Raw genomic sequence first — 57,153 nt, 5'->3', positions numbered from 1 at the left:
GGTTTGCAGATTCCAAATTTAAAAATCCATATTTTATATAATTATTTATTTGACAAATGTGGGTATACTTTTATCAACATCTGGTAGGATTTTTAAATATGTATCCAAAAACCTAATACCTCTTTAAAAGTTTTTTATGTGCTACTCATGGTGCCTAATAAAGTGTATTTATTTGGTAATTTTATTGTTTATATGTGTTTCCACAAGTTGTTGAAGTTTTTAAATGTGTTCAATAAAAATCACAACAGCCTTTTTTTTAAGTTTTTCTTGAAACCAATAAATTATCTTTACATAAATAACTTTGTCTGGAAGAGTATTCCAATTCCTTTTAAAAAGGTATAAGATTAACTGTATAACAAAACCAATACAAATTATAAATCAAACAAGTCTCTTGTGAAAGAGCCAGGGACAAAACTAGATCCTGGCCGCTTGTGGTGCACCTGTTGAAAACATGTCCACAGGCATGGACTGGGCAAGGGGAGGGTTACGCTCCTGTGAACCATGTAAAGAAGGTCCGGAAGAGGGTGGACCATGGCTTGCATGTGCAGCCTGTGCAAACCTGGTAGGCTGATGACTTGAAGCCATCGTATATTTGTTTAGCATCTGGTTGAGATCATACAGTATGTCTCCCTGGTATGGGAATGTGTACATTTTCAAAACCAGTGCCAAGGCTGCTACACAATGGTGATGGTTTGGTGTGGGAACATGCCTCATAAGTGGTGCAAGGCCCCTTAACAGATTCCTCTTGGCCATCAGTCCGCCTCTGAGCAAGAAACTATTACTCGGGCATCGATCAGTTCACGATTAACTTGCTCAGAGGCAGGCTGACGAACATTCCTCCGTCTCCTGGGCTGCTGCTGTGAAGTTTGGGGCATTTCCGGTTCCCCACCACTTGGGGCCATGGCTGGCTCTGTAGGCTCCACCGCTGCAGTTTCTGGAGGGCTGGTTTCTGGCGAAAATACTGGTGGCGTTTCGGATCCACCCAATTCCGAATCTTCGCTGTCCTCTAGATTGTCCACAGTTCTGTAGATATAAAAAATTTATATATAAAAAAAAATATACAATATTACGAAAAACCCACATACAAAATACATTGGAAAATATTCCAAATATACATGCCTACTGCATATAGGGTCAGGATACATATATTCCGAAAGGTGACTGAATCGAAAATGATAAAAACTTCTCCCAAAGGAATTATGAAAATAAAGAACCAATGATGAACTTTTCAGCAATACTGTGTGTCCAAAGTTTTAAAATTTGGAATATTAATATGGTGGTGCTGTTTGTTAGCCTTTTTAGAAACTTGTATGTTAGGAGCAAACCAACTGCAGATATTCTGTCCTTCTATATCTGGCTGACTCAAACAATGCTCCTCCATTTTGCCCACAAATGTAACTCCAAGCATGCCCTAGTAGCTAAAACAAATCCAGACATGCTTGGAGTTTGAGTTTATCACGCTGTCTAAGTGACGGAGTATGGTTATGCATGAAGTCATGTGCTCTGCCTCAACAAGGGCTTGAAGGGACATTGATTGTTTGATAAAATCCAACAATGCTGGAAGAGCAACCCTGTTTTGAGTTACAAAGGGAATCTGAAATTACCTACCAATGGTGATACTTTTGTCTTTTTTATTTTTTTAAATGAATGGTCGGCCAAACACATACAGCATAGGTTAATGAGTTATTCCGTACCGTTAGTGAATTTAAAAAGCATTTGATTTTTGCCATAAGAACATCTATAGAGCATCTTCAATTGCACTAAATTAAATTGAAAACTGGTTTGCCAACATTTGATTTAAACCAATCAGAAAATTGCTGTAATTTGGGAGCATTATCTGGTTAGTGTGTGTTCCATAGCTCAAACGTCCAACTATTGCTGGTGGACAGAGCCCGGTGTGGTCTTGCTGGTGAAACACATTATCCAGTCTACGTCAACCACCATGCAGTAATCCCCGCCTCTACCATGTAAGTGAATGGGAGGGTGGCGCACATGCACGACCCATGCCCTCATTTATATGGGTGAGACGCTTTTGGGTGAACATGTACCCAGCTTTTGTGGCAATCGACATAGGAAAACAAAGAGGCATGTTGCCCAAGAGCAATGGCCACGTTTGAAATATAGGTGCAATTTCCAGCAGATAGATGTGGTCCAGCAAATTCAATGGCTGCATATACCATCTATATGGACACATTTGATTCACTGACTAAAAACATTTGATAAAGTTCATCCTTTCTACAAAGTGGATGCATCACTCTTAAATTTCTGTCCAAAAAGGGGTTTCAACCAAGGTGAGGGGTAGTTTTGTCACCAAAAATTTGCGCTAACATTGGGAGTTCATGGCATCCTGTCTGAAAGCACCACCAACTAGTCTGATATACTACAGCAACCTCATATCTACCATAACACACTTTGATTAAAGGTCTACAAAATATATTCACATATTGTGCATTGACATATATAGCGTTCAATACATAGATTTTTAATTAAAGTATCCTTACGGCCTCAACTCCATCACTGGCCGAAGAAAACTTAGTTGCTCCGTGTACATGTATGGTCGTTTTCTAGAGGAGCCTTCTCCACTGAGACCCTTGTCGTTCAGCTCTCTGCGGAACTGGTCCCTGCAGCTGTTCCATCGTACTTTGATGTTTTTTACTGAGAAAACAGGCAACCAGAGTTATACAACATTTGCTCCCATTAAATATGTTTTCATTCTTAAACTAAACAAATTTCAATATAAATGATTATTTTTCAAAACTAATAATCAAAAAAGGGGCCGGACATAGTGCAGTCAGCCAGTGTAGCGAAGGCAATAATGCTTGTAAGTTACTTGTCGGACTAAAGTATTTTAAAATTGGCTTCAAAATACACTACTTTAGAATATCGGATGTAGGCAGTGTTGAAATGATCTATTACAACAGGGCAGATGTGTCCAAAACTTTGATTAAAAAAAAAAAAAAAAAAAAAAAAGGAACAGTACACATTTCTAATATGGGCAGTAGGTAAGGTCTGAACAGGCTTTAAAACATGCTGTGGCGTTGAATGAAGTTCATTGAAATCGAAGGAAACATAGCCACAGTGGCGTTTATAAAAATGACTGGCCACAATCACAAAGGATAATTGAAGGCACCCCGTTCCGCATTCCTTTTTTTAAAAATCCATCATTTACCGCCGCCTCCGGTCCAGAGGCCATTAAAAAGCACTCTGATATTCGGCCACAGTTTCTGCATTTTTACACACACTGTGTATACTGTAACTGTATATCTCAATGTGCGAAAACTGTTGCGGGGACCCTGACAAAGTATTTTGCTCCTCAACCACCTCCAGGATGGGCCACTTCAGGGTCAGGGTCCAAAAGCAGCTGCGTCATCTGCTTCCCCTATAGCTAGGCACCTACATGTACATACCACTAGAGCAGGGATGCTCAACGTGCATCACTTCAGCTGCTGCGAAATGACAACTCCCAGCAGGCCGACAGCTATAGCTAGGCATGGTGGGAGTTGCTGTTTAACAACAGCTGGAAGGCCACATGTTGAGCATCCCTACAATACACAATTAAGGCAGGCCTACAAAAGGAACAGAATTCAGAACACACACAAGTTTGTTTCTATTTCATAAGGGACTACACAAAGACTGCACCATCAAAACGACATTGCTTGCACGATCCTAGTTCTGCACGACCTCGGTGATCCGCGTTATCCCATTCCCGTGGCTTTATCAGACGTGCCACTTTCTCCCACGAAACTTCTTTCCTGACACGGTCAAGATACGCAGGTGACCGTGTCCCACAGCTCTGGCCTTTCATGGACCAGAGTGATGAGCTTCTCTACATTCCATTTAGGCATTGTGACTGGAACTAGAGATTTTTCTAATATCTGACAGGGCCAAAAAAAGTGTCTGGCAAATTACCTCAGAAACAAGGCTCGCCAATCTGGTAGTTTTAACTTCCTGTTTTTTTTTGTTTTTTTTTATTGCCAAAAGGATTTGGAGACAGGTTACCAGGCAACAGATCCGCCAAAAAAAACGGACGCAGATCACGGATGACATACGGAAGGCTTTAAATGTGCATCCGCTTTTTTTCAAGGTCCCATTGACTTGAATGGACCCGCAAACCATGGTCCGTCAAAAAAATAGGACAGGTCCTATTTTTTTGACGGTAGCAAAACACGGAACACTGCCACGGATGCCAAACGGTGCATTTTCCGAGATTTCAACGGACCCATTGAAAGTCAATGGGTCCGCAGAAAATCACGGAAAACGGCCACGGATGCACACAACGGTAGTGTGCATGAGGCCGTAATGTATAATTTATTGAATTTGCAGAAATTATAAATCACTCCAACTGGCATATAGTTAAGACCCCATTATTAGTGGGTCAATAGTGTTAAAACAGTAATTTTATGGGAAATTTTAATGAACATGCACATCATTAGAATTCCTGCAAGTGGGATCTCTGATCAGATTTTATTATCCGTAGTTAGGCCAATGGGCGTATTTATAAGGTGTCTTACTGCCATATTCTTTGAGCATAAGGGACTTTCCACAGATTCATTTCTATAGTTTTTTCATTGCATTATAATGTTTTGATAACCAATACACTAATCAGTAATCATTTGATTTAAAAAAAAAAAAAAAGTGTAGCATTGTATTGTACTTGGTGTAGTAAATTAAGTGAGCCTGGCGTAAACGGTGGAGCACCATCTTAGTCACTTTTGATATTGTCCTTGTATTAATTTGTATGCTATTTTTACTATATTTGTAATAAATAATTTATATAATTATTGCACCCCCGTTTCATTATCTGCACAACTTGATTTTAGATCTCAAATAAAACAGGCGTTTATATGTCCGCCAAATAAATTTTTCATAATATAAAATCATAATTTTCATGATTTCATATCTTATATGAAATACTTGACATGCTCGTCTGCAAGGGGTCTAAGGGCTTTTTCACACAAGCAAAAGCAATGCATGTAGCAGATGGCTACCACTTGGACGGAATCCTGACCCATTCATTTCAGTGGCTCTCTGCTCTGTACGTGCATGTTTGTTTTTCACATCCTGTGTGTTCAGGAACAAAAAAAAAAAAAAAAAATACATATTGTGCTCTATATTGTGGGCTTCATAGAAGTGAATGGGGCTTGTGTGAAAAACAGAAGACATTTGGTAGATTATGAAAATACTTGGACGACCGCCTTACTTCTTTCTCCAGAGCTTTCTGTTTCTTCATGTCTCTCACTAATTCCACATCTCTCTCAGGTTTCTGTCTCAGGTTTGGCTGTCAAAGAAATAAATGTATAATTACAGTTTTCCCATTGATTCCTAGAATGATGGTAGAAATGCATGTGTATAGATGTTGACGGATTCATCTAGGAAGCCCATCTCATGCAGGGAGACCGTGTTCTATGTGTGCACTTCTCGCCTTGTTTTTAGGGATTGGTCTTGGTCCTCAGACCCTCACTGATTTAAACATTTGATAGGTCTTTGGCATATCAAAAGTTTTTGCAAGTTAGAGACCCTTTAATAGTGATTGCCTATATTCAGGGTAGCTAAAATGTTTAATTAGTGGGGGTCTAACTTTGTATACTGGGAGGAGGCCACATCTCTCATCAAGCAAGCCTCCTCTAACATCTGATCGGAGGGGGTGTAGGGCCTTCGCTAATCAGATATTAATGACCCATCATGAGGATATGACACACAAAACCCCTTTAAAGCAAAAAGGTTTTTTTTATTCCCATAGGTCACACTATAGGCTCAGTGTAGTTCTTGAAGCCACCACTGATCGGTAGCACATAGAAGCTGCACTCCCACCACAGCTACCAGGCATGTAATCTAGATTGTTTAGCTCTGGTTTAAGGCTGGGGCTGCAGGTGACATGAAAGTCACATCTTATTGTCAATGGAGCGGTGTACAAGTCCTACACCATTGGGTAATTGGCTGCAGGTCGCTTGGGATTGACATTCTTACTGTATCTCTGCAATCTATTTCTACAGCCAAATCTCAGCTCTAAAACTCATGTGACAGAAAATCCAAGACAAGTCACATATTTTTGGTTGCATGACCTTTCGGAGGCTTGCCGTCACAAGTCACTGTGCCTGGCCCTTTTAGGCTGGGGCTATGCGGTTATGTAACTACAAACCAATGTCATTCTTCAGCATATAGCCTTGTAACCAGAAACTGCATCTCACTGAAGGAAATCCAGAAGTTACACTTACTGTTGAACCAAGAGAAGAATGCTTTTTAAGGCGTGCTGGGGAAGTAGGTTCCTCATCTCGGTCCGAACTCTGACTTTCACCAGCCAAGTCTAAATGGTAAAAGTGAACACCTTTTATATAACTTGGAATGTTTAAAATAAAGTCAGCATATCTAGAATTTCCAGTATTTGAGGTTACTATATCTGCCACAACTAGCCAATACGCGAATACAAGCTTTGCAATCTTGGTCCTAAGGTACAGCTTTCTGTAAATCACAGGCAGGAGCTGCAGTCATAATTCTCCTAGTCCTATTCAGTAAACTTAAACAGGCATCCAGAACGCTTACCAAAAACTGTATCGGCATATACTCTTCTCGACATTGAAACTGACACAACTAAGAAAAAGCCATGTTATGTAAATCGAGGAAGTAGCAGGCGTCACTAAGATCTGCAGATCACATTTTTAAGCACCTAGCGCCAATCTGCAACACGTGGGAAGAGGCATAAAATCTAGGTTCAAAGCAAAGTTTTTTTTAACCACATGAAACCTCCAAAGATGTGGGATGATTGTGTGATGCCTCTTGTTCGTTGACTTGCCAGTTATCACCACTGGTCAAACTGAGAGGGACAGAATTCTTGAACTAAGACCTTGGTTTATCACTCTGGAAGATCACTGTGCCTGGGCCGAGATGTCAGCACTGTTCAACGTTGCGTGTGCTAGTGGTTGGAAGAACAATGATAAATTGGTAATCCATAAGATAATTTTAAACATAATTACATAATTAAATCTGGGATATCTCTATCTCTCTTTTATCAAAGCTAGATGGCTACAGAGGGGATGCCATGTATCTGGACAAAGGAATTCCTCAGTTTTGGATTTCCCACACTGAAGCATTCCAATTGCATCCAGATGCATATTATGAGGGTTTGGTTGTACAAGTGACACCCAGGGCTTTGCTAATAAAGTGAGGATCATCTACCGCAGTGTTTCCCAACCAGTGTGCCTCCAGCTGTTGCAAAACTACAACTCCCAGCATGCCCGGACAGCCTTTGGTTGTGCCCAAACCATGTCTACACAAACCTTCAGAAGGTGTTTTCATGACATCATGCTACAAGCCAGATGCCCATCTACAGGTGGTCTATTGACCTCATGCCACAGCTCAAGGCAATCATGGTGCACAGTAAGACAGCAATGGATGTGCATCTTACGCAATCAGTCCTGCTTGTGTCGCTAACACAATGATATTCAGATTGGTTTGGCGAACACTTGGGCAACATCATGAAGAGGTCTTCACATGGGTCCTACTCCTGTGACTATGGTGTGGCATAATGTAAGGCAGCTAGATCCCTCAAATTTTCATTCCATGTACACTTATAGCTTGACGTTACATTGATCATGGAACCAATGATACGGCCACTTCTGCAATGTGTCCCAGGAGCCATTATTCAATGGGACAACACTATGCTGCATGTTGCTTGTGCTACTGTGAGCAGCCTGCATGGCCTAAACGTGCTACCATAGCCTGCATAGTCTCTGGACTTGTCTCCATCGAGCACAGGTGGGCTGTCATTGGCCAGCAATTAAGGGAAGCTGCCAGCAGCAGTTCTTGACGATTTGCATGCCCATGTGCATTCAGTGTGGCCCAACTTTCCTCAGACAACCATAAAAGGGTTTGTCTCACTTCAGCAAATGGCATTTATCATGTAGAGGAAGTTAATACAAATCCTGTACTAATGTATTGCTATTATCCAGATTGCTTTCTTTTGCGGGCTGGATTTATTTATCCATCACAGTATCCACTTCTCATTTCCATGGTTAAGACCACCCTGCAATCCATCAGTGGTGGTCATGCTTGCACACAGAAAAAGAACTGGCCCATGTGAGCTCCCACAGTCCTGGGTACCAATTAGGCCGGCACTTTTTCTTATAGTGTCCAAGCACGACCACCGTGCAGTGTATAATTTGATGGAAATTTGAATCCAGCCAGCAGACAGGGCAATATGCATAATCACATACATTAGTATTAACTTTGTCTACATTATAAATGCCACTTGCTAAAGTGAGACAATCCCTTTAATATAATTGATTAAAGGCTTGTAAGTGCGTGTAGTTCTGCACGTGGTGCTCACACTCTGTACAACATAAAATCAAGATGTTGGATTCCATTTTCTTCATTTTAATTTTATTAGCAATTCTACTGATCCTGGGATTTCCATAACTCCATGACCAGAACTGTAGATGTACAGAGCAGCTGTCGAGAGGTGGGAGAGCACACATGAATATAGCACCAGACTCAAAACTACACTGTTTCCCATCAAATTGTATTGGAATAACGGCCAACACTTTTTTTATGCCGTTTCTGCCAATACTACAACAGACTGTCCCTATAATAGGCCATAATAATTAAGGGAGAAAAATCAGGTGGCAAATTCACATAAAGTGGAACCCATGGCAGAAATAAGAGACTGACCCTCTGATCTCTGCTGCGTATCTAAAGACAGATTAGAGCCATTCAAAGGGACTCCTCCATATGTGACTACCCAGCCGTGCATATCTGGAATCCAAAAGGATTCCTATTAAAAGGGGAACTCATGTTTTCATAAAATGCTGCAGCAGCATTATCCATAAAGCAATCTTTAGTTTCTTCACATGCCACTGTTTTCCTTGAGGTTTTTCCCCTAGTTACAGCTGTGTAAACATTGACAATGTGAGGACCTTTTCAAGATGGCTCCTCTGCCAGTTCTGAGGCCAAAACTGCTTTCCCTCACTTCACATAAATTGCTGTAGCCAGCAGCTCCCTGCCAGCCAATCAGATTGGACTACTGAGAGACACACCTCCTCACTCTGAAGCCCAATGCAGGCATGCAGTGTGAAGGACCGCCCCTCTGCCTTCCTAGCCAGAGACAGATGAGCCATAGCAATGGCCTTTTAAGGGAGCAGTGGAAAGGGACAGAGGACATTAATGAAAGCTGGTATTATAAGGCAATTACAGAACTTTTGGCAATCACTGACAGACTAACTCAGGTATACATGCCTAACTCTAATAAACTAGCAAATAAAAACAAAACATGAGAGTTAGCCTTTAAAGATCAGTGGAACGCTGAGCACCTGTGGAATATCAGTGAAAACCTGCCATGTGAGATACATACCTTTTTTTGCTCTAAAGCGTTGAGATTTTTCAAATGAAACTGGTCCTTTAAGACTATCTGAAAGCTTCACATCGTAAGATCCTGGAGCTGGAGCACAGCCTATAAACACAGAACATCGTTAGCTAGGCAGCCAGAACAATGTCCTTTATAAAATATACTACAGCCTAGAGGAATATGTTATTATGCAATACAGCTTTAAGTTTTGTGAGAAATATACAATCAATGGATTATGCGGAAAACTCAATCAAGAAGATGACAGATACGAGCCCTTGCTCCGCCCAAAAATGATAACCAATCTTTCAGATAATGGTAGTATTGCAACAAAACGTATAAATTATTGGCTTGATATCAAACTAGGGAATTCAAAGATTCCCAACAAAGAGTTTCTCCAATATTATCCCCTTGTTTCAGTTATATGCATCGTAACTGAAATCAGAGAAAATACGGATGTAGCAACTAACGTAACACGTCCGCAAATGAGCGGGTATCTGGCTAAGTATCAAGCCAATTCATTTAGATCAATACTACATAAAACAAAATATACATTACCCAAGGGTCAAGTGATGTGCAGAGTATTGGGGCAGCCAGCTCTCAAGAGTTTTTCCCAATAATCCAAATGATTCTCCAGAGATCTATAATCCAAATGTTTGTTTCTCTCTTTTTTTTTCTCCCTCTTTTCTTTTGGTAACTGGTTTCTTAACCCAAAACTTATCAGATGAACACGCCCTCCGAGTTTGGAACTTTTTTCACACATATGACTTTGGTAAGACTAATGACAGGGATATAGGATCTTGCTAGACCGTATCTTAAATGGGAAGGACTTGAAATAAGTCTTTCCTGTGGGAATCCATCACTTAGCTTGGCGAAGAATGTTCTATCTATATATATCTAAGCAATTATTTAATGCTTTGCCAGATTATGAGTCTTGATTCTTCTGCAGGTAGAATGAAGCCTCACAATATCCTAAAACTACATCTCAATATGGAGATGATCAATTAATTTAATTATGTATTTATTCGCCAATCTAGATGGTATAATTTCACCCACACTATCAAATTAGTCTTAATAAGATGAAATATCATTTTCTGTGTCTCTTAGGCACAACAGGTGGGGGGGGGGCGCACTGTGCCACCACTGGTTAATACTGGGGGGAGGGGGGCGCACTGCGCCACCAATGCTTAATACTGGGGGGGCTTGGGAGGGATGCGCACTGCGCCACCAATGTCTAATACTGTGCTTAATCTCTAATTTATTCATAGACAGGAGGCGGCAGCTGCAGGATGACACAGCCGACTCCTGACCTGTGAGCTGTAGCTGCGATCCGCGGCACCTGAGGAGTTAACTACCGCTAGGGCTGCAGCTAACGATTATTTGAATAATCGATTAGTTGCCGATTAATTGGGAAAAACAAAGTTATGGAGAGGGGGGGGATCTGTGGGCGGCGCAGTTATGGAGAGGGGGGGGGGGGGATCTGTGGGCGGCGCAGTTATGGAGAGGGGGATCTGTGAGCGGCGCAGTTATGGAGAGGGAGATCTGTGGGCGGCGCAGTTATGGAGAGGGGGATGTAATTAATCGTTGCAGCCCTAACTACCGCAGATCGCAGCTACAGCTCATAGAGGTCGGGAGTCGGCTATGTGATCCTGCAGCTCCCGCCTCCTGTATATGAATAAATGTGAGATTAAGCTTCATTGGTGGCGCAGTGGCCATAGCTCCTACCCTCCACTTGTCCCCTGCCCTCTCATTGGCAGCAGCAGCACAGGGGGAGGAGACACTGCTCCTTCTGCCCTGGGCTGCTGCTGAGGGAACACGGAGAGCGATGTCAGCAGCGCGATCTGTGTTCCCCATACGCTACCGGAATATCGGCAAAATAAATGCCGATCCCGCCACGGTATACAGCACCCGGGCGCTGCACACGTGCCACGGTATACAGCACCCGGGCGCTGCACACGTGCCACGGTATACAGCACCCGGGCGCTGCACACGTGCCACGGTATACAGCACCCGGGCGCTGCACACGTGCCACGGTATACAGCACCCGGGCGCTGCACACGTGCCACGGTATACAGCACCCGGGCGCTGCACACGTGCCACGGTATACAGCACCCGGGCGCTGCACACGTGCCACGGTATACAGCACCCGGGCGCTGCACACGTGCCACGGTATACAGCACCCGGGCGCTGCACACGTGCCACGGTATACAGCACCCGGGCGCTGCACACGTGCCACGGTATACAGCACCCGGGCGCTGCACACGTGCCACGGTATACAGCACCCGGGCGCTGCACACGTGCCACGGTATACAGCACCCGGGCGCTGCACACGTGCCACGGTATACAGCACCCGGGCGCTGCACACGTGCCACGGTATACAGCACCCGGGCGCTGCACACGTGCCACGGTATACAGCACCCGGGCGCTGCACACGTGCCACGGTATACAGCACCCGGGCGCTGCACACGTGCCACGGTATACAGCACCCGGGCGCTGCACACGTGCCACGGTATACAGCACCCGGGCGCTGCACACGTGCCACGGTATACAGCACCCGGGCGCTGCACACGTGCCACGGTATACAGCACCCGGGCGCTGCACACGTGCCACGGTATACAGCACCCGGGCGCTGCACACGTGCCACGGTATACAGCACCCGGGCGCTGCACACGTGCCACAGCAATGGCCTTTTAAGGGAGCAGTGGAAAGGGACAGAGGACATTAATGAAAGCTGGTATTATAAGGTAATTACAGAACTTTTGGCAATCACTGACAGACTAACTCAGGTATACATGCCTAACTCTAATAAACTAGCAAATAAAAACATAAGAGAGTTGGCCTTTAAAGATCAGTGGAACGCTGAGCACCTGTGGAATATCAGTGAAAACCTGCCATGTGAGATACATACCTTTTTTTGCTCTAAAGCGTTGAGATTTTTCAAATGAAACTGGTCCTTTAAGACTATCTGAAAGCTTCACATCGTAAGATCCTGGAGCTGGAGCACAGCCTATAAACACAGAACATCGTTAGCTAGGCAGCCAGAACAATGTCCTTTATAAAATATACTACAGCCTAGAGGAATATTATGTTATTATGCAATACAGCTTTAAGTTTTGTGAGAAATATACAATCAATGGATTATGCGGAAAACTCAATCAAGAAGATGACAGATACGAGCCCTTGCTCCGCCCAAAAATGATAACCAATCTTTCAGATAATGGTAGTATTGCAACAAAACGTATAAATTATTGGCTTGATATCAAACTAGGGAATTCAAAGATTCCCAACAAAGAGTTTCTCCAATATTATCCCCTTGTTTCAGTTATATGCATCGTAACTGAAATCAGAGAAAATACGGATGTAGCAACTAACGTAACACGTCCGCAAATGAGCGGGTATCTGGCTAAGTATCAAGCCAATTCATTTAGATCAATACTACATAAAACAAAATATACATTACCCAAGGGTCAAGTGATGTGCAGAGTATTGGGGCAGCCAGCTCTCAAGAGTTTTTCCCAATAATCCAAATGATTCTCCAGAGATCTATAATCCAAATGTTTGTTTCTCTCTTTTTTTTTCTCCCTCTTTTCTTTTGGTAACTGGTTTCTTAACCCAAAACTTATCAGATGAACACGCCCTCCGAGTTTGGAACTTTTTTCACACATATGACTTTGGTAAGACTAATGACAGGGATATAGGATCTTGCTAGACCATATCTTAAATGGGAAGGACTTGAAATAAGTCTTTCCTGTGGGAATCCATCACTTAGCTTGGCGAAGAATGTTCTATCTATATATACATCTAAGCAATTATTTAATGCTTTGCCAGATTATGAGTCTTGATTCTTCTGCAGGTAGAATGAAGCCTCACAATATCCTAAAACTACATCTCAATATGGAGATGATCAATTAATTTAATTATGTATTTATTCGCCAATCTAGATGGTATAATTTCACCCACACTATCAAATTAGTCTTAATAAGATGAAATATCATTTTCTGTGTCTCTTAGGCACAACAGGTGGGGGGGGGCGCACTGTGCCACCACTGGTTAATACTGGGGGGAGGGGGGCGCACTGCGCCACCAATGCTTAATACTGGGGGGGCTTGGGAGGGATGCGCACTGCGCCACCAATGTCTAATACTGTGCTTAATCTCTAATTTATTCATAGACAGGAGGCGGCAGCTGCAGGATGACACAGCCGACTCCTGACCTGTGAGCTGTAGCTGCGATCCGCGGCACCTGAGGAGTTAACTACCGCTAGGGCTGCAGCTAACGATTATTTGAATAATCGATTAGTTGCCGATTAATTGGGAAAAACAAAGTTATGGAGAGGGGGGGGATCTGTGTGCCACGGTATACAGCGCCCGGGCGCTGCACACGTGCCACGGTATACAGCGCCCGGGCGCTGCACACGTGCCACGGTATACAGCGCCCGGGCGCTGCACACGTGCCACGGTATACAGCGCCCGGGCGCTGCACACGTGCCACGGTATACAGCGCCCGGGCGCTGCACACGTGCCACGGTATACAGCGCCCGGGCGCTGCACACGTGCCACGGTATACAGCGCCCGGGCGCTGCACACGTGCCACGGTATACAGCGCCCGGGCGCTGCACACGTGCCACGGTATACAGCGCCCGGGCGCTGCACACGTGCCACGGTATACAGCGCCCGGGCGCTGCACACGTGCCACGGTATACAGCGCCCGGGCGCTGCACACGTGCCACGGTATACAGCGCCCGGGCGCTGCACACGTGCCACGGTATACAGCGCCCGGGCGCTGCACACGTGCCACGGTATACAGCGCCCGGGCGCTGCACACGTGCCACGGTATACAGCGCCCGGGCGCTGCACACGTGCCACGGTATACAGCGCCCGGGCGCTGCACACGTGCCACGGTATACAGCGCCCGGGCGCTGCACACGTGCCACGGTATACAGCGCCCGGGCGCTGCACACGTGCCACGGTATACAGCGCCCGGGCGCTGCACACGTGCCACGGTATACAGCGCCCGGGCGCTGCACACGTGCCACGGTATACAGCGCCCGGGCGCTGCACACGTGCCACGGTATACAGCACCCGGGCGCTGCACACGTGCCACGGTATACAGCACCCGGGCGCTGCACACGTGCCACAGCAATGGCCTTTTAAGGGAGCAGTGGAAAGGGACAGAGGACATTAATGAAAGCTGGTATTATAAGGTAATTACAGAACTTTTGGCAATCACTGACAGACTAACTCAGGTATACATGCCTAACTCTAATAAACTAGCAAATAAAAACATAAGAGAGTTGGCCTTTAAAGATCAGTGGAACGCTGAGCACCTGTGGAATATCAGTGAAAACCTGCCATGTGAGATACATACCTTTTTTTGCTCTAAAGCGTTGAGATTTTTCAAATGAAACTGGTCCTTTAAGACTATCTGAAAGCTTCACATCGTAAGATCCTGGAGCTGGAGCACAGCCTATAAACACAGAACATCGTTAGCTAGGCAGCCAGAACAATGTCCTTTATAAAATATACTACAGCCTAGAGGAATATTATGTTATTATGCAATACAGCTTTAAGTTTTGTGAGAAATATACAATCAATGGATTATGCGGAAAACTCAATCAAGAAGATGACAGATACGAGCCCTTGCTCCGCCCAAAAATGATAACCAATCTTTCAGATAATGGTAGTATTGCAACAAAACGTATAAATTATTGGCTTGATATCAAACTAGGGAATTCAAAGATTCCCAACAAAGAGTTTCTCCAATATTATCCCCTTGTTTCAGTTATATGCATCGTAACTGAAATCAGAGAAAATACGGATGTAGCAACTAACGTAACACGTCCGCAAATGAGCGGGTATCTGGCTAAGTATCAAGCCAATTCATTTAGATCAATACTACATAAAACAAAATATACATTACCCAAGGGTCAAGTGATGTGCAGAGTATTGGGGCAGCCAGCTCTCAAGAGTTTTTCCCAATAATCCAAATGATTCTCCAGAGATCTATAATCCAAATGTTTGTTTCTCTCTTTTTTTTTCTCCCTCTTTTCTTTTGGTAACTGGTTTCTTAACCCAAAACTTATCAGATGAACACGCCCTCCGAGTTTGGAACTTTTTTCACACATATGACTTTGGTAAGACAAATGACAGGGATATAGGATCTTGCTAGACCGTATCTTAAATGGGAAGGACTTGAAATAAGTCTTTCCTGTGGGAATCCATCACTTAGCTTGGCGAAGAATGTTCTATCTATATATATCTAAGCAATTATTTAATGCTTTGCCAGATTATGAGTCTTGATTCTTCTGCAGGTAGAATGAAGCCTCACAATATCCTAAAACTACATCTCAATATGGAGATGATCAATTAATTTAATTATGTATTTATTCGCCAATCTAGATGGTATAATTTCACCCACACTATCAAATTAGTCTTAATAAGATGAAATATCATTTTCTGTGTCTCTTAGGCACAACAGGTGGGGGGGGGGGGCGCACTGTGCCACCACTGGTTAATACTGGGGGGAGGGGGGCGCACTGCGCCACCAATGCTTAATACTGGGGGGGCTTGGGAGGGATGCGCACTGCGCCACCAATGTCTAATACTGTGCTTAATCTCTAATTTATTCATAGACAGGAGGCGGCAGCTGCAGGATGACACAGCCGACTCCTGACCTGTGAGCTGTAGCTGCGATCCGCGGCACCTGAGGAGTTAACTACCGCTAGGGCTGCAGCTAACGATTATTTGAATAATCGATTAGTTGCCGATTAATTGGGAAAAACAAAGTTATGGAGAGGGGGGGGATCTGTGGGCGGCGCAGTTATGGAGAGGGGGGGGGGATCTGTGGGCGGCGCAGTTATGGAGAGGGGGATCTGTGAGCGGCGCAGTTATGGAGAGGGAGATCTGTGGGCGGCGCAGTTATGGAGAGGGGGATCTGTGAGCGGCGCAGTTATGGAGAGGGAGATCTGTGGGCGGCGCAGTTATGGAGAGGGGGATGTAATTAATCGTTGCAGCCCTAACTACCGCAGATCGCAGCTACAGCTCATAGAGGTCGGGAGTCGGCTATGTGATCCTGCAGCTCCCGCCTCCTGTATATGAATAAATGTGAGATTAAGCTTCATTGGTGGCGCAGTGGCCATAGCTCCTACCCTCCACTTGTCCCCTGCCCTCTCATTGGCAGCAGCAGCACAGGGGGAGGAGACACTGCTCCTTCTGCCCTGGGCTGCTGCTGAGGGAACACGGAGAGCGATGTCAGCAGCGCGATCTGTGTTCCCCATACGCTACCGGAATATCGGCAAAATAAATGCCGATCCCGCCACGGTATACAGCGCCCGGGCGCTGCACACGTGCCACGGTATACAGCACCCGGGCGCTGCACACGTGCCACGGTATACAGCACCCGGGCGCTGCACACGTGCACGGTATACAGCACCCGGGCGCTGCACACGTGCCACGGTATACAGCACCCGGGCGCTGCACACGTGCCACGGTATACAGCACCCGGGCGCTGCACACGTGCCACGGTATACAGCACCCGGGCGCTGCACACGTGCCACGGTATACAGCACCCGGGCGCTGCACACGTGCCACGGTATACAGCACCCGGGCGCTGCACACGTGCCACGGTATACAGCACCGGGCGCTGCACACGTGCCACGGTATACAGCACCCGGGCGCTGCACACGTGCCACGGTATACAGCACCCGGGCGCTGCACACGTGCCACGGTATACAGCACCCGGGCGCTGCACACGTGCCACGGTATACAGCACCCGGGCGCTGCACACGTGCCACGGTATACAGCACCCGGGCGCTGCACACGTGCCACGGTATACAGCACCCGGGCGCTGCACACGTGCCACGGTATACAGCACCCGGGCGCTGCACACGTGCCACGGTATACAGCACCCGGGCGCTGCACACGTGCCACGGTATACAGCACCCGGGCGCTGCACACGTGCCACAGCAATGGCCTTTTAAGGGAGCAGTGGAAAGGGACAGAGGACATTAATGAAAGCTGGTATTATAAGGTAATTACAGAACTTTTGGCAATCACTGACAGACTAACTCAGGTATACATGCCTAACTCTAATAAACTAGCAAATAAAAACATAAGAGAGTTGGCCTTTAAAGATCAGTGGAACGCTGAGCACCTGTGGAATATCAGTGAAAACCTGCCATGTGAGATACATACCTTTTTTTGCTCTAAAGCGTTGAGATTTTCAAATGAAACTGGTCCTTTAAGACTATCTGAAAGCTTCACATCGTAAGATCCTGGAGCTGGAGCACAGCCTATAAACACAGAACATCGTTAGCTAGGCAGCCAGAACAATGTCCTTTATAAAATATACTACAGCCTAGAGGAATATTATGTTATTATGCAATACAGCTTTAAGTTTTGTGAGAAATATACAATCAATGGATTATGCGGAAAACTCAATCAAGAAGATGACAGATACGAGCCCTTGCTCCGCCCAAAAATGATAACCAATCTTTCAGATAATGGTAGTATTGCAACAAAACGTATAAATTATTGGCTTGATATCAAACTAGGGAATTCAAAGATTCCCAACAAAGAGTTTCTCCAATATTATCCCCTTGTTTCAGTTATATGCATCGTAACTGAAATCAGAGAAAATACGGATGTAGCAACTAACGTAACACGTCCGCAAATGAGCGGGTATCTGGCTAAGTATCAAGCCAATTCATTTAGATCAATACTACATAAAACAAAATATACATTACCCAAGGGTCAAGTGATGTGCAGAGTATTGGGGCAGCCAGCTCTCAAGAGTTTTTCCCAATAATCCAAATGATTCTCCAGAGATCTATAATCCAAATGTTTGTTTCTCTCTTTTTTTTTCTCCCTCTTTTCTTTTGGTAACTGGTTTCTTAACCCAAAACTTATCAGATGAACACGCCCTCCGAGTTTGGAACTTTTTTCACACATATGACTTTGGTAAGACTAATGACAGGGATATAGGATCTTGCTAGACCATATCTTAAATGGGAAGGACTTGAAATAAGTCTTTCCTGTGGGAATCCATCACTTAGCTTGGCGAAGAATGTTCTATCTATATATATACATCTAAGCAATTATTTAATGCTTTGCCAGATTATGAGTCTTGATTCTTCTGCAGGTAGAATGAAGCCTCACAATATCCTAAAACTACATCTCAATATGGAGATGATCAATTAATTTAATTATGTATTTATTCGCCAATCTAGATGGTATAATTTCACCCACACTATCAAATTAGTCTTAATAAGATGAAATATCATTTTCTGTGTCTCTTAGGCACAACAGGTGGGGGGGGGCGCACTGTGCCACCACTGGTTAATACTGGGGGGAGGGGGGCGCACTGCGCCACCAATGCTTAATACTGGGGGGGCTTGGGAGGGATGCGCACTGCGCCACCAATGTCTAATACTGTGCTTAATCTCTAATTTATTCATAGACAGGAGGCGGCAGCTGCAGGATGACACAGCCGACTCCTGACCTGTGAGCTGTAGCTGCGATCCGCGGCACCTGAGGAGTTAACTACCGCTAGGGCTGCAGCTAACGATTATTTGAATAATCGATTAGTTGCCGATTAATTGGGAAAAACAAAGTTATGGAGAGGGGGGGGATCTGTGTGCCACGGTATACAGCGCCCGGGCGCTGCACACGTGCCACGGTATACAGCGCCCGGGCGCTGCACACGTGCCACGGTATACAGCGCCCGGGCGCTGCACACGTGCCACGGTATACAGCGCCCGGGCGCTGCACACGTGCCACGGTATACAGCGCCCGGGCGCTGCACACGTGCCACGGTATACAGCGCCCGGGCGCTGCACACGTGCCACGGTATACAGCGCCCGGGCGCTGCACACGTGCCACGGTATACAGCGCCCGGGCGCTGCACACGTGCCACGGTATACAGCGCCCGGGCGCTGCACACGTGCCACGGTATACAGCGCCCGGGCGCTGCACACGTGCCACGGTATACAGCGCCCGGGCGCTGCACACGTGCCACGGTATACAGCGCCCGGGCGCTGCACACGTGCCACGGTATACAGCGCCCGGGCGCTGCACACGTGCCACGGTATACAGCGCCCGGGCGCTGCACACGTGCCACGGTATACAGCGCCCGGGCGCTGCACACGTGCCACGGTATACAGCGCCCGGGCGCTGCACACGTGCCACGGTATACAGCACCCGGGCGCTGCACACGTGCCACGGTATACAGCACCCGGGCGCTGCACACGTGCCACAGCAATGGCCTTTTAAGGGAGCAGTGGAAAGGGACAGAGGACATTAATGAAAGCTGGTATTATAAGGTAATTACAGAACTTTTGGCAATCACTGACAGACTAACTCAGGTATACATGCCTAACTCTAATAAACTAGCAAATAAAAACATAAGAGAGTTGGCCTTTAAAGATCAGTGGAACGCTGAGCACCTGTGGAATATCAGTGAAAACCTGCCATGTGAGATACATACCTTTTTTTGCTCTAAAGCGTTGAGATTTTTCAAATGAAACTGGTCCTTTAAGACTATCTGAAAGCTTCACATCGTAAGATCCTGGAGCTGGAGCACAGCCTATAAACACAGAACATCGTTAGCTAGGCAGCCAGAACAATGTCCTTTATAAAATATACTACAGCCTAGAGGAATATTATGTTATTATGCAATACAGCTTTAAGTTTTGTGAGAAATATACAATCAATGGATTATGCGGAAAACTCAATCAAGAAGATGACAGATACGAGCCCTTGCTCCGCCCAAAAATGATAACCAATCTTTCAGATAATGGTAGTATTGCAACAAAACGTATAAATTATTGGCTTGATATCAAACTAGGGAATTTAAAGATTCCCAACAAAGAGTTTCTCCAATATTATCCCCTTGTTTCAGTTATATGCATCGTAACTGAAATCAGAGAAAATACGGATGTAGCAACTAACGTAACACGTCCGCAAATGAGCGGGTATCTGGCTAAGTATCAAGCCAATTCATTTAGATCAATACTACATAAAACAAAATATACATTACCCAAGGGTCAAGTGATGTGCAGAGTATTGGGGCAGCCAGCTCTCAAGAGTTTTTCCCAATAATCCAAATGATTCTCCAGAGATCTATAATCCAAATGTTTGTTTCTCTCTCTTTTTTTTTGGAAACTGGTTTCTTAACCCAAAACTTATCAGATGAACACGCCCTCCGAGTTTGGAACTTTCCAATCATTGTTGGAGGGGTGTGTGCATTGATAAGGAGCATGACGTCATACTACCCAGAATGCAATTTTGCTACTGATGTAGTATTAACCGCTTATATCTAGATGGCACTGTTGTATAAGCAATAAGCATCATACCATTAAGGGTTAACTCATACATGCCTAATATTTTCACTACTTCACACCTCTGACATCTGGGGCCTTGTCTCAGGGCTAAGGGACAAACTTTGATACATGAATATATACTTTGAGGAACATCTAGACCATTCTCACACTTTGGAATTCATGTTCAGATAGGAAAAACAAAGCCTCAGAATCTGCAGGTGCGGCGTATCTTCTAACTTTCTAAATGTATAATATATTGTTACAATAAGGCTACTTTCACACTAGCGTTCGGGCGGATCCATTCTGAACGGATCCGCTCATAATAATGCAGACGGAGGCTCCGTTCAGAACGGATCCGTCTGCATTATATTAGCAAAAAAAAAGCTAAAGTGTGAAAATAGCCTGGGACGGATCCGTCCAGACTTTCAATGTAAAGTCAATGGGGGACGGATCCGCTTGAAGATTGAGCCACATTGTGGCATCTTCAAACGGATCCGTCCCCATTGACTTACATTGTAAGTCTGGACGGATCCGCACGCCTCCACACGGCCAGGCGGACACCCGAACGCTGCAAGCAGCGTTCAGCTGTCCGCCTGTCCGTGCGGAGGCGAGCGGAGGCTGAACGCCGCCAGACTGATGCAGTCTGAGCGGATCCGCATCCATTCAGACTGCATCAGGGCTGGACGGCTGCGTTCGGGTCCGCTCGTGAGCCCCTTCAAACGGAGCTCACGAGCGGACACCCGAACGCTAGTGTGAAAGCAGCCTTACACTAGTTTTGAACAGTACAGTAATCTTCTCATGGACTTACTTTGGCCTACATGAAACTTCATACAAAACAGTGAATATAAATCAACATTGCTCTTAAAGGCAATGGATACCCATTATAACTAAAATAAGCAAGTATAACTGTTTAAACTTATGAAAAAGCACATCACGCAGCCCCATTAGCTTCTATGGGGCCTGCGTTGCGTGAAAAACACCCCTCATGTGCACAGCCCCATAGAAGTGAATGGGTCCGGATGTAGTGCAGGTGCATTCCGGTATTTTGAATGCCAGATCCGGCACTAATACATTCCTATGGGAAAAAATGCTGGATCCGGCATTCAGGCAAATCTTCCATTCTTTTTTCGCCGGAGATAAAACCGTAGCATGCTGCGGTTTTATATTTTGCCTGAACAGTCAAAATGACTGAACTGAAGACATCCTGAACGGATCTAACCAACTACACGTCACATGACTTCAGGCATGGGCAAATCCATTCAAGGATATAACTAGAAGAGATAACTGTATCCTTCCGCCCCCTCCGGGACTATTTTCACACATATGACTTTGGTAAGACTATTAAGACAAATGACAGGGATATAGGATCTTGCTAGACCATATCTTAAATGGGAAGGACTTGAAATAAGTCTTTCCTGTGGGAATCCATCACTTAGCTTGGCGAAGAATGTTCTATCAATATATATCTAAGCAATTATTTAATGCTTTGCCAGATTATGAGTCTTGATTCTTCTGCAGGTAGAATGAAGCCTCACAATATCCTAAAACTACATCTCAATATGGAGATGATCAATTAATTTAATTATGTATTTATTCGCCAATCTAGATGGTATAATTTCACCCACACTATCAAATTAGTCTTAAGATGAAATATCATTTTCTGTGTCTCTTACCAAGTCCTAGTAGAAATCTCACTTCTGCTCCTAGGAAAGCTGGGTGGTCCATCATAGCGCATCTAACCATGGCTTTCATCCTGATAGACCCCTCTAGAGAGCTCAACTTCTCCTCTCTCCTGTGTGTGTCTTCTTCTCTGTCCCCCCTGTGTACGGTTTATGATCACAAACTTATCAGTTAGACACACCTTCCTAATTTGGAGCTTTCCAATCATTGTCGGATGGGTGTGACCTATTGATAAGAAATTACATCATAACCTTACCCAGAATGCACTTTTGCTACTGTTGTAATGTCACCTACTCATACCTAGGTGGCACTGCTGTGTAAGCTATTTGCATCATAGTATAAAGGGTTAACTTCTGTAAGTCTGAATAAAGGTATAATATACATTTTGACCTTAAAAGCTTTAATTCAAGGCTATAGGGATTAGATTTGACACTTGTAGCAATTAGAGACAGACCTCTAGGCGTCTCTCTGAATGTTTCTCACATTGTTTATTTGTGCATCGTAAATAACTTGAACCTCCTTGTTTTCTCACAGAGATACCAGTATCTCCTGTTACACCAAAGAGGTGAATAATTGTTACAAAACACATCTTCACAGACACTCTTTTAGAGACAAATATTCTCCTAATGAGAAATATATAATATACTGGATACATGTTGTCTTCATCACATATAACAGTATAATATATATTATATGTTCTACTGATTGTCTTATGCTAAGGACTAAGGCTCATTAAATGAATACATACATATTATATATTTGCTTCATTGATAAATGCCTAATTGTATAGGTAATTATCACCAGCTGCATAGAGCTTATCTTTACCTCCAGTCATAAATTTAAGAGTAGACAAAGAGGCCTCTTCTCAGACTGGTACATTCATGAGAAGAATAACACTAAAAAGCAGAAACCTTTGTACGACCTTAATTTGGCCTACTCAAGACATACAAAATTGTCAACTATAGTCGAGCATGGCTCTTAAGGGTAATGAACATTCATCTTGACTAAAATAAATTGGATATCAATGCATTTACCTATGAAAAGGCACAACAGGTGGGGGGGGGGGGGGGGGGCGCACTGTGCCACCACTGGTTAATACTGGGGGGAGGGGGGCGCACTGCGCCACCAATGTCTAATACTGTGGTTGGGGGGGGCGCACTGCACTAATGAAGCTTAATCTCTAATTTATTCATAGACAGGAGGCGGCAGCTGCAGGATGACACAGCCGACTCCTGACCTGTGAGCTGTAGCTGCGATCCGCGGCACCTGAGGAGTTAACTACCGCTAGGGCTGCAGCTAACGATTATTTGAATAATCGATTAGTTGCCGATTAATTTCTACGATTAATCGGGAAAAACAAAGTTATGGAGAGGGGGGGGATCTGTGGGCGGCGCAGTTATGGAGAGGGGGGATCTGTGGGCGGCGCAGTTATGGAGAGGGGGGGGGGATCTGTGGGCGGCGCAGTTATGGAGAGGGGGGGGGGGATCTGTGGGCGGCGCAGTTATGGAGAGGGGGGGGGGATCTGTGGCGGCGCAGTTATGGAGAGGGGGGGGGGATCTGTGGGCGGCGCAGTTATGGAGAGGGGGGGGGGATCTGTGGGCGGCGCAGTTATGGAGAGGGGGGATCTGTGGGCGGCGCAGTTATGGAGAGGGGGGATCTGTGGGCGGCGCAGTTAGGAAGAGGGGGGGATCTGTGGGCGGCGCAGTTATGAAGAGGGGGGATCTGTGGGCGGCGCAGTTATGAAGAGGGGGATCTGTGGGCGGCGCAGTTATGGAGAGGGGGGATCTGTGGGCGGCGCAGTTATGGAGAGGGGGGGATCTGTGGGCGGCGCAGTTATGGAGAGGGGGGGATCTGTGGGCGGCGCAGTTATGGAGAGGGGGGGATCTGTGGGCGGCGCAGTTATGGAGAGGGGGATCTGTGGGCGGCACAGTTATGGAGAGGGGGGATCTGTGGGCGGCGCAGTTATGGAGAGGGGGGATCTGTGGGCGGCGCAGTTATGGAGAGGGGGGATCTGTGGGCGGCACAGTTATGGAGAGGGGGGATCTGTGGGCGGCGCAGTTATGGAGAGGGGGATCTGTGGGCGGCGCAGTTATGGAGAGGGGGATCTGTGGGCGGCGCAGTTATGGAGAGGGGGGATCTGTGGGCGGCGCAGTTATGGAGAGGGGGATCTGTGGGCGGCGCAGTTATGGAGAGGGGGATCTGTGGGCGGCGCAGTTATGGAGAGGGGGATGCAATTAATCGTTGCAGCCCTAACTACCGCAGATCGCAGCTACAGCTCATAGAGGTCGGGAGTCGGCTATGTGATCCTGCAGCTCCCGCCTCCTGTATATGAATAAATGTGAGATTAAGCTTCATTGGTGGCGCAGTGGCCATAGCTCCTACCCTCCACTTGTCCCCTGCCCTCTCATTGGCAGCAGCAGCACAGGGGAGGAGACACTGCTCCTTCTGCCCTGGGCTGCTGCTGAGGGAACACGGAGAGCGATGTCAGCAGCGCGATCTGTGTTCCCCATACGCTACCGGAATATCGGCAAAATAAATGCCGATAGCGTTCAAAATCCTGAATATCAGCCGATCGTGCCACGGTATACAGCACCCGGGCGCTGCACACGTGCCCGGTATAACAGCACCCGGGCGCTGCACACGTGCCACGGTATACAGCACCGGGCGCTGCACACGTGCCACGGTATACAGCACCCGGGCGCTGCACACGTGCCACGGTATACAGCACCCCGGGCGCTGCACACGTGCCACGGTATACAGCACCCGGGCGCTGCACACGTGCCACGGTATACAGCACCCGGGCGCTGCACACGTGCCACGGTATACAGCACCCGGGCGCTGCACACGTGCCACGGTATACAGCACCCGGGCGCTGCACACGTGCCACGGTATACAGCACCCGGGCGCTGCACACGTGCCACGGTATACAGCACCCGGGGCGCTGCACACACGTGCCACGTTACAGCACCCGGGCGCTGCACACGTGCCACGGTAATACAGCACCCGGGCGCTGCACACGTGCCACGGTATACAGCACCCGGGCGCTGCACACGTGCCACGGTATACAGCACCCGGGCGCTGCACACGTGGCCACGGTATACAGCACCCGGGCGCTGCAGCACACAGGGACGTGCCACGGTATACAGCACCCGGCGCCTGCACACGTGCCACGGTATACAGCACCGGGCGCTGCACACGTGCCACGGTATAACAGCACCCGGGCGCTGCACACGTGCCACGGTATACAGCACCCGGGCGCTGCACACGTGCCACGGTATAACAGCACCCGGCGCTGCACACGTGCCACGGTATACAGCACCCGGGCGCTGCACACGTGCCACGGTATACAGCACTCCCGGGCGCTGCAAACAGTGCCACGGTATACAGCAACATTTACAGAATTTACAAATAGCGACAAGACTTTAGTCTTGTCGCCATTTGCGACTAGACCCTCCAGCGGCAGCTCTGCAGTTGAACAGTGGCAGGCACAGGAGCTGATAGTTCTCTGCCCCGCCGCTGTTCTTCTCAGGCTCCTTTCACACCTGCGTTCAGGTGTCCGCTCATGAGCTCCGTTTGAAGGGGCTCACAAGCGGCCCTTAACGGAGCAGTCTGGCCCTAATGCATTCTCAGTGGAGGCGGATCCACCTGAGAATGTATCCGCCTGCCAGCACTCAGCCTCCGCTCAGTGAGCGGACACCTGAACGCTGCAAGCAGCGTGCAGCGCCCCGGGAGCCGCACGGACTGTAAGTATATCGCTCCCCACTACTACTATGGCAACCAGGACTTTAATAGCGTCCTGGCTGCCATAGTAACACTGAAAGCATTTTGAAGACGGATCCGTCTTCAAATGCTTTCAGTTCACTTGCGTTTTTCCGGATCCGGCGTGTAATTCCGGCAAGTGGAGTACACGCCGGATCCGGACAACGCAAGTGTGAAAGAGGCCTATGCCGGAAAAGAAAAACGCTAGTGTGAAAGTACCCTAAAATATTAAGTTTAAATCCCCTCTTTCCCAATTTTACATATAAAATATATAAACAATAAATAAACATATTACATATTAAATTATAAAAAAAATAAAATATCTCCTATGCGGTGAGCATTCGCCATTTTTTGTCACCTTGTCACCCCAAAAAATAGGATAGGACTGTTCTATTATGGGCCGATGTTTCATAAAATGCGAAATGCACACGGCTTTTTTTGGGGTGTGTTATTTTTTTTTTTGCGCAGTATTGAGTATCACAATACTTTTTTATGGTGACGAAAGCAAATCAAAATTTTGGTATCAAAACAACCCTATGCTGATCTGATCGGCGCAGCGTTGTCACGATACCAAAATTTTGATTCGGTTTCGATTTGGCGACTAAAAATTTGATTTGGCTCCTAAATTTTTCAGTTCAGGAGCCAACGGCTACTAGGCATTTTGTTAGAGCACTGACATGTACACGGCATACAGCCCATGTACACTGCATACGTGCGGCTGACATTAGCGACGTGCTAATGTCAGCTGCACCTAACTCTGCTATTCTAGTGATTATCCTGCAGCCTGCGAGCGTCCTTCCCTCACTGTGCCTGCGCAGAATACTGAACGGCACGAGATTTCCCCAGGGCACGCAGAAGGATGCGAACGCCTGGCCCTGTCAATAAACCCTTGGAAGGTGTTACTTGAGGTGGGAGACGGGAGGCTCTAGGTGCAGGAGAAACGCGCGTAGCAGTGTATAATGTGATAGAAAAATGAATCCAGCCAGCAAAGGAAGCAATACAGACAATACATTAGTAAGTGGCTTGTAATAACTTTCTCTACATGATTAATAATACCACTTACTGAAGTGAGACAACCCCTTTAAAATTGAGTGCCCACTCAGTGCTTTCCTGAGCAGCCATGCCCTGCACGTCAAGAGAACCACAGACTGAGATCTAACTGGGGACTGTGAGGGGTGTGCCATATCAGTTCTCACTGGTCACATGCCATTGCTGCCATGGAGGGGGGTGAATCTTAGTTTGTCACAATTCCAGGGAGAGTTTTAGTTTTTAATAGCTCAGACAATCCCTGTAGGAAAACCTAGGCATGTAGTCCTCCACAGTCTAAAACCAGCTATCTCTGGGCCACCAGCTGTCCCGGTGGCATTCATACATCTCCTCAGCAGAAGATCACAGATCAGGCGCTGTCAACCGCACACACAAAAAACCATCACGTGTGAACAAGTCCGAACTGATCTGTCCTGTGTCGCCAGGTGCCCGGTTGTCATACACCTTGGACAAGTCCAGACACACAGATATGCCCATAGAGACATACAGTACCACCTAGTCATGCCCAGCAGGGTGTAGCCACTTTCAGTGAAGTAACAGGGCACAGACACCCAGTGCCAGCACTGACAAGGGACCCTCACAGCGCACACAAAGCCGTCCCCGCGCTCATACGTACCAACATGCTCGTTGAACCGCTTGAGGGGAGCCTTAGGGAAAGACATCCTCGTAGACTCCGCTACCGGTGACCCGCCACAATCAGTCGCTAACTAGAACAAGCCGCCCCCTCGTGTCTCCTCTTTAAAAACGGTAATGGCTAAATACTATATTCGGGAAGGACCTTCTGACGTCATAACATCACGTGGCTCTCCTAGATCACGTGGATCGGAAATAGGAGAGCCGCGCTCTTTTTTACATGCATCATGGAGCTCGCTCGGGTCAGCAGTGCGGGGAGTGAACTAAAAAACGCCTGCAGCGATGTAGAAGTCCGCGGAGCCTACTGATGGAGTAACTGATTTTGTATTGAAACTATTGGTGATGTGCAGTGAGGGATTTTACACCGGGGGTATATCTTGTATGGGAGGGGGGTTATATCTTGTATGGGGGGGGCAGCTGAGTTGAGGGGGGGGGGGGGGTATCTTGTATGGGGGGGACAGCTGCGTTGATGCTGAGGGGGGGGGGGGGTGTATATCTGTATGGGGGGGGGCAGCTGCGTTGATGCTGAGGGGGGGGGGGTGTATATCTGTATGGGGGGGGGCAGCTGCGTTGATGCTGAGGGGGGGGTATATCTTGTATGGGGGGGCAGCTGCGTTGAGGGGGGGGGTATATCTGTATGGGGGGGCAGCTGCGTTGATGCTGAGGGGGGTATATCTTGTATGGGGGGCAGCTGCGTTGATGCTGAGGGGGGGTATATCTTGTATGGGGGGGCAGCTGCGTTGATGCTGAGGGGGGTATATCTTGTATGGGGGGGCAGCTGCGTTGATGCTGAGGGGGGGTATATCTTGTATGGGGGGGTATATCTTGTATGGGGGGGCAGCTGCGTGGATGCTGAGGGAGGGGGTATCTTGTATGGGGGGGGCAGCTGCGTGGATGCTGAGGGAGGGGGTATCTTGTATGGGGGGGCAGCTGCGTGGATGCTGAGGGAGGGGGTATCTTGTATGGGGGGGCAGCTGCGTGGATGCTGAGGGAGGGGGTATCTTGTATGGGGGGGCAGCTGCGTGGATGCTGAGGGAGGGGGTATCTTGTATGGGGGGGCAGCTGCGTGGATGCTGAGGGAGGGGGTATCTTGTATGGGGGGGCAGCTGCGTGGATGCTGAGGGAGGGGGTATCTTGTATGGGGGGGCAGCTGCGTGGATGCTGAGGGAGGGGGTATCTTGTATGGGGGGGCAGCTGCGTGGATGCTGAGGGAGGGGGTATCTTGTATGGGGGGGCAGCTGCGTGGATGCTGAGGGAGGGGGTATCTGGTTGTATGTGAAGGGGGACAGCAGTGTGTGGGATTGTATGTTGTTGGTAGTGTGTGTAAAGTCTGTATTACAGAGGCAGATTTTCCAGGCGCTAAGGAAGGATTCGGCAGCTGAGGAGGACGCCGCTATTACATGCAGCGATTGTTATACCATCGCTTGTCTCCATGCTGTACAGTTGCCCGCGGCAGACTGTAATTAGCACAATCTGCCTTTTGCTTGCTCATCGGGTAATTACCGGCGGTATTAGGCCTCATGCACACGACCGTTTTTTTTTTTTTGTGGTCCGCAAAACGGGTTCCGTTGGTCCATGATTTGTGTCCATTTTTTCTTCCGTGGGTCTTCCTTGATTTTTGGAGGATCCACGGACATGAAGGAAAAAGTCGTTTTTTGTGTCCGCCTGGCCGTGCGGACCCAAACGGATCCGTCCTGACTTGCGATGCAAGTCAATGGGGACAGATCCGTTTGACGTTGACACAATATGGTGCATTTGCAAACGGATCCGTCCCCCATTGACTTTCACTGTAAAGACAGGGTATATTTTAACTTGAAGCGTCCCCGTCACCATGGGAACGCCTCTATGTTAGAATATACCATCGGATTTGAGTTAGAACTTGATAACTCAGATCCGACAGTATATTCTAACACAGAGGCGTTCCCATGGTGATGGGGACGCTTCAAGTTAGAATATACTAAGGACTGTGTACATGACTGCTGCCTGGCAGCACCCGACCTCTTAGGCTACATGCACACGTTCAGGATTCATGTGCGGAGAATCCGCACTGAAATCCGCAGGTGTTCACAGGCAAATCCGTGCGGTCAATCCGCATTAATTGGTGCGGATTTGCATGCGGATTTGCGTGCGGATTCGGTGCGGATTTTCCGCATGCGGATTTCACTAAGTGAATGAAGAAAATCCGGTCAGGAAAAAAAAAATTAATTGACATGTCGCGGATTTTAAAATCCGCACCGCAGGTCAAAATCCGCGCGGAAAAAATCTGCATCGTGTGCATTGAGAATTTCAAATTCTCATAGAATACAATGTACATGACCTACGGTGCGGATTTTCCGCACGCAATCCTGATCGTGTGCAGGGGGCCTTACAGGGGGCTGTGATCAGCACAATTAACCCCTCAGGTGCCACACCTGAGGGGTTAATTGTGCGTATCATAGCCCCATGTAAGAGATCAGATGCTGCCAGGCAGTAGGGGGCAGACCCCCCCCCCCCACCTACCACACACACCTCACACTGCCCCCTACGCTTCTATTACCACACGCAGCTCACACTGCCCCCTACGCTTCTATTACCACACGCAGCTCACACTGCCCCCTACGCTTCTATTACCACACGCAGCTCACACTGCCCCCTACGCTTCTATTACCACACGCAGCTCACACTGCCCCCTACGCTTCTATTACCACACGCAGCTCACACTGCCCCCTACGCTTCTATTACCACACGCAGCTCACACTGCCCCCTACGCTTCTATTACCACACGCAGCTCACACTGCCCCCTACGCTTCTATTACCACACGCAGCTCACACTGCCCCACACGCTTCTATTACCACACGCAGCTCACACTGCCCCACACGCTTCTAATACCACACGCACCTCACACTGTCCCACACGCTTCTATTACCACGCGCACCTCACACTGTCCCACACGCTTCTATTACCACATGCAGCTCACACTGCCCCACACGCTTCTAATACCACACGCACCTCACACTGTCCCACACGCTTCTATTACCACATGCAGCTCACACTGCCCCACACGCTTCTAATACCACACGCAGCTCACACTGCCCCCTACGCTTCTATTACCACATGCAGCTCACACTGCCCCACACGCTTCTAATACCACATGCAGCTCACACTGCCCCACACGCTTCTAATACCACACGCAGCTCACACTGCCCCCTACGCTTCTATTACCACACGCAGCTCACACTGCCCCCTACGCATCTATTACCACACGCAGCTCACACTGCCCCACACGCTTCTAATACCACACACACCTCACACTGCCCCACACGCTTCTATTACCACATGCAGCTCACACTGCCCCACACGCAGCTCACACTGCCCCACACGCTTCTAATACCACACACACCTCACACTGCCCCCTACGCTTCTATTACCACACGCAGCTCACACTGCCCCCTACGCTTCTATTACCACACGCAGCTCACACTGCCCCACACGCTTCTATTACCACACGCAGCTCACACTGCCCCACACGCTTCTAATACCACACGCACCTCACACTGTCCCACACGCTTCTATTACCACGCGCACCTCACACTGTCCCACACGCTTCTATTACCACATGCAGCTCACACTGCCCCACACGCTTCTAATACCACACGCACCTCACACTGCCCCCTACGCTTCTATTACCACACGCACCTCACACTGCCCCCTACGCTTCTATTACCACACGCAGCTCACACTGCCCCACACGCTTCTATTACCACACGCAGCTCACACTGCCCCACACGCTTCTATTACCACATGCAGCTCACACTGCCCCACACGCTTCTAATACCACACGCACCTCACACTGCCCCCTACGCTTCTATTACCACACGCACCTCACACTGCCCCCTACGCTTCTATTACCACACGCAGCTCACACTGCCCCACACGCTTCTATTACCACACGCAGCTCACACTGCCCCACACGCTTCTATTACCACATGCAGCTCACACTGCCCCACACGCTTCTATTACCACACGCAGCTCACACTGCCCCACACGCTTCTAATACCACACGCACCTCACACTGCCCCCTACGCTTCTATTACCACACGCACCTCACACTGCCCCCTACGCTTCTATTACCACACGCAGCTCACACTGCCCCACACGCTTCTATTACCACACGCAGCTCACACTGCCCCACACGCTTCTATTACCACATGCAGCTCACACTGCCCCACACGCTTCTAATACCACACGCACCTCACACTGCCCCCTACGCTTCTATTACCACACGCACCTCACACTGCCCCCTACGCTTCTATTACCACACGCAGCTCACACTGCCCCACACGCTTCTATTACCACACGCAGCTCACACTGCCCCACACGCTTCTATTACCACATGCAGCTCACACTGCCCCACACGCTTCTATTACCACGCGCACCTCACACTGCCCCACACGCTTCTAATACCACGCGCACCTCACACTGCCCCACACGCTTCTAATACCACGCGCACCTCACACTGCCCCACACGCTTCTAATACCACACGCACCTCACACTGTCCCACACGCTTCTAATACCACACGCACCTCACACACGCTGATGTGTGTGTGAGATGCATGTAACGAATGCAGGCTATTAAAGCCAAGTGGTAAAGTACAGGGAGCATCCGCCATATTGGACCGGACTTTCTCACTTCGCTATCATTACCTCATGTTATTTAGACCAGTAACGGTTTCCTGCACGCTCACCTCTTAGGCCCGTTCACACCACCGCTATTTATTTCTGTTCCGCTGAAAAATGAATCTAGCCAGCAATGTAGGCAATGTGGAGAATCACAGTACATTAGAAGGTGGCTTGTATTAACTTTATCTACATCAGGGGATGCTCAATCTGCGGCCCTTTAGCTGTTGTAAAACTACAACTCCCACCATGCCCTTCTGTAGGCTGAAAGCTGTAGGATGTCTGGGAATGATCGTAGTTGTAGTTTTAGAACAGCTGAAGGGCCTCAGGATGAGCATGCCTGATCTACATGATGAATGCTATGTGCAGAAGTGAGAGGACCCCTTTAACTGGGTTAGAGGTGGGCTAGGTCAGGATTTGGCGAGTACAGTTTAGGCATATTTATAATGGTGTACTACTGGTTAGGATTCTGTAGGTGCACTGGGGTAACATGGTTTAGCACTGGCACGGTGTGCTGGAGGGACACAGAGGATGGTGGCATGCTTGAGATTTTTTATTTATTTATTTTTTTTGTCCCTTACAAAAGGTATATGTAAAGCTTGTGGGGTGCTGGTAACAGTGTGGGTGTAGTCTGGGGGTACATGGGGGACCAGTGGGCTGCTGGTAACAGTGTGGGTGTAGACTGGGGGTACATGGGGGACCAGTGGGGTGCTGGTAAGTGTGGGTGTAGTCTGGGGGTACATGGGGGACCAGAAGTGTTAGAATATTGCAACTCCTCTGTAGAAGATTACAAATCGCTGACATGGGCGAGATTACATTGGTTATTCCGGTCCCCAGTGCATGGAACGGGCGACGCGTGTCTCAATATGGGAGCATCTCACCAGATAAAAAAAAAGTCCTGTTTGAAAGAGTGTGACGTGCCCTACAATGCTGTTTAGTTTACCATTTTTAATCCTGCATTTTTTTTTTATAGGGATAACCATAATTTGTGGTCAAATAATGTTTTTAGATGAATAAAATATGTAAACATTTCAAATAATTGTGTTTTTTTTTTTTTTTTTAATAACTATATACTGTGTGCATGTGTCTCCGATGGCACACTCTGGGGGAATTGATCATGAGGAGAATATTTGAAGTCAGTTTTGCTTGAGTCTGGGTTGGAGAACTTTATTCCGCATTCATCACACGTCACAGGCGGTCTGATAAATGTGGCTCGTTCTTACACCCAACACTTCTTCTAGAGAAGCTCCTCCCGGTTTCCTATTTTTCCCTCCTGGAGTGAGATTGCGACTTTTAAAAAATCTCAATGATAAATCTGGAGTAATAATCATTAATGTAGCTAACCACACCCACTTTTCCATCCATATTGCAAAACTGGCATGAGTTGTGTAAAAATGCTAAATTTGGCGCAATTAATAGCAAAAAAAGTTACAAAAGCCATATTTTGCTCTTTTTGATGCCAGAATTCTGGAGTGAAGTTCTGATAAATCAGGGCCTATGTATGATGTAGCAGACACACACATTACACAGCCTTGGTGACCTTTGCTACTAGGGAGCACCATCTACTGCTAGAATGGGGACTCCCTGCATTGTACAATGCTTCAATCATGTGTCACAGAAAGGACAATTCTGATGCTCACCTACCCTAACAATGGTCCTAACTGTTTGCACGATCTCTCCTAGTCCACAGTCACTCCTTAATTCCCCTATACGGGGAAGGTACAGTGGGGTCAAAATAACTGACTAGTGACAGATCAGCCAAAACAAAGTGGAAACCAAATGAGCCAGGACAGACAAAAACACATGGAAACAGCAGACACAAATCAATACTGGGAGAGACACAGGAGACGTTTACACTGTCGCTCCTGCACAGTATGCCGGGCAGGGTCGCTAAATCCTATCCCTGAAAAGGACCTCAGCAGTATGAATCCTCCATAATAAAGGGAAAAGGACCTTTTGGGCTATGGGAAATAGTCACTTCAGTGTGAGTCGGCTAAGGGTCCATTCACATGTTCGTAAGTGGTTTATGGATCCGCAGGACACAGCAATGTGCGTTCCGCAATCTGCGGACTGTACATCGCCAACACTATAATTGATAATGACTAATCTTGTCTGCAATTGCAGACAAGAATAGGACATGTTCTATTTCCCCTTTCATCCTTCATGACGGCATACCATGAGAGATGACCCGCCTCCATCCAGGTAGGGACAGGAAGAATAAATGACCCTCCTCCGGCTCCTCCTCACTGTCTTCCTGTCCCTCCAGGTGGTAGACGGGTTATTCCTCACGGCACTTGCTGTGGGTCCACTTCTGTGCCGGAAGGTAGAGGTGGCGATTTTACTGTCATTATGCCTAGGCACATGAGGGATGCAGGCAGCACCCGTTCCCTAGTTGGGCATTGGGGTGCTGGAAGTCTGTAGGTAAGGGATCCTGCACCTTACCTCCTGCTCTGCGCGCCGGGGTGGAGGTCCATGTGCCAACCAGACACTTAGTGCCTCCTGTCTTTTCAGCGCTCCTCATGGCATCCCGAATCTTCGGTGCATGACTATGACTTCACAGGAAGTCGCATGCGTTCCAGCGGTACTTCTGGTTCTGTGACTAACGTAGATCAAGGCGGAAGTCGCCCTCTGATCTGAGGTCTGCAGGTAAGGAGAAATAAAAAGGGGGACAAACATGGCAGAGGTCTGACAGTTTGTTGGAATTGGGATCAGGCCAGATGGAGTCCGCCATGAGTCCTGCTGCGGTGGGTTACTTTCACTTGGGGGAGGCTGTATACTTATGCTAACCTCTTGTGTTTCTGTCAACCTTCTCCTATATGCGTGCAGAGTGATAAGGATGGTGTGCAGAAAACAAAATCCACCCCTAAAATTAGGAAATGTGTAGTGTGTTTGGTAAAATTACCAGAAACATGTACTGCAAATATGGCCAAAGATTTGGTTCCATCTATCAGGGAGGAATAAAGGGACGTAATTAGAGAGCAGATGCGCTCAGCTTTATCCAAACAGCCCGGGTCCGTCTACCTCTAAACGTAGGGAACAAAAGATGATGTATTCTAGATCCTCAGATTCAGACCAAGGAAGTTTTGACTCTGTTCATTCCTCTGGATCTGATACAGATTTTAATTGAGAGAATTGATTAAAGCCATTAGGGCGACCATTGACCTCTCAGACGAGAAAGTCCATAGGTCCGTCCAGGACAAAATGTTTAGTGGACTTGAACATAAGAAAAAACGAGTCTTCCCAGTCCTTAAAAATATGCATGATATGATAAAAAGGGAATGGAAGACGCCAGATAGGAAATTATTTATTCCCAAACAATACGGCGTAGATTTCCCTTTAGTGAGGAAGATGAAGCCTTGTTAAAGGGTTTCCATCATCACAAAATTCGTTATGTAGCTGGCTGACATCAGCGATGTGCTAATGTCGGCAGTACATGACTGTGTAACTTTTATCTGCCTACATTCCACCGTTTGCCCAGAAAACTAACTTTAAAAATATGCAAATGAGCCTCTAGGTGCTATTGGGGCGTTGCTGCAGCACCTAGAGGCTCCGTCTCCTCACCGTTCGGCGCGCCCATTTTGCTTTGATGGATCCCATCCCTGAAAAGGACCTCAGCAGTATGATTCCTCCATAATAGAGGGGAAAATGTCCTTTTGGGGTACGGGAAATAGTCACTTCAATGCGAGTCGGCTAAATCCTATCCTTGAAAAGGACCTCAGCAGTATGATTCCTCCCTAGTACAACATAGATGGAAAAGGTCCTTTTGAGAATATAGGAAATTTCTAATTTGTTTTTTAAACAAATAATGTTAAAGGGGTTATCTGATATCGAAAATATCTCGGGCCCCTTGTATGGATTATACGTGCTCAGGGCACCCGCGTCGCTCCCGATCCCTGCATGGCCGCCTCTGCATCTCCCCGTCACTCGAATCAAAATATCTGGCAACGGGGAGAGCAGGCAATAGCAGGCCACGACTGGAACGAGCCCCCTTGGGTCTGGTCACCGTTGCGGCCTGCTATTGGCTGCTCCCCCGTCACTGGATCTTTTGATCCGAACGACATGGAGCTGTAGCAGTGGCCATACAGAAATCCGCAGCGATGCGGGTGCCACTGAGCAGGTAAGTATAATCCATACAAGGAAAGTACAGAGACCACATGACCAGATGTTTCTGCAAAGCGTTTTACAATGAATATCACAGGAACGACATTTCTGAAGATACAAGTGCTCAGAAGTCACATGAGAGTTTTTTTTATTGTAAAGATTTTTCAGAAATAGAAATAAATATAAAAGAGGCTTATTCTACAATAGTCACCTATATAATTTTATTGTATACTATAACACTGTATCCATGTAGATGTGTTACTGATCATAGTTATTGACCAGGTCCTAATAGACAAGGGGATTTAGCCAAGTCATTGAGAAACAACTAAATCCTAACAGAGTTCAATAACCAGATCAACGAAGCAGAAGAAGAGGTCCCTACAAATGGTGGGAAATAGACAGCTCCTCTACAGTCGGCTATCTCCTATCACTGGGGAGGACCAGGTCCTTATGGAGGATAGTATTTAGCCAACTCACTGTGAACTGGCTATATACTATTTCAGTTCAGGACCTGAACACTAGGGGGCAAAAAGGTCCTTACCCATGATAGGAAATAGCCAGCTCACACTGAGTCGGCTATTTACTATCACTGGTGAGGACCAGGTCCTTACAGAGTAGTATATAGCTGGTTCACAGAGAGTTGGCTAAATACTATACTCCTTAAGGGCCTAGTCCTTAACTGTGATAGGAAATAGCCAACAGAGATCACATGGGCAGATGTTTCTGGAAAGCGCTTTACCATGAATATCATAGGACCGGACATTTCTACCAATACAAGTACTCCAAAGTCACATTGGTTATTTTAAAGATTTTTCAAATATAAAAATAAACATAAAAGAGGCTCATTCTACTATAGTCACCTATATAACTTCATTGTATACTATAACACTGTATCCATGTAGAAGATGTGTTTACTGGACATAGTTAATGGCCAGGTCATAATAGACAAGGGGATTTCACCAAGTCATAAAAAATCAACTAAATCCTAACACAGTTCAATAACCAGATCAGGGACCAGGTCCTTACGGAGGATAGTATTTAGCCAACTCACTGTGAACTGGCTAAATACTATTTCAGTTCAGGACCTGACCACTAGGGGGAAAACCTGGTCCTTACCAGTGATAGTAAATAGCCGACTCAGTGGGAGCTGGCTATTTCCTATCACTGGTGAGGACCAGGTCCTTATGGAGGATAGTATTTAGCCATCTCACTATGAACTGGCTAAATACTATTTCAGTTCAGGACCTGACCACTAGGGGGCAAAAAGGTCCTTCCCGGTGATAGGAAATAGCCAGCTCACACTGAGTCGGCTATTTACTATCACTGGTAAGGACCAGGTCCTTACGGAGTATAGTATTTAGTCACAACCCTTTAAAAACAGCGCAAAGAGCCGTCCACCAATAGCAGACGTCCTCCCGACTAGCAACAGGCGCCACAGCCAATCAAGAAGGCACAGTAGACGTCCAATCACAATCTCTGAAACAGGAACAGGAAGTGCAATCAGACCGCTGGAGCTTGTTGTTTAGGTAGTCTGTTAAACGGGCTTCTATTGGTTGAAACCTTGATAGACATCGTTACCATTTTTTTTTTAGTTGCGCGGTTTCAAGTCGTATGACTGCGCATGCGCATTGCGCCATCGTGTGTCTAAGTAATTTTTGCTGTCAGGGCGCTGCTCTGCATGTGATGTCTGTGCATTTCGATGAGAGGAGCGGGGTGGTGCCATGCAAGACTCCCTGGGGTTGCTGGTACCAGACCATGGAGGAGGTGTTCATTGAAGTCCAGGTGCCCCCTGGTACACAGAGCCGAGATATCCGCTGTAAGCTGGGCATCAGGGAGATAGCACTGAATGTGCGGGACACACACATCCTACAGGTGCTCCATTGGATGATATGGGTGAATGGTGCATGCGTAGCTGTGAGCAGCCAGCTTCTACAAGAGCCCTGCGGTTAGGACTGTCAGAGCTTTACCGATGACAACCAATCAGACGTCACCTTTTATTTTCCCAGTGAAGTTCTGGAAATGAAAGCTGAACTCTGATTGGTTGCATCATGCTCATTGGCAACTTGCATGCCAATGAGCCACAGATAACTTCAAGCATGCTGCAGTGCCGCCACACGTTCACTGGTTTATGCAGTTTATGAAGCCAAATCCTGGCGTGCATTCAAAAAAGAGGACAAGCAGTATCTGCCCAGAGCTATAAACCCCTCCACAATTCCCTGGCCCCTCATACAGACAATACTTACCTGGTCCTCAATGCCTGTGTCCTCCCAGAGCCCTCCACAGCCGTTGTGCAGATCACAACATCCGACGACGGAGGTGAAGCCAATAGCACACCACGAAAGTGACCCACTCCCCTTGCCCGGGTGATGCCACACGTGACGCTAGGGGAGTGGGTTACCCTCATGGCCTGCTAATGGCTGCACCCCCTGTCGCCAGATGTGATCTGCGCAACGGGCGTCGAGGGATCTGGGACAGGTAAGTATTGTCTGTATGAGGGCCCAAGTTACTGCTTTGGGTTGTCCAACTTTTTGGATATTTTTAACTTTCACTAGCAACATGTACTTGTTGGAAAAAGCGATAGTTACCTGCTCCCCGCCCTCTTATTCCGCTCACTGGCCACAATCAGTGGTGCTCTGTCCCTGTCCTGTAAACAGATGGAGTCACGTGTGCTGCTGTAGCCAAAGCATGGCTTCAGCAGCGACGTGTCCCAAATCAGCACATTGTGGCAGGGTCACATTCTGCTTGTTCAGTAAGGCTACTTTCACACTTGCGGCAGTGTGATCCGGCGGGCAGTTCCGTCGTCGGAACTGGCCGCCGGATCCGCCGATCTGCTGCTGCCTGAAAGCATTTGTGAGACTGATCCGGATGCGGATCCGTCTCACAAATGCATTGCAAGGACGGATCCGTCTCTCCGCTTGTCATGCGGACCGACGGATCCGTCTTGTACATTTTTCGCATTTTTACCGATCTGCGCATGCCGGAACGACGGATCCGGCATTCCGGTATTCTGAATGCCGGATCCGGCGCTAATACATTCCTATGGGAAAAAATGCCGGATCCGGCGTTCAGGCATGTCTTCAGTTTTTTTCGCCGGAGAAAAAACCGTAGCATGCTACGGTTTTCTCTTTTGCCTGATCAGTCAAAACGACTGAACTGAAGACATCCCGATGCAAACTGAACGGATTACTCTCCATTCAGAATGCATGGGGAGATGCCTGATCAGTTCTTTTCCAGTATAGAGCCCCTAGGACGGAACTCAATGCCGGAAAAGAAAAACGCTAGTGTGAAAGTACCCTAACCCAGTACTGGGGGTATCTGCGAATGGTTTTGTAATATTATTCAATGTATGTACACCCAGCATGGCCTGGTAGGGACAGGGTTAATCACCCTGTTCCGAGGGCCAGGAGTGAGCTGGTCCTGCTTCCTGACTAAGGCCTTAGGCCTCTTGCCCACAAACATAGGGCTCCTTTCCCGTGCTGCGGACCGCAATTTGCAGTCCGCAAGTCACGGGCACCGACCATGGGGCAGCCGCATGCGGCTCTCGGACCCATCCGTTTAAATGGGGACCGCGATCCGTCCGTTCTGCAAATAGACAGAAAAGTTCTATTTTTTGCACAAGGGAAGCACAGAACAGAACCCCACGGAAGCACTACGGAGTGCTTCCGTTCAGTATCTCCAGATTTGCGGACCCATTCAAGTGACCCGTGTATTGTGGAACCGCCGTATGCAGCCCGCAATATGGCCACGGGAGCGCTACGGCCATGTGAAAGAGGTATCGGTCACATTTCCATGTCCGTTGCATGTCTGTGAAAAAAGCAGTCCATGTGATATCCGTGAAGCATCCATGTTTGGTCCATGTGTCCGTTTTTTTACCATCCTTGTGTCATCAGGAAGGAAGCGTTCTTCCCGACAGTCGGTTGCTCACTCAGTGAAGGAGACCGCTGCATTTACATACATGATTTCCCCCACAGTACGGGGACGAGTGATCACTATTGTGGTCGATCTTCCCCATGCAGAACCATTGTTTCTGGGCAGTAGATCACTGTTTGGACATCATATCTGCTGCCTAGACATTAATTGAGGTGCCTGCAGAACCCTTTAAAGAGGCTTTAGGCCTAAGGTATTGATGTCCTATCCTCAGGATAGGATGTCAGTAATCAGATGGTGGGGGTTCTACACCCGGCACCCCCATCGTTCACACTGTTTGTGGAAGACACCTGCACTAGAACCTATAACGCTGGATGGAGCTGGAAGCAGAAGGCTCTATCCACGGTGTAGTGTCCGGCGCAGGCGTACTGCGGTTCAGTCCTTTCATTTGAATGAGAACTCGGCATGGCCAATATACAGTGAGTTTTCTGCTAATCCTCCGTTATCCTGAAGATGGGATCATCCATATCTGTGTGTATATGTCACAGAACACAGAAAACCTCTTAAATTATTGATTGTCATGTATTTTTCAGGGACGGCTGTATGATTCCACGATAAGCGATGAAAGCACTTGGACATTAGGTGAGACCACCTTCCTTCATAATTGTATGTAAAGAAGTATTAAAGGGGTATTCCCATCTTGCTATTTCATCCTTACCTGCAGCCTGCTATGCTGTTCACTCTTTCCTGCTTCTAAGGGTCCATTCACACATCCGTGTGTGTTTTGCGGATTCGCAAAACACGGACAGCGGCAATGTGTGTTCCGCATTTCACGGACCACACATTGCCGGCACTAAGAGAATATGCCTATTCGAATATGCTATTGCAGTGCTCCAGACAAAAAAAAAATACCTGGTAGACATTGGCTCCTGAACTGAAAAATTTAGGAGCCAAATCAAATTTTTAGTCGCCAAATCGAAACCGAATCAAAATTTTGGTATCGTGACAACGCTACTCCGATCAGATCGGCATAGGGTTGTTTTGATACCAAAATTTTGATTCGCTTTCTTCACCATAAAAAAGTATTGCGATACTCAATACCGTGCAAAAAAAAAAAAAGCCGCATGCATTTTGCATTTTATGAAATGTTCGGCCCATAATAGAACAGTCCTATCCTATTTTTTTGGGGTGACAAGGTGACAAAAAAATGGTGAATGCTCACCGCATAGGAGATAGTTTTTAATAATTTAATAGTTTGGACAGCGCTATGTAATATGTTTATTTATTCTTTATATATTTTATATCTAAAATTGGGAAAGGGGGGATTTAAACTTAATATTTTAGGGTACTTTCACACTAGTGTTTTTCTTTTCCGGCATAGAGTTCCGTCCTAGGGGCTCAATATCGTCAAAGAACTGATCAGGCATATCCCCATGCTTTCTGAATGGAGAGCGATCCGTTCAGGATGCATCAGGATGTCTTCAGTTCAGTCATTTTGACTGATCAGGCAAAAGATAAAACCGCAGCATGCTACGGTTTTATCTCCGGCGAAAAAAAATAATGATGATTTGCCTGAATGCCGGATCCAGCATTTTTTCCCATAGGAATGTATTAGTGCCGGATCTGGCATTCAAAATACCGGAATGCACCTGCACTACATCCGGACCCATTCACTTCTATGGGGCTGTGCACATGAGGGGTGAATTTCACACATCACTTGTGCGTTGAGTGAAAATCGCAGCATGCTCTATGTTGTGTGTTTTTCACGCAACGCAGGCCCCATAGAAGCTAATGGGGCTGCGTGAAAATCGCATAGCATCCACAAGCAAGTGCGGATGCGGTGCGATTTTCACTCATGGTTGCTAGGATGAAAGTCTATTCACTGTATTATTTTCCCTTATAACATGGTTCTAAGGGAAAATAATAGCATTCTTTAATACAGAATGCATAGTAGAAGGTCAATATAATTAACATTGGTGGCGTAGTGTGCCCCCCCCCCCCAACACCCCCCCCCAACACCCCAGCATAATAAACATTGGTGGTGCAGTGTGCCCCCCCTCAATATAATAAACATTGGTGGCGCAGTGGGCAGTGCCAATGAGGGTTAAAATAAAAAAAATTAACTCACCTCCTCCAATTGATCGTCTCCTGTTCTTTCTTCAGGACCTGTCAAAGGACCTGTGGTGACATCACTGTGCTCATCACATGATACATCACATGATTCATCACCATGGTAATGGACCATGTGATGAGCTCAGTGACGTCACCACAGGTCCTGAAGAAAGAACAGGAGACCGGCAGCTACGCGATCAACTGGAGGAGGTGAGTTAATTTTTTTAAAATGATTTTTTACCCCTCATTGGCACTTCCCACTGAGCCACCAATGTTTCTTATACTGGGGTGTTGGGGGGGGCACACTGTGCCACCAATGTTTCTTATACTGGGGTGTTGGGGGGGGGCACACTGTGCCACCAATGTTTCTTATACTGGGGTGTTGGGGGGGGGCACACTGTGCCACCAATGTTTCTTATACTGGGTGTGTTGGGGGGGGCACACTGTGCCACCAATGTTTCTTATACTGGGGTGTGTGGGGGGGGGCACACTGTGCCACCAATGTTTCTTATACTGGGGTGTTGGGGGGGCACACTGTGCCACCAATGTTTCTTATACTGGGGTGTTGGGGGGGCACACTGTGCCACCAATGTTTCTTATACTGGGGTGTTGGGGGGGCACACTGTGCCACCAATGTTTCTTATACTGGGGTGTTGGGGGGGGCACACTGTGCCACCAATGTTTCTTATACTGGGGTGTTGGGGGGGGGCACACTGTGCCACCAATGTTTCTTATACTGGGGTGTTGGGGGGGGCACACTGTGCACCAATGTTTCTTATACTGGGGTGTTGGGGGGGGGAGGGCACACTGTGCCACAATGTTTCTTATACTGGGGTGTTGGGGTGGGGGCACACTGTGCCACCAATGTTTCTTATACTGGGGTGTTGGGGGGGCACACTGTGCACCAATTTTCTTATACTGGGGTGTTGGGGGGGGGGGGAGGGCACACTGTGCCACCAATGTTTCTTATACTGGGGTGTTGGGGGGCACACTGTGCCACCAATAGTTTCTTATACTGGGGTGTTGGGGGGGGCACACTGTGCCACCAATGTTTCTTATACTGGGGTGTTGGGGGGGCACACTGTGCCACCAATGTTTCTTATACTGGGGTGTTGGGGGGGGCACACTGTGCCACCAATGTTTCTTATACTGGGTGTTGGGGGGGGGGCACACTGTGCCACCAATGTTTCTTATACTGGGGTGTTGGGGGGGGGGGCACACTATGCAGGGAGTCTAAGGCTACTTTCACACTAGCGTTCGGGTTTCCGTTCGTGAGCTCCGTTTGAAGGAGCTCACGAGCGGACCCGAACGCAGCCGTCCAGCCCTGATGCAGTCTGAATGGAGGCGGATCCGCTCAGACTGCATCAGTCTGGCGGCGTTCAGCCTCCGCTCCGCTCGCCTCCGCACGGACAGGCGGACAGCTGAACGCTGCTTGCAGCGTTCGGGTGTCCGCCTGGCCGTTCGGAGGCGTGCGGATCCGTGCGGATCCGTCCAGACTTTCAATGTAAGTCAATGGGGACGGATCCGTTTGAAGATGCCACAATGTGGCTCAATCTTCAAGCGGATCCGTCCCCCATTGACTTTACATTGAAAGTCTGGACGGATCCGTCCCAGGCTATTTTCACACTTAGCTTTTTTTTGCTAATATAATGCAGACGGATCCGTTCTGAACGGAGCCTCCGTCTGCATTATTATGAGCGGATCCGTTCAGAACGGATCCGCCCGAACGCTAGTGTGAAAGTAGCCTAAGAAAGAATCAAATGAGTCACAAGTCGGATCTTTAGTTCTTTTCACCTGTGACTCATTCGATTCTTTCTCCCTGTACTTGTCAGTGACTCAGAGCTGCTAGTGCTCGCCTTGCCTTGCCTCAGCTCTGATTGGTTGGTGGGCGGGGCTGGCAGAAGCAGCTTCCACTCTAGGATCAGATTACACTCCTCCCGAGCCCCTCCCCTCCCTGCTGCCAGCGTCTCTGCTATTGTGTGACTCAGACTCAAGAACATCGGTGGCAGAGAACTATCAGCTCCTGTGCCCGCCGCTGTTCAGCTGCAGAGCTGCCGCGGAGGGTCTAGTCGCAAATGGCGACAAGACTAAAAAGTCTTGTCGCCATTTGTAAAATCTAAGTCGCATTGGCGACTATTTTGGTCGCCATCTGGAGCCCTGCATTGTGGACAAGAATAGGACATGTTCTATTTTTATCAGGATCGGAAGTGCAGGTAGGCAATTCCGGATCGGGGCCGCAAGAAGTGTATAGGTCCGCAATTCCGTATCTCAAAATGCGGAATGGAATTGCGGATGTGTGACTGGAGCCTCAGGCTGGGCAGGCTTAGGCAGTTTGAGTGGCCGGCCACACCTCTGTATGACATCACACTGAGAAGTCAGTCCTTGTGTGCTCATTCATGTGGATCGTATGAGTCATCAGTCTGGGAGCCTGCAGTGTCTGTTCAGCCCATCCCCCCTGCTAGGGAATCATCAGAGAGCCATGGGAAGTGACCGAAGACAGTAACATGTGGCTGTCCTGCACAGTTTTACACACAAAATCTCAGTCTTATATTTTACAAACCCATTCTGGGCAGCAAAAATTATAATTCCATATTATACATTAGCCCAAAAGCATGTTAGCTAGTAGACTTATAATCTTTGCTTTTGACTCCCATAAAACATGACCAACCCCCACCTACCGGCACTGATGCTGATTTGTTTCCATTACAGCTGAACTACAGTTGTGTATAAACCTGTGCTACATCTGTCAATTCCCTTCCACCAGTAGCACTGTGGCTGAACAGCTTTATATACTACCCTGCTACATCTGTCTTTTTATCTCTCCCCCAAGCACTGTGGATGAACTGCTTCATATACAGCTCTGCTACATCTGTCTATTTATCTCTCCCCCAAGCACTGTGGATGAACTGCTTCATATACAGCTCTGCTACATCTGTCTATTTATCTCTCCCCCAAGCATTGTGGCTGAACCGCCTCATATACAGCCCTGCTACATCTGTCTTTTTATCTCTCCCCCAAGCACTGTGGCTGAACAGCTTTATATACTACCCTGCTACATCTGTCTATTTATCTCTCCCCCAAGCATTGTGGCTGAACCGCCTCATATACAGCCCTGCTACATCTGTCTTTTTATCTCTCCCCCAAGCACTGTGGATGAACTGCTTCATATACAGCTCTGCTACATCTGTCTATTTATCTCTCCCCCAAGCACTGTGGCAGAACCGCCTCATATACAGCTCTGCTACATCTGTCTATTTATCTCTCCCCCAAGCATTGTGGCTGAACCGCCTCATATACAGCCCTGCTACATCTGTCTTTTTATCTCTCCCCCAAGCACTGTGGCTGAACAGCTTTATATACTACCCTGCTACATCTGTCTATTTATCTCTCCCCCAAGCATTGTGGCTGAACCGCCTCATATACAGCCCTGCTACATCTGTCTTTTTATCTCTCCCCCAAGCACTGTGGCTGAACAGCTTTATATACTACCCTGCTACATCTGTCTATTTATCTCTCCCCCAAGCATTGTGGCTGAACCGCCTCATATACAGCCCTGCTACATCTGTCTTTTTATCTCTCCCCCAAGCACTGTGGATGAACTGCTTCATATACAGCCCTGCTACATCTGTCTTTTTATCTCTCCCCCAAGCACTGTGGATGAACTGCTTCATATACAGCTCTGCTACATCTGTCTATTTATCTCTCCCCCAAGCACTGTGGATGAACTGCTTCATATACAGCTCTGCTACATCTGTCTATTTATCTCTCCCCCAAGCATTGTGGCTGAACCGCCTCATATACAGCCCTGCTACATCTGTCTTTTTATCTCTCCCCCAAGCACTGTGGCTGAACAGCTTTATATACTACCCTGCTACATCTGTCTATTTATCTCTCCCCCAAGCATTGTGGCTGAACCGCCTCATATACAGCCCTGCTACATCTGTCTTTTTATCTCTCCCCCAAGCACTGTGGATGAACTGCTTCATATACAGCTCTGCTACATCTGTCTATTTATCTCTCCCCCAAGCACTGTGGCAGAACCGCCTCATATACAGCTCTGCTACATCTGTCTATTTATCTCTCCCCCAAGCATTGTGGCTGAACCGCCTCATATACAGCCCTGCTACATCTGTCTTTTTATCTCTCCCCCAAGCACTGTGGCTGAACAGCTTTATATACTACCCTGCTACATCTGTCTATTTATCTCTCCCCCAAGCATTGTGGCTGAACCGCCTCATATACAGCCCTGCTACATCTGTCTTTTTATCTCTCCCCCAAGCATTGTGGATGAACTGCTTCATATACAGCTCTGCTACATCTGTCTATTTATCTCTCCCCCAAGCACTGTGGCAGAACCGCCTCATATACAGCTCTGCTACATCTGTCTATTTATCTCTCCCCCAAGCATTGTGGCAGAACCGCCTCATATACAGCCCTGCTACATCTATCTTTTTATCTCTCCCCCAAGCACTGTGGATGAACTGCTTCATATACAGCTCTGCTACATCTGTCTATTTATCTCTCCCCCAAGCACTGTGGCAGAACCGCCTCATATACACTCTGCTACATCTGTCTTTTTATCTCTTCCCCCAAGCACTGTGGATGAACTGCTTCATATACAGCTCTGCTACATCTGTCTATTTATCTCTCCCCCAAGCACTGTGGCAGAACCGCCTCATATACACTCTGCTACATCTGTCTATTTATCTCTCCCCCAAGCACTGTGGCAGAATCGCCTCATATACAGCCCTGCTACATCTGTCTTTTTATCTCTTCCCCCAAGCACTGTGGATGAACTGCTTCATATACAGCTCTGCTACATCTGTCTATTTATCTCTCCACCAAGCACTGTGGCAGAACCGCCTCATATACAGCTCTGCTACATCTGTCTTCCCCTCCCCACAAGCACTGTGGCTGAACAGCTTTCAGTACAGCTCTGCTACATAAAATTGTCCCTCCACTAAATAAAATTGTCCTCCATTGTCCCTCCACTCTTCTCCGATCGCTCCAATGCAAACCCCCTCTGTGCCCAGCTTGATCCAGAGCCCGCGCTGCATACATTTTTTTCAGTATGAGATGACTGTTTGTTTTAATTGGTACTATTTTGGGGGGCTTGGTATTACACTTTTTGTGATGTAAGGTGACAAAAAATGGCTTTTTGAAGTAAGAAAACAAACATATATTTTAGGGTCTCCATTGTCTGAGAGTAATAGATTTTTTATTTTTTGACCGATTATCTTAGGTAAGGGCTAATTTTTTTTGCAGGATGAGATGGCGGTTTGATTGGTACTAATTTTGGGGCATACGCCTTTTTGATCGCTTGGTATTACGCTTTTTGTGATGTAAGGTGACAAAAAATTGCTTTTTTTGGCACAGGTTTTATTCATTTTTTTTATGGTGTTCACCTGAGGGGTTAGGTCTTATGATATTTTTATACAGCAGGTTCTTACGGACGCGGCAATACCTAATATGTATACTTTTTGTTATTTATTTTACTTTAACACAATAAAAGCATTTTTACAAGAAAAAAGTGTCTCCGTGGTCAGAGCCATTTATTTTTATTTTTTGGGGCGATTGTCTCATGTAGGGGCTCATTTTTTGCGGGATGAGGTGACTGTTTATTGGTATCATTTTGGCGGGCATATGACTTTTTGGATCACTTTTGTGACCTTTTTTGGGAAGTGAGGTGGGCAAAATTTCAATTTCATCATCACTTTTTTGTTTTATGACATTCACCGTGCGGGGAAAGTAACATGACCCTTTCATAGATCAGGTCGTTACGGACGCGGTGATATCAAACGTGTGTAGTGTATTTTTTTTATTTTTTATCAGTGATAAATGTGCTGCTATAAGAAGAAATCAATTTATTTTTTATTTTTACCCAGACCCACTTGGTTCTTGAAGATCCTGTGGGTCTGATGCCTATATAATACCCTACAGTACACTATATAGTAGGGATGTATTGGTATCGGGGCCGATACAGGACATTTGCACGAGTACTTGTACTCGTGCAAATGTCGCCGATACCTCATGGCCGTGCAGCGGGTCTCGTGTCCCAGATCAGCTGTGGCGGCGGCTGCGTGACCCATCTTCTCTTTTGGATGGTGGCGTGTCCAATCTTCACTTTTGGGCGGCGGTGGCGCTGCTCCCAGCCGATCAGCGTGGGGACAGCAGCGTGTCCCAGCTGATCGGCGTGGGGACAGCAGCGTGTCCCAGCTGATCGGCGCGGGGACGGGACTTCTGGGCGGCGGTGTTTCAAGTCCCATACGGTTGCCTAGCACTGGGAGGAAGTTAAAGCCACCTCCTCCGAGTACTCTGGTGCATCTGCATGGGAAGGATTGCAGCAGGCCAGGTGGGTATGGTGCATGAAATGGAGGAGAAATTCAGTTAATTTCTCTCCATTTCATGTTAAAACAGACAAACAGTGAATAATAAAATAAGGTGCGGGGGATGGGCATATAATAGCGATCCCCAACCAGTGTGCCTCCAGCTGTTCAAAACTATACCTCCCAGCATGCCCCCACAGCCAAAGTTTTTCAACAGCTGGAGGCACATTGGTTGGGAAACACTGTTATATGCCCATTTATTAACCCTTGTACAAAGGAAAAGTAAAGCAGTTGTCCATAGCAACCAAATTCCAGATTATTATCAGCAACTCCACCGCTGTTTCTTTGTACAAGGTTTGATAAATCTCCCCTATGACTAAATTAAATTGGAATTTGCTGTAAAATATTACCACACCATAATTGGTATCGGTGAGTACTTAAATAAAAGTATCGGTACTCATTCTCGGTCTTAAAAAAATGGTATTGGGACATCCCTACTTTATAGTGTACTGTAGTGTATTGGGACATTACACTTAGTCTGATCAGACTTTTGCCTTTAGCAAAAGCCTGATCCGACTCAGCTTTACCATGGCAAGCCGGACACCTGTGAAGGCGTCCGGTTGCCATGGTAACCAATAGCGGCGGATTGGGGGGGGGAGCTCCCTCCCTGTTAACCCCTTCCATATAGCAGTCCCTATGGACCGTGGCATGGAAGGGGTTAAACGGCTGACATCTGTGCCAGCACAAATGTCTGCCGTTTCAAGTAGAGTGTCAGCTATGTGCTGACACTCTTCTAAAACCGTTTAGCCATCCTGAAAATGAGAGAGGGGAGGGCGGGGGATCGCTTGCTCGCTCGCTCAGTGGGGCCATCTATAAAATAAACCGGCACATTGAGTGCTGCAGGCGGGGGAAGGACAACGCGGATCTGTTGCAGTGATGAAAGACGATATGCGCGGCAGCGTGCGCGTACTCTTCTGAATCACCGGCCGCCTGGGTGAAAAGGGAGAACGGTCTGCGCAAGCGCGGTCCATAGATGCGGCTGTGGAGCGGTGGCCTTATCTATGGGTTACCACATCTAAACAATAGGGTAAAAGGGAAGGGAATATATCAAAATGGCTGCATTTTAAATAATAGAAGCAAATTGCAAAAATGATATATGGCACTAGTGTAAACTTTTGACATATGATCTTGCAGATGGGAATACCCCTTTAACATGTGACCCATTATTAATTTTCACTGTTATGAGCAATAATATCCACTGCCATATCTTCAGTGTCTGTTGCAAATAATGGAAAGGAGCCGCTGTTTTGTATGTGGCACTTGTCCTGTCTTGCGTCTTTTCTAAAACTCAGCCAGTCACTACAGACCATAGGTCTAAAGGTGATCAAAATGGAGGATTTTAACTGAATTGAGCGTTCCTCTGCTGAAGTTTGACAACAACAGATAACAGAGCGTTATCATTTGAAAAAGAAGTCGTCCGCCTTTAATATTTTCATCTTATAGTCAGTAGAATTGTCTCGATGCCAAAATTTTGATTCGGTTTCGATACCATAAAAAAGTATTGCGCTACTCGATACCATTCAATTCCACGCAAAAAAAAAAAAAAAACAATGCGCGCATTTCGCATTTCATGGAACGTTCGCCCCATAATAGACCAGTCCTATCATAGATCAGTCCTTTTCTGACGTTGCGATATGTAATATGTTTATTTATTGTTTATATATTTTATATGTAAAATTGGGAAAGTAGGTGATTTATACTTAATATTTTGGTGTGCCATTTTTCACCTTAGGCTACTTTCACACTTGCGTTCAGAGCGGATCCTTCTGGTGTCTGCACAGACGGATCCGCTCCTATAATGCAGACGATGGGCTCCGTTCAGAACGGATCCGTCTGCATTATATTTCAGAAAAATTTCTAAGTGTGAAAGTTAGTCAGACGGATCCATCCAGACTTTACATTGAAAGTCTGGACGGATCCGTTTGGCTCCACACGGCCAGGCGGACACCCGAACGCTGCAAACCTTACCGGATACCTGATGTACCGGTGTGCCAAATTTGGTGAAGATCGGTCGAGTCGTTTGCATAACGAACAGACGTCCAGACAGAAACTCATTTTTTATATATATATATATATACACATCTTTTTTTTATATTAATCAAAATTGACGGAAATTTTTGCAAAAAATGACATTTTTCACTTTCGGTTGTAAAATTTTTCAAATAAAACTACATGTATAGATACATTTTTCTCTAAATTTAGTGTTCTACATGTCTTTGATAAAAAAAAAAATGCAATAAGTGTATATTTATTGGTTTGGGTAAAAGTTATAGCGTTTACAAACTATGGTGCAAAAATTTGAATTTACGCACTGACTTTCTGAGCACCTGTCATGTTTCCTGAGGTTCTACAATGCCCAGACAGTAGAAACACCCCACAAATTACCCCATTTCAGAAAGTAGACACCCTTAGGCTACTTTCACACCTGAGTTCGATCGGATCCGTTCTGAACGGATCCGCTCATATTAATGCAGACGGTGGCTCAGTTCAGAACGGATCCGTCTGCATTATAACTTAGAAAAATTTTCTAAGTGTGAAAGTAGCCTGAGCGGATCCGTTCAGACTTTACATTGAAAGTCAATGGGGGATGGATCCGCTTGAAGATTGAGCCATATGGTGTCATCTTCAAGCGGATCCGTCCCCATTGACTTACATTGTAAGTCGGAACGGATCCGCTCGCCTCCGCACGGCAAGGCGGACACCCGAACGTTGCTTGCAGTGTTCAGGTGTCCGCTCACTGAGCGGAGCGGAGGCTGAGCGCTGGCAGGCGGATGCATTCTCAGTGGATCCGCCTCCACTGAGAATGCATTAGGGCCAGACGGCTGCGTTCAGGGCCGCTCGTGAGCCCCTTCAAACGGAGCTCACGAGCGGACACCTGAACGCAGGTGTGAAAGGAGTCTAAGGTATTCGCTGATGGGCATAGTGAGTTCATGGAAGTTTTTATGTTTTGTCACAAGTTAGCGGAAAATAATTTTTTATTTTATTTTTTTCTTACAAAGTCTCATATTCCACTAACTTGTGACAAAAAATAAAATGTTACATGAACTCACCATACCCCTCACGGAATACCTTGGGGTGTCTTCTTTCCAAAATGGGGTCACTTGTGGAGTATTTATACTGCCCTGGCATTTTAGGGGCCCTAAAGCGTGAGAAGAAGTCTGGAATATATATAGCTAAAAAATGTTATGCATTTGAATTCTGTGAGGTTCATGTGAGATTTTATTTTTTTGTCACAAGTTAGTGGAATATGTGACTTTGTAAGAAAAAAAATAATAAATAAATAAGTTTCTGCTAACTTGTGCCAAAAAAAAAAAATCTTCTATGAACTCGCTATGCCCCTCAACAGTGATCTTTATAGCGCCGCATCGATTTTACGGTGTTTTTGCAGTGATCAGAAAAAAAAAATTCTGTCACTGCAGTGGGGCGGACTAAACGCAAGTGTGCGCACAAGATCATGCCTGATCGGGCGAACACTGCGTCTTTTGTAGAGCCTATAGAACATGTCCTATTCTTGGCCGCAATTGCGGACAAGAAAAGGCATTTTCTATATAGTTCTGGCAATGTGTGGATCCGCAAAATGCGGAAAGCACATTGCCGGTGTCTGTGTTTTTCAGATCCGTGGTGTCCGTGTTTTGCGGATCCGCAAAACACATACGGACATCTGAATGGAGCCTTACAGGGGGGTGATCAATTACTGGGTGATCAGGGAGTCTATATGGGGTGATCAGGGGTTAATAAGTGACAGGGGGGGTGTAGTGTGGTGATTGGTGCTACTTACAGAGCTGCCTGTGTCCTCTGGTGGTCGATCCAAGCAAAAGGGCCCACCAGAGGACCAGGTAGCAGGTATATCAGACGCTGTTAACAAAACAGCGCCTGATATGCCTTTCAAGGGTTAAAAAATCGCATCTACAGCCTGCCAGCAAATGATCGCCACTGGCAGGCTGTAGATCAACTCGTTTACCTTCTGATCCTGTGAACGTGCGCTCCTGTGAGCGCGCGTTCACGCGTCGTCTCGCGAGATGACGCGTAGATGCGTCAAGGAGGAACAAAGCGACCACCCGCAGGACGCATCCCTGCGTTAGGCGGTCGGGGGGAGGTTAAAAGATATTGACAGTATCCCTATAACAGTGACCTCTACAGTACCCCGCCCCACTGTCTGCTGAGCTGTATATCTAATCCTATCATGTGTGATACTGTCTGCTGAGCTGTGTATCTAATCCTATCCTATGTGATACTGTCTGCTGAGCTGTGTATCAAATCCTATCCTGTGTGATACTGTCTGTTGAGCTGTGTATCAAATCCTATCCTGTGTGATACTGCCTGCTGAGCTGTGTATCAAATCCTATCCTATGTGATACTGCCTGCTGAGCTGTGTATCTAATCCTATCCTATGTGATACTGTCTGCTGAGCTGTGTATCTAATCCTATCCTATGTGATACTGTCTGCTGAGCTGTGTATCAAATCCTATCCTATGTGATACTGTCTGCTGAGCTGTGTATCTAATCCTATCCTATGTGATACTGTCTGCTGAGCTGTGTATCTAATCCTATCCTATGTGATACTGTCTGCTGAGCTGTGTATCTAATCCTATCCTATGTGATACTGTCTGCTGAGCTGTGTATCAAATCCTATCCTATGTGATACTGTCTGCTGAGCTGTGTATCTAATCCTATCCTATGTGATACTGTCTGCTGAGCTGTGTATCAAATCCTATCCTATGTGATACTGTCTGCTGAGCTGTGTATCTAATCCTATCCTATGTGATACTGTCTGCTGAGCTGTGTATCAAATCCTATCCTATGTGATACTGTCTGCTGAGCTGTGTATCTAATCCTATCCTATGTGATACTGTCTGCTGAGCTGTGTATCAAATCCTATCCTATGTGATACTGTCTGCTGAGCTGTGTATCTAATCCTATCCTATGTGATACTGTCTGCTGAGCTGTGTATTAAATCCTATCCTATGTGATACTGCCTGCTGAGCTGTGTATCTAATATCCTATCCTGTGTGATACTGCTGCTGAGCTGTGTATCTAATCCTATCCTGTGTGATACTGGCTCTGCCAGCTGTGTATCTAATATCCTATCCTGTGTGATACTGCCTGCTGAGCTGTGTATCTAATATCCTATCCTGTGTGATACTGTCCTGCCAGGCGGTGTATCTATATCCTCATCCTGTGTGGATACTGTCTGCCAAGCGTGTAATCTAATAATCCTGTGTGATACTGACTGCTGAGCTGTATAATCCCTTATCTGTGGTGGATACTGCCTGCTGAGCTGTGTATCTAATATCCTATTCTGTGTGATACTGTCTGCTGAGCTGTGTAATCTAATCCTATCCTGGTGTGATACTGCATGACTGAGCTGTGTATTAATCCTATCCTTGTGTGATACTGCCTGCTGAGCTGTTGTATCTAATATCCTATTGCTTGTGTGATACTGTCCTGCTGAGCTGTGTATCTAATCCTATCCTGTGTGATACTGTCTGCCAAGCTGTGTATCTAATATCCTATCCTGTGTGATACTGCCTGCTGAGATGTGTATCTAATACTATCCTTTGTGATACTGTCTGCTGAGCTGTGTATCTAATATCCTATTCTGTGTGATACTGTCTGCTGAGCTGTGTATCTAATCCTATCCTGTGTGAAAACCTGGTAAATTAAATGTGAACTTATATTGGTTGATACACTTCAGATGACTGAATATTTAAGGACCTGCGAACTGCTAAAACCTGTGATCAGTTGTTATGGAAACCTGGAGTAGGACCTGCGAGCTTCTATTGGCTGATAAGGGACATATGACCGTGTGTATGTCAGTTGGCATATGAAGAGAAAGACTTGTAGGCTTGTATTGGCTAATGCAGGTAATTTTTGGGGAATATCTCAGAAACGGTAAGTCCTAGAGAGCTGAGACCCGGTCTAAAACCTTCCCGGACACCTGATGTAACTGCGTGCCACATTTGTTGAAGATTGTTTCAGTCGTTTGGTCGTACATAAAGAACAGACAGACGTCCAGACAGACAGAAACTAATTTTTATATATATGCACACACAATTCTAGTTACATAAAACTTCTACCTGGAGATCTAGGAGCAGTTCTTGTCGACCTCTGTATGTGAATGGCACTGTGTGATAGTTGTACGGTGATTGTTGGTATGTGCATGCTAAATAAATAAATGCAAAAACATTAAAGGGGTTCTGCATTTTCAATCAACTGATGATCTATCCTCTGGATAGATCATCAGCTTCTGATCGGCCGGGGTCCGACACCCGGGACCCCCGCCGATCAGCTGTTTGAGAAGACAGCAGCGCCGCGGCCTTCTCACTGTTTACCGCCAGGCCGCCAGCCCACTGACGTCACGACTTGTATCAACTAGAGTGGGCGCGGCTAAGCTCTGTTCACTTGAATGGAGCTTAGCCGCGCCCACTCTAGTTGATACAAGTCGTGACGTCAGTGGGCGGGCAGCCCGGCGGTAAACAGTGAGAATGCTGCTGGAGCGCCGCTGTCTTCTCAAACAGCTGATCGGCGGGGGTCCCGGGTGTCGGACCCCCGCCGATCAGAAGCTGATGATCTATCCAGAGGATAGATCATCAGTTAAATGAAAGTGCAGAACCCCTTTAAGTCATTTTAAACAAAAATATGTTGTTGTTTTTTGTTTGATGAAGAGGACAAAAAACTAATCCGAATAGTATTAACCAAGTCCAACCGGGATGCTGGCAATTGCTGGCCATCTTTACTAGAAGGAGAGTATTCTGCTGATCCTTGGGTTCAAGATGAGATGCAAAAGAAACTGACACTGGAGAGATTCCAGAGAGAGGTGATGATGTAAAATATTTATTTGCACAATAATTAAAGGGGTTGTCCGGGTTCAGAGCTGGGTTGTCCGGGTTCAGGGCACAGGCTCTTGTGTTTTCAATAACACACTGCCGGGCGGTAACTTCCGCCCAGCGGCGTGTTCGGTGACGTCACCGGCTCTGAGGGGCGGGCTTTAGCTCTGCCCTAGCCGTTTTACTGGCTAGGGCAGAGCCAAATCCCGCCCATCAGTGCCGGTGACGTCACCGGGCTGCCTGTCAGCCCCATGGTGAGCCCGGTTCGTCACCGGAACTCAGAAAAATACCTTTGCCCTGCGCGATTTAGCGCAGGGCAAAGGAGAGCATCGGAGCATGAACTGCTCCGATGCTCATGTCAGGGGGGCTGCCTGGGTGAAAATGGAGGTATGTCCAGGTTCAGCTCTGAACCTGGACAACCCCTTTAAGTCTTTCATCAGGATTTAAATATTGATGACCTATCCTTAGGATGGGTCATCTAATGTGATCAGGAGTTCAGCTGTTTGAAGAGGCCGCAGATTTCTGGTGGGCAGTGCAGCTTTCTCACAGCCCAGCGTCATACATTGTATAATGGGTAAGCGCGGTATTGCAGATCCGTTCACTTGAATCAACTGAGCTGCGCCTAGGCCATGTGACCGATGTATGTGACGTCACTGGTCTAGGACAAGGCCGCAGAGGTCTGTTCAAACAGCTGATTGGCAGGAGTACCGGTGTAATGTTACATTACCCTACTTTTGAGATTTCCCTACCTCGTAACTTGATGTGAGGAGGTGTGCCGAAGTTGTGCCGATCTGCGCATGCGCAAAACGACGGGGAAATCTCACAGCGGAGTTCAGCTGGACACCCGGACACTGTGCATAAATATATTTATTTAACAGAAAAAATGGCCTTTAGATCTCCCTAACCCCACACTGCGCAGGCGCGGAAATCGAATGGATGTTCTGTAGTTAGCCGCGCTTGCGCACTGGGCCGTAATCTCTTCCTATCCTAAGGCTGGTGAGGCTCTCCGGCGCATGCACAGTGTCCAGCTGAACTCCGCTGTGAGATTTCCCTAAACCGTAGTTTTGCACATGCGCAGATCGGCACAACTCCGGCACGCCTCCTCACGTCATTTCTGGTGCGACCGGAAGTTACAAGGTAGAGAAGTCTCATGAAGTAGGGTAATGTAACGTTACACCGGCATTTGGCCTCCCACAATCAGATTTTGATGTCCTATTCTGACAGGTATTGATGACTTATTCTCATGCTTGCTCATGAATGTCAGATTTTTCAGGGTCCGACACCTGGTACCACATCCATTCAGTTATTTCAGGTTGGCACTAGAAACTGTACACTTAGTTCATAGTTTCTGACACCATGGATGGAACCTGCTGCTTCTGGCTCAGTCCACTCTATAGCTCCTGGCGGCTGTCTGAAGCAGCTCATCATGGGG

The 57,153-nt window shown here is 47.1% G+C and overlaps 2 protein-coding genes across 3 annotated transcripts; one reads left to right on the top strand and one right to left on the bottom strand.

The window, feature by feature from the left end:
- Window positions 1-240: 240 nt before the first annotated feature.
- On the bottom strand, window positions 241-27,903 carry LOC122937921. Its single transcript, XM_044293116.1, has 9 exons — window positions 27,754-27,903; window positions 19,817-19,915; window positions 14,702-14,800; window positions 12,243-12,341; window positions 9,344-9,442; window positions 6,216-6,304; window positions 5,201-5,278; window positions 2,502-2,655; window positions 241-1,023 (listed from the first exon to the last, which is right to left on the bottom strand). The coding sequence occupies exons 1-8, from the start codon at window positions 27,797-27,799 to the stop codon at window positions 2,653-2,655; spliced, it is 612 nt and encodes a 203-aa protein (XP_044149051.1). The 5' UTR covers window positions 27,800-27,903; the 3' UTR covers window positions 241-1,023; window positions 2,502-2,652.
- A 10,227-nt stretch (window positions 27,904-38,130) lies between these two features.
- On the top strand, window positions 38,131-55,738 carry LOC122938948 (nudC domain-containing protein 2-like). Of its 2 annotated transcripts, none has more exons than XM_044294833.1 (3): window positions 38,131-38,401; window positions 40,990-41,038; window positions 55,560-55,738. In XM_044294833.1, the coding sequence occupies exons 1-3, from the start codon at window positions 38,141-38,143 to the stop codon at window positions 55,721-55,723; spliced, it is 474 nt and encodes a 157-aa protein (XP_044150768.1). In that variant the 5' UTR covers window positions 38,131-38,140; the 3' UTR covers window positions 55,724-55,738. The 2 variants fall into 2 exon arrangements, with proteins under 2 accessions (XP_044150768.1, XP_044150769.1); XM_044294834.1 differs by lacking the exon at window positions 55,560-55,738 and adding an exon at window positions 54,590-54,612 and having other exon boundaries at window positions 38,132-38,401.
- Window positions 55,739-57,153: the final 1,415 nt, after the last annotated feature.

Source organism: Bufo gargarizans, chromosome 5 (assembly GCF_014858855.1).
Source record: "Bufo gargarizans isolate SCDJY-AF-19 chromosome 5, ASM1485885v1, whole genome shotgun sequence".
NCBI classification, from domain to species: domain Eukaryota; kingdom Metazoa; phylum Chordata; class Amphibia; order Anura; family Bufonidae; genus Bufo; species Bufo gargarizans.
This window is presented reverse-complemented; position numbering and strand designations above follow the sequence as displayed.

Coding starts and splice junctions, on each gene's coding strand:
- LOC122937921 (XM_044293116.1), bottom strand. CDS start 27,799: ATGTCTTTCCCTAAGGCTCCCCTCAAGCGGTTCAACGAGCATGTTG. Junction 19,916..27,753: donor GCGGTTCAACGAGCATGTTG/GTACGTATGAGC, acceptor CTGTGTTTATAG/GCTGTGCTCCAGCTCCAGGA. Junction 5,279..6,215: donor ATTCTTCTCTTGGTTCAACA/GTAAGTGTAACT, acceptor TTTCTTTGACAG/CCAAACCTGAGACAGAAACC.
- LOC122938948 (XM_044294833.1), top strand. CDS start 38,141: ATGACTGCGCATGCGCATTGCGCCATCGTGTGTCTAAGTAATTTTTGC. Junction 38,402..40,989: donor GGGACACACACATCCTACAG/GTGCTCCATTGG, acceptor TGTATTTTTCAG/GGACGGCTGTATGATTCCAC. Junction 41,039..55,559: donor TGAAAGCACTTGGACATTAG/GTGAGACCACCT, acceptor TGTTTGATGAAG/AGGACAAAAAACTAATCCGA.